The 71,789-nt window shown below is 31.5% G+C and overlaps 6 protein-coding genes and 1 long non-coding RNA gene across 19 annotated transcripts; 4 read left to right on the top strand and 3 right to left on the bottom strand.

Moving 5' to 3' along the window:
* Positions 1-3,673: 3,673 nt before the first annotated feature.
* Positions 3,674-11,737, bottom strand: LOC101245430 (E3 ubiquitin-protein ligase-like protein). Of its 8 annotated transcripts, XM_069291820.1 has the most exons (8): positions 11,587-11,731; positions 9,276-9,399; positions 8,184-8,501; positions 8,068-8,096; positions 7,131-7,847; positions 6,159-6,284; positions 5,781-6,072; positions 3,674-4,456 (listed from the first exon to the last, which is right to left on the bottom strand). In XM_069291820.1, exons 5-8 carry the CDS (start codon positions 7,775-7,777, stop codon positions 4,262-4,264), a joined length of 1,260 nt encoding a protein of 419 aa, XP_069147921.1. In that variant the 5' UTR covers positions 7,778-7,847; positions 8,068-8,096; positions 8,184-8,501; positions 9,276-9,399; positions 11,587-11,731; the 3' UTR covers positions 3,674-4,261.
* A 13,460-nt stretch (positions 11,738-25,197) lies between these two features.
* On the top strand, positions 25,198-30,398 carry LOC101245130 (palmitoyl-acyl carrier protein thioesterase, chloroplastic). Its single transcript, XM_004251543.5, has 7 exons — positions 25,198-25,527; positions 26,395-27,010; positions 27,110-27,243; positions 28,016-28,129; positions 28,394-28,565; positions 28,643-28,711; positions 29,704-30,398. The coding sequence occupies exons 2-7, from the start codon at positions 26,501-26,503 to the stop codon at positions 29,971-29,973; spliced, it is 1,269 nt and encodes a 422-aa protein (XP_004251591.1). The 5' UTR covers positions 25,198-25,527; positions 26,395-26,500; the 3' UTR covers positions 29,974-30,398.
* A 4,303-nt stretch (positions 30,399-34,701) lies between these two features.
* LOC101244838 (serine/threonine protein phosphatase 2A 57 kDa regulatory subunit B' kappa isoform-like) lies at positions 34,702-39,761 on the top strand. Of its 4 annotated transcripts, none has more exons than XM_010315410.4 (7): positions 34,702-35,406; positions 35,507-35,550; positions 35,638-35,694; positions 35,779-35,827; positions 35,917-35,973; positions 36,453-37,667; positions 38,902-39,761. In XM_010315410.4, the coding sequence occupies exons 6-7, from the start codon at positions 36,510-36,512 to the stop codon at positions 39,262-39,264; spliced, it is 1,521 nt and encodes a 506-aa protein (XP_010313712.2). In that variant the 5' UTR covers positions 34,702-35,406; positions 35,507-35,550; positions 35,638-35,694; positions 35,779-35,827; positions 35,917-35,973; positions 36,453-36,509; the 3' UTR covers positions 39,265-39,761. The 4 variants fall into 4 exon arrangements, with proteins under 4 accessions (XP_010313712.2, XP_004251590.2, XP_010313713.2 ...); XM_004251542.5 differs by having other exon boundaries at positions 36,449-37,667; XM_010315411.4 differs by having other exon boundaries at positions 34,883-35,406; positions 35,783-35,827; positions 36,449-37,667.
* A 1,289-nt stretch (positions 39,762-41,050) lies between these two features.
* Positions 41,051-41,907, top strand: LOC104644828 (uncharacterized). Its single transcript, XR_738681.4, has 2 exons — positions 41,051-41,254; positions 41,656-41,907. It is a non-coding gene; the product is annotated as an uncharacterized lncRNA (long non-coding RNA).
* A 1,607-nt stretch (positions 41,908-43,514) lies between these two features.
* Positions 43,515-48,765, bottom strand: LOC101244344 (uncharacterized). The gene is made up of 2 exons (XM_004251541.5): positions 48,502-48,765; positions 43,515-45,740 (listed from the first exon to the last, which is right to left on the bottom strand). The coding sequence occupies exon 2, from the start codon at positions 45,631-45,633 to the stop codon at positions 43,909-43,911; it is 1,725 nt and encodes a 574-aa protein (XP_004251589.1). The 5' UTR covers positions 45,634-45,740; positions 48,502-48,765; the 3' UTR covers positions 43,515-43,908.
* A 46-nt stretch (positions 48,766-48,811) lies between these two features.
* On the top strand, positions 48,812-54,984 carry LOC101244056 (deSI-like protein At4g17486). Of its 2 annotated transcripts, none has more exons than XM_004251540.5 (4): positions 48,812-49,217; positions 52,289-52,576; positions 53,591-53,671; positions 54,498-54,984. In XM_004251540.5, exons 1-4 carry the CDS (start codon positions 49,052-49,054, stop codon positions 54,635-54,637), a joined length of 675 nt encoding a protein of 224 aa, XP_004251588.1. In that variant the 5' UTR covers positions 48,812-49,051; the 3' UTR covers positions 54,638-54,984. The 2 variants fall into 2 exon arrangements, with proteins under 2 accessions (XP_004251588.1, XP_010313710.1); XM_010315408.3 differs by having other exon boundaries at positions 48,865-49,217; positions 54,501-54,984.
* A 144-nt stretch (positions 54,985-55,128) lies between these two features.
* On the bottom strand, positions 55,129-65,674 carry LOC101243765 (uncharacterized). Of its 2 annotated transcripts, none has more exons than XM_004251539.5 (10): positions 65,487-65,674; positions 63,107-63,183; positions 62,394-62,508; positions 60,432-60,468; positions 60,175-60,244; positions 59,833-59,937; positions 58,621-58,771; positions 58,457-58,539; positions 55,785-55,878; positions 55,129-55,703 (listed from the first exon to the last, which is right to left on the bottom strand). In XM_004251539.5, exons 2-10 carry the CDS (start codon positions 63,135-63,137, stop codon positions 55,619-55,621), a joined length of 771 nt encoding a protein of 256 aa, XP_004251587.2. In that variant the 5' UTR covers positions 63,138-63,183; positions 65,487-65,674; the 3' UTR covers positions 55,129-55,618. The 2 variants fall into 2 exon arrangements, with proteins under 2 accessions (XP_004251587.2, XP_069148871.1); XM_069292770.1 differs by lacking the exon at positions 65,487-65,674 and adding an exon at positions 63,282-65,441.
* Positions 65,675-71,789: the final 6,115 nt, after the last annotated feature.

Here is a 71,789-nt window from a genome sequence, read left to right as displayed (position 1 = left end):
AATAAAATTAAGAGGGTGATATTATATGTCGATGTTCTTTGATAAGCTTGACAACAAGTAAAAATTTTTCTCCACTTAATTTTTTTAAGCCCATTTGCTAAGATCAAAGTTAATATTTTTGATAGCCACTCAATTTATCGATTTTTTTTTTTTTTAAAGTAACTTAACTTTGATTTTCAACTCAAAATCAATTAACTATAGATTTTTTTTTTACAAAAAAATCACTTAACCTATTTAGTTGTTTTTTCCATTAAAATTTACTGATATGGAATTTATTTATAACCAAAATTTTAAAAACTAAATATATATATTCATTTAAAGACTCGCTTCACTTGACCCGACTCACTGAAAATATAATATTCGACCCTTTTTTTACTTCTTATTCTCTTAATTATTCTTTTTTTTTCTCCCTATAGGTTAAAAAAAAATAGAACGCAAATGTGAAGACAGAATAATTTACTTTGTTTCAAGATAATACAAAGTAAATACCAATTTAGGACAAAGAATTCAAGTCAAAAAACTTATTCAAGCTTGAATTTGAAAACATATACAAAATAGTATTGTGATAATTAGTCAATATACAAAAATATAAGTACTCAATATGTGAAAAATTTATAATTAAACCGGAACATGATTAAGGTAAAATCCCTAAAAATGAGTAAGATAATTATGGTTAAATACTTTATTTATCCGTTAAGACTATAGTAATGGAGTCAGTTGGTTTTGATGGGCAAATCGGCTCATTTTCAAGTTTAAATAAGCTCCAAAACAGGTAAATCTTCATTTTGCTGATTTTGATATGCTATAGTCCATGAATTTTCGATGATTCAGATTTTTGCCGTGTTTTTTACCTAAATTTTTCATGGACGTCCGTTAAGACCTTAGTAATAGAGCTAGTTGGTCTCGACGAGCAAATCGGCCCACTTTCAAGTTCAAATGAGCCCCAAAGCAGGTAAACCTCCATTTTATCGATTTTTGTGTGTTATAGTCAATGAATTTTTGATGATTCGAAATTTCATCATGTTTTTTGCCAAAACTTTTCATGGGCGTCCGTTAAGACCTTAGTAATAGAGTTAGTTGGTTCCGACGGGCAAATCGGACCATTTTCAAATTCAAACGAGTCTCAAAGCAGGTAAACATCCATTTTATCGATTTCCGTGTAGTTTAAGGATTTTTGGTGATTCGAAATTTCGCTATGTTTTTTGCTGAAATTTTTCATGCACGTTTGTTAAGACCTTAGTAATAGAGCTAGTTAGTCTCAATAGGCTAATCGGTCCATTTTTAAGTTCAACAAGCCCAAATCCAGGTAAGCCCCCAATTAATCTATTTTCGTGTGCTATAGTCCATGGATTTTTGGTGATCCATAATTTTGGCGTGCTTTTGGTCAAAAATTTTCATGGACATCTGTTAAGACCTTAGTAATGGATCCAGTTGGTCCCGACTGTAAGATCAGTCCATTTTCAAGTTTAAACAATCCCAAAAACAAGTAAACCCCAATTTTGTCGATTTTCGTATGTTATAGTCCATGAATTTTTGGTGATCCAAAATTTTGGCGTGTTTTTTACCAAAATTTTTCATGGACGTTCGTCAAGACCTTATTAATGGAGTCAGTAGGTTCCAACAGGCAAATCAACCCATTTTCAAGTTCAAACTAGCCCCTAAATAGGTAAACCCTCATTTTATCAATTTTTATGTGTCATAATCAGTGAATTTTTGGTGATTCGGATTCCTAAATTTTTTTGGCAGAAAATATTTCTGGACACCTGTTAATACTTTAGTAATTGAGTCAGTTGGTACTAATGGGTAAACTGACTCATATTTAAGTTCAAACGAGCCCTAAGTTTGGTAAATTCTCATTTTGGTGATTTTCCTGTGCTATAATCCATGAATTTTAAGAGATCCAAAATTTCAGTGTATTTTTTTGTCAAAATTATTTGTGGGCGTCTGTTAAGACTTTAGTAATAGAGTCAATTGGGTGCGACAGGAAAATCAATCTATTTTCACGTTCAAACAAACTCCAAAGAAAGAAAACCCCCATTTTGTATATTTTTGTGTGCATAATCCATAGATTTTTTGTAATCCAAAATTGCGACGTCTTTTTAACCAAAATTGTTCATGCACATGTTAAAGCAAGTAAACCCCCATTTTGTAAATTTTGTGTGCTATTGTCCATGGTTTTTTGTGATCTAGAAGTCTGGAGTGTTTTTGGCTGGAACTCTTCATGGATGTTCATCTCGACAGGCAAATCGATAATTTTCAAGTTCAAACAAACTCCAAAGCACGTAACCCTCATTTTACCAATTTTTGTGTGGTATAGTCCATGTATTTTTTATGATCCGAAATTATTGCGTGTTTATCATCAAAAAAATTAATGAGCATTCGTTAAAACCTTTATAATGGAGCCAATATATCCCGATGGGCAAATCAGCCCATTTTCAAGTTCAAACGAATTTGTAAGCAGTTAAACCCCCAATATGCCGATTTTCGTGTATTATAGTTCATGAATTTTTTGTAATCTGAAATTTCGACGTGTTTTTGCTGAAATTTTGCATGTCCGGACGTTAAGACTTTATTAATAGAGCAACATGTTCTCGACGGGCAAACAAGTCAAGTTCAAAAGAGTCTCAAAGTATGTAAATTTTCATTTTATGATTTTCATGTGCTATAGTCCATGAATTTTTTATTATCCCAAATTTTGACGTGTTTTTGGCCAAAATTTTTTATGGCCTCGGTTAAGACCTTAGTAATGGAGTCAGTTGGTCCTGACGGGCAAATCAAACCATTGTCAAGTTTAGACGAGTTCCAAAGCAGGTAAAAACCTGTTTTGTCAATTTTCATATATTATATAATCCATGGATTTTTCGTGATCACCGATTACGGTGTATTCTTGATTGAATTTTTTATGATCGTATGTTAAGACCTTAGTAATAGAGACAAGATGTCCCGACAAGTAAACCAACCCAGTTTCAAGTTCAAACGAACTCCAAAGCAGATAAACCCTTCATTTTTGCATTTTTTGTGTGTTATAGTTCATGAATTATTTTGTAATAAAAAATTTCAATGTGTTTTTGGTTGAAATTTCTCATTAACGTCTATTAAAAACTTAGTAATGGAGCTAGTTAATTTCGATGGGCAAACCGATCAATTTTCAAGTTCAAACGAGCCCCAAAACAGGTAAATCCTCATTTTGCCGATTTTCGTGTGCGATAGTTCATGAATTCTTGATGATACGAAATTCGAACATGTTTTTTTGCCAAAATTTTTCATGAACATTCTTTAAGACCTTAGTAATGTAATCCATTTTCAAGTTCAAACGAGTTCCAAAATAGATAAACTCCCATTAATGTTAAAATAAAATGATGCCTATCGGCTGATTCTATTGCGTGCCGGCTAGAGAATTTTTCCATTACATAAGTTCTAGAGTGACAAATTCAGTTGTTGAATAGAAGAAAATTCATCTATTCTTGACTATATAGTTGATGGGATGAATAAGATTTGAGATTTTAGTTCAGATTTTGAGATATTCAACTTTTTTTATGTACATTTCTAATTTCTCATATTACAGGTTCACAATAGTCTTTTTATATTTCAAGTGCTAAATTTATGTTTATAACAAAATATAATTCACTAATTGCTTTTTAGTTGTTATAAACAATAAATACATAGATGAATATTTGCATAAGGTTATTATTATAAAGAGATAATTTCACAAAGAAACTACTGTTAATAATGACAGTTGTTTAGTGTTATAAGAAGAAAAAAAAGCTTATAACAAAGTAGAGACTAAAGTTCGAGATAACAGCATCTCTAGTGTAATCCCAATAGCGACGCCTGAGGAGAATGGTGTACACCCAGCTTTACCCTTAAATCTATTTATACAGTGTGCTATGTTTGCATTAGATGATGGACACTTCAAAAATATCGCCCGGTTTAGATCTTCCAAAAGCTATGCATTTTTTGAAGATCCAACACGAGTGCAACTGACATTTTTTTTGGAAGTTCCGAGCAACATATAGCTGGTGAGGCAGGAGAGAGATGTAAGGGTATCAACAATGGAATTACCTCTTCTTTCAAGCTTGTTATGGATACCTGGTATGAGCTACAACTATACAAACTGAAATTCGTGTGGTAGAAACAGCAGTAGCAGTAGCAGCAACAGCAGAAGAAGTAACAGTTGGGATATACTCTCCTTGTTCCCCATGCAACAAGCTAGCCGCGATGATCTGTGTTTCAACCATAAGAAGTTGGTTTCTGCATCACCTTAGGATTGTTGGAGGGGTTCCTCTTCTACAGAAGGTAGATCTCTGTTCTTGGCGTCAATTTCAGATTTGCAGAGGGGGCAAGTCGCATTAATCTTCAGCCATTTATCTACACACTGTGTATGGAAGAAATGCGAGCAAGGCAATTCCCTCAGTTCGTCATTGTCCTCATATTTTGCTAAGCAAATACAACACACCTGTTTAGGTTTAAACGATAAGAGCCGGCTTAAGTAAGATGAGACGAAACAACTGATTAGATAGTAAAATTGTGCAAATTCAAGAACTATTCTCAAACAAAAGTGGGACAGACTCTACGAACTCCTTCCAAAAGCACAAATATGCCTAGATAACAGCTCTGTGAAATACTACATGTAATACGTAACAAGCCAATGGCAGACATCGGTAAGGTCTCATAAAATCGAGTTAATCAAAGATCCAGTATATACAATTAGATATATCCTCTTTGATTGTTTTGATATGCGTGGATAACTAACCATGATCAATACGTGGTCCAATATCTAAAACCTATTTCATGTAAATAAGTATTAGGTTTCACATGTGTAGGAACATGAATGCCAACAAGTAATAACTGAAATCTGATACTATCTCAATGATAAGTTTAAGGTCATGTGCTATTGCTAAGCTATGAAGACTAAATTCTTCAGAAAAAAAATGCATTATCTCTCCTAGTATTTCGAAGACAACGGTAAGGTCTCATTCATTCTCCTCATTTCCTTTTGCACTTTGGATAGTTTTTACTAAGCATAATATGTGTAAATATTCTTTCTCACCAGGCCAATAATGCTGTTTTCCAAGTATCCCTGTTTTTGACAGGTAAAACAAACTTCTACAAAACCAGATCAAGTAAAACAAAAAAAATCCAGTGTAATTTCAGGAGTAAGGGCTGGGGAGAGTGGTGTCTAAGCAGAACTTACCCCTACCTTGAGATGTGGGCTGTTTCTGAAACTCCCTTGCCTCAAATAAAGTAAATTAAAGCAAATAATGAAGAACAGAACAGTAGAAATAGCAAATAATACGAAAACGGAAGCAAAAGAAAACAACAGATGATAATAAAAATTGAATAAAGATGACAAGGGAGTGATAATAAAGCAAAGGAGACAAAAAGTAATAATGAAAATACATGTATTTAATGCTCAGCCTTGAGGAGAAAAAACTACAAAACATGGGGAAAGTAATAAGAAAAAAATAATCACGAAAAAAGAAACTACAAGAAATACTTTATATGTTGATTTTTCAACATCAAATGCAATTAGTACTTAAGACAGTCACTTATTGACTCCTTGATAGTGCTAATCCTAAGGGGAAATAGCAGTCATGGAAATGGGAATGCAGCCTGTTTGCATATAATGGATTCATTGATATAGCACACATACAAATATTTTAGCTAAGGTAAGATGTAAATAACATCAAATCAAGAAGCAAAAACTACTTTCTGTGAGACTGTTACCCAGAAACTCAATTTCCAACTCACAAAGGCTATGAATGGAAAGATGAACTTACCGCATCTTCACCTGATATGGCACGTTCCTTCTCTGTGCCAGCAGCTACACAACCACCTTCCTCCTCTTCTAGATTTTTACTTTCATTACTTCCAGTTCCATCTGTCTTGACCCTGTACTTGAGTGTGGGAAGAGCGTTGATGGACTCTTCTGTGGCTCCTCTCACTCCATGCATATTCTCACGCACACCGAGGATTGAAATGATACAAGGCAGGCAGCAGCATATCATCGCACACAAGATGAAAGGCATAGCATATCCAATGCAACTAATGGTAAGAAAAGCTATACATAATCTGCAAAGTATGTGGATCTTATGTTAGTTTTGGTGATACTGGTGTAGCAAAGGAAGAGCAAATAAATAAGAAGGAAACAACTGTACCTGTACAGATTGGGAGCCTCAGAAGAAGAAGAGTGCCCCCCAAAGATCCAAACATTGCCAACGACAAACCACACAGCAAAGAAGCAATCCAAGGCCATCTTGAAATGATCTACCAATGAACCAAGTCTGGGAAAAAGGAAGCATCAATGCATGGTGAATAACACTATCAATGATATAAGTCAGATTCCAAGATCGTGGTACTGAAGCGTAGGGGTGGTAAATTTAGTCCATGAAAATATGACCAGCCCATCTATTACTCGGCCCATCTCGACTTCCCCAAGTTCAGTCCATCAAAAGAATGGGCTTATATGGGCCAAGTATGCAGGCCAAACTGACCCATGAGATACCTTGTCAAAATATTTAAATTAATTTTCTTTCCTTGATATGTTATATATAGCTAAGATAAAGAAAAGGATGTATGAGTTTGTTTGGTATTAACAAAATTATGAGGAAAAAAAAAAATTAAAACTTGGATTACCAACTCATTGTTTAGCCCTTCTTTGACCCAGCCCCCATCTCAGCCCAAGTATCTCAGGGTTGGAAAATGACCCATTTATCAATTCAGCCCGTTTAGACTCGTCCAAATTCAGCCCAAACGTCTCATTTGCCACCACTTTTGAGGAGATACTAACTACATTTCCATGAGAATATCCACATGGCTGTGCAAGGATTTGGAAGACAGAAAAACTGAAGTATTCTTGGATACACTTTTTCTAACATAAAACTAAAGGAATTGGAGAAAGGCTAAAACCTTTGAATGAAAAACGCTAAAGTTTCAAGTTACCCATGAAGCAGTTGTGCCTAAAAAGTCATTTGGTCAAAAGTTGTTCAAGCTAGCTAATATTCTGAAGGCAACAACTGACTCCATCCTAAATTACTAAACATGCTTAGTTGCCTTATGGATTAATTGTGCCCAACAACAAAAAAGATGAAGAAGAAAACACATGGAAGAGAGTAGTGTGCAGATATTACCTTGCATTGCTTTGCCTGGTCCAAATGTCGGTAGGTGTATTCCTTCCATCTTCCTCATCCGAGGACCGAGTTAATGAGATAGTAATATAAGAATTTGGCTCTGCAGTGGAATTGACTTGGGGTGAATCTTGACGCAGTTGAGCTGATCTCTGACTGATGGTTTGGTAACGGAGAAGATAACGCCAGTACAGTAAAGGAAGGGTTGCTGCACATCCAGTTGCATATCCCACAATCCAAGCAAATAATGGAGTTTCTGGGTTTTCCTCTTTTGACAAGGATAAAACGACAACGGCAGCACCAATCTGTCCTAAGGTGAATATTAGCTCAATGGAAAGCCACAACAGAGTATTAAATGGGCTCCAACGACGATCAGAACCATCAGCTCTCCTAGCACTAGAAGGGCTATGAGAATCTGATTCGTTGGACGAAGAAGAGACGGAATGTCGATTTGATGGTCTATTTTCATGGTTGGGTATTTCCAATTCATGAGGAGAATCATTATCAGATGAGCCTGATGATGAGGGGCTACTTCCTTGTTCTACATCAATAACATGTTCATTCCTCTCACGACTTTCTGCTTGCTCCATGAGCAAAGGAAATCTGTCGGTTGGGTTCTCTTGATTAAGTTCTTCCGAGGTAACAGCCATTCAACCATAAATCTCAAGAAAATATTGCTACTGGTTCAGCTACCACCTTATACTCACAAGCAAAGCCTACCTGGTGATTTTATATTTAAGAAAGAAAAGAATAAAGGCTGGGTAAGAAATGAGAAGCTTACTCCATTGCTGAGGAAGGATCATTTGCAGAAAAAAGTATAGTTGAATTGTTGTAATAATATATGTTAAAAAGTTGGGAAAGTTTACACCCATGCATAAACATAACAAGTGGGAGGAGTTCGTGTTCAAGAGCATACAGTTGCACATAAATTAGCATGTACCTTTTAAGTCTTTGTAATGTATAGAGTACCTATGATGTAAAATATGTGTAAGATATGTATGAGTTTGTAACAGTGTCCACATCAGAATAATGTACCATTTGTAATGTATAGAGTACCTATGATGACTGCTGAGTGTAGGACATAATACATGCCTCCCTTCTTCCCATTCTTCTTTTTTTCTTTCAGAGATATTCCTTCAATAGGGTCGATCAAAATCGGCATCTTTACCTTCAAGGTAGGGGTAAGGTTTGTGTACACTCTACCCTCCCAAGCCCCACTTTGTAGAATTGCACTTGGTATTTTGTTGTTTCTTTGAAAAATTATGACTTCAAATTTCTTCTCCAATATTTCACATATTACAAGAATAACATGAGATGAATCACTCCATTGTATTTGAAGGTCAAGCTTCTCAACAAAGAAGGCTTCTAATGATTCTAGCAAAATTAAAAGGGTTGGTTAGCAGGTGAAACAAACTTATTGCGACTTAACTTAAATTGCCTTTTTCTTTACCCCAGGGAAAAAGATACTGCCTATACTATGAGCATCAAGAGTTAATTTTGAATTATCCACGTGACACTTACTGAAATGTAGTTGTTCGCATTCTTAGATACATAGAATCAGCTAATTAGCAAAAGCACCATTTTATGAGGGCATGTGCATGGCTTATTTCTCTATACAGGTTGGGCGAGATCACTGTGTGTAATACACATCTATCTCAAGGTATTCTGGTCTTATTTGGGAAAATCTTGTGAATGGATGACCGAGAGGTAAAATTGAGTAGCAAGATTTAGCACCGAGGTCGAATATCATCTTTTGAACTCTTATGGATCAAGCTACTTCAAGGATTGAAATTAGAAACCTAAAATCAGATAAATCTCATTTATGACAACTAAGTTGCACTTTGTAACAATAACATACCCAGTATAGTCCCATAAAGTGTAGACAAACCTTACCTCTACCTCAAAGGTGAGGTGAAGTGGCTGTTTTGACAGGCCCTCAGCTCAAGACAAAAACAGTCTAGAAAAAGCCATAATGAAAGTACAACAGATAATAGATAGTAACACAAATAACAGATAGTACCAGAACAGTACTACAATTGAACTACACGAAACCATAGATAGTAATAAAAATCAAAGAACATGAAAGCACAAGAATAGTCCTATGAGAACCAGCAAGAGCAACAAGACAAAGTACTCCTACCTACTAACCTTCTACCCTAATTCATGTTCTCCACACCTTCCTATCTTAGGTCATGTCCTCGGTAAGTTGCAACCATGTCATGTCTTGTCTAATCACTTCTCCCCAATACTTCTTCATCTACTTCTACCTCTCCTGAATCCATCCATAGCCAACTCATACTTCACAAAAAAGACACTTCCAGAAATTATTGTCACTGAATATGCAATGTCATTATCAACTCGAAAACAAATCAGTCGGTAACCTTAAACAAAGGATTTTCCCTCGATAAAAGAGAATGAACCAGCACTCGACTGAAATTACGCAACAAGTTCAGGAATACTCTGACCCATCTTTATTTTTTGTGAATAATAGCAGTAACGGAATTAATACAGAATAAGCTAAGATCAAAACACTCACAAAGAAAAGAGCAAGTATTATGATCACCCCTGTGCGCTATGTCAGAAATTTTGGGCCATTTTTTTATAAGGTAAGTCACTATGACTGAAATTTCAAGCCTTGAATTGTTAAATTATTTATTTGAAGATCTACTAAGGGAAAGATTTATTCTTGAGAAAATCTTAACAGTTACATCCAATCACAGACTACATGAAAGTTATCCCTCTTTTATGGAAATTTACTGATATGAACCTTAATAGAGCAGAATGGACATGGATAATTCATATAACCCGATTAGGGATTGAAATGATATCATGCTACACTTAATTGCTATCAGAACTAAGAACAATTAAAATCTGGCAGTCATTCAACAAATGAAATGGAATAACAGCGGCTTCAAAATTATAGCACGCTGAGTAGAAAAAATACGATTCAATCACGATAAGTGGGATTCAAACAAAAAATTCAAGAGTGGGGGGTTTACCCGTCATAAAAAAAATATTAACAAGAATTTTTCCTAATGACATCCAAATTAGAAGAACTCCACAACAACAACGTCTCGATCCCAAACTAGTTAAGCATCTCCATATAAATCCTCTATATCCATTCAACTCCATTTGGGTACATTTAACAACACTACTGTAAAATATTCTAAGCCCCAATATAGCTTCACAAATCAAATTTCAGCTCAAAATTCAACATAAACGCTCTAACAAGCAAATTCAGCCACGAAGCACCATTTCTTCTAGGTAAATCCTCAAACTTAAACATTAAACCATGCATAAAGGTAAATCTTGAAACTAATATCTAAATTAGAATAACTCCACAACCCCAAACTAGTTAAGCATCTCCATATGAATCCTCTATATCCATTCAACTCTATTTGGGTACATTTATCAACTATATGCCAATATACCCCAACCCCCAACATAGCTTCACAAATCAAATTTCTGCTCAATATTCAACATGAAGAACCAAACAAGCAAATTCAGCCTCGAAGCACCATCCTCTTCTAGATAAATCCTCAAATTTACCCATTAATCCATTCATAAAAATTAAATCTTGAAACTACTATCTAAACAAGAAAACCTCAACAATCCCAAACTAGCTAAGCGATCTCCATATGAATCCACTATATCCATTCAACTCTATTGGTGCATATTTAACTACTCGATTGCCAAATACCCGAACTCCCCAATATACTTTCACAAATCAAATTTCAGCTCAAAATTCAACGTAAACGCTCTAACAATCAAATTCAGCCTCAAAATGCCATCTTTTCTAGATAAACCCTCAAATTTACCCGTTAATCCATTCATATAAGTTGATCTTGAAACCAATATCTAAATCAAAAGAACCCCACAACAACAACAATGTCTTGATCCCAAACTAGCTACGCAATCTCTATATAAATCCTCTTATATCCATTCAACTCTATTTGTGCACATTTAACTACTCTATTTCCGAAATATCCAAACCCCCAACATACCTTCACAAACCAAATTCAGCTCAAAATGCAATCTTTTCTAGATAAATCCTCAAATTTACCCATTAATCCATTCATAAAAGTTAAATCTTCAAACCAATATCTAAATTAGACAAACCCCACAACAGCAACAACATCTTGATCCCAAACTAGTTAAACAATCTCTATAGAAATCCTCTTCTATCCATTCAACTCTATTTGTACACATTTAACATTTCTTTTCTATCCCCCCCCCCCCCCCCCCCAAATATACCTTCATGAAGCAAAATTCAGCTCAAAATTCAACAATAAACGCTCCACAATCAAATTCTCCACGAAACCCACTACAAAAATTCCTAAAATTAACCCATTAATCCATTCAAAAAAGGTTTAATTTTGAAAAAAAAAAAATCAATATAGGTATCAGATAAATCGAAATAATATTTAAAAAATGAATTGGAAAAAATCGTAAAATTTACCAGCGATTATATTTGATGATCGATAAAGTTCGTCAGTATGAAGATTTCTCTGAAATTAGGGCTTCGATTTTTTTAACTTTTTTATGCGAAAAAGGGCAAAATTTTGTCAGCTCCCATAATTGCTCCACCGACTCCTCCTATTAATTTTTTTGTATTTGTATGAAATTATTATTATTATTTTATATTATATGTAATTATCTTTTTTTTTAGGAAATGACATTTTGACATAATTATCCATCAAAATAATAACATGGAAATGTATATTCTTTTAATATTTTCCCTCGGTCGGTCCGACTAAATTTAACTTGTTCAGCATTAACTTGAAATATACAAAAATTGAAAATGATAATTTTATTAAATATTTTAATAATAAATAGAAATATTTTGGAATTTATCAAAAAAAATTACTATAATTAAAAATAGAGATAAATTAAAAGTAATGTGGTCAATTGTGTACATTATTTATAATATATATAGAGGGTTAGTGAAATATGTATAATAGTTTATTTATTTTTTTCAAAATATTTTGTCATGCTTCTATTTAGTATATTATCTTCAAATATTTCAAAATACATTATTAATATTATTATTATTTTATAGTTTTTTATATTTAACTATATGATATAATTGTCTTTTTCTTATTTAGTTTTTTTTTTTTGGGAAGTATTTGAGCTTATACTTTATTTGATGCCCACACAATGTGCTAGGAACAGACAATGCATCTGTTTTTTATTTTATTTAATAATTAAAGCAAAGAAGGTGACAGAATGGTCTCAGTTGACGATCATAAGAAAAGTTGAAACTTGAAATTTGAAAATCATATTTTATAAAATCGTTATTTGTCTGAATTGAATGTTAATTGCAAACGATTGTGAATAGTCGTAATCGTTAAATTTAATGTCAATTTCGAGATTGTTCGAAAAAAGTTAACTTTGAGCTAGCATATCTAACGTTTTTTGGAATGGCTAAACTTTAAAACCTTTATAAATTATGGCTATTTCTATAAATAGAGATTCTAAAAACACATTTGGGCCCTAATACAACTTTCAAAGCCCATTGATATTTATTATCCATCAAATAAGCCCAATAGTACATCTGGGCTGGGCTTCATTATCAAGTTTTAGGGCCTTGTCCTGTTCTATTCATAATGAATTTTATTAAAAAATTCACAAATTATTACAACTAAAAGTAAAAAAGATATTAAATGTTTCTCTTTAAAAAAATATATATATTTGATAGTTGAACCATGAGTATTAACATGTTAATAATAAGTCGGTTGAAGCGTAATGATCATGCCTCTATAATTTATCCTTTTTTCGAAAATTAACGACCATTCATAACTATTACTTTACATTCATGTACGTTTATAACAAATATGAAATACTTCGGACTTATCTTATTATTAATTAATCAAAATATGTGTATATTATTAATTAAAATTATATATATTTATTAAGACGAATATATACATTAAAAAAAAAATTGCCACCGAATATATGGGCAACAAGTCATTTTTAAAAAAATTATTTTTGATGTGGATATCATGATGTATATGATTTTTGTCATGTGGTTTTTAATGCTTTAGTTTCTCCAAAATGACCAAAACATTAGAGCCACACACATGAACAATTATTTTAATACATTATTTTTCAATGTCTAATTCAATATTATAGTTGTACTTTATTCCATTATTGGTATTAAAATTATGTGTTTCGATTTATTTGAGTCCCTCCCAATATTTATAAGTAATTGTTTTCACTTACCATATATTTTTAATTTTGTACTAGTTTTGAAGTTCTAATTACTTTGAATTTATTGCGTAGGCTCATTGAAAGGAGAAAACGTTTCTTACAAGGTTTGTTTCCATTTCAAGGTGGTTAGAATTCATCTTACCACAATCGTTCGCGATATATATCATAATTAAGTACCAATAGATGTATAAATTGCTCATATTAACTAATGCTATGCTTTAATCAATTTATATTAGCGATGCATTCATGATTTAACTTTATGAATAGACAGTTAATGTTCTTAACATTGAACTCGTTATGCATTTTAAAATTATAGGTTCAGATGTAATATTTATTATTCTTTTGAGGATATTCTCATATACATATATACTAATCTTTACAATTTAAATTTAAATATTCAAATTAATATTGAATTCAAATAAAACCTACTATCTAGAGCATCTTTCACATCAAACCATAAATTAATTGATAGCTAGGCCAAATCAAATGTGCACTTGAAGCTAGAATATCAATAGATTTGTATATGTAACCACTTTATTCAACATTTTATTGTTGATCTTTCTTGTTGAACTAGTTTTTGAGGCTATGATCAAATAATAGCTTAAGCACTTAAATTTATATCATTTTCAAGATTAACTTTAATTAGGTTTGTACTTCTTTCTATCTTCATGGTGTTTTTTTTTTTAAGTTATCTACATTGTAAGACATTGAATGAGTGACGCATATTTTATTAAAAAATCGTTATTTTCCCACTGTTAACTTTGGCTACGAAAAAATAGACGATTTTTTTGTCATAATCATAATCGAAAAAGTGTTTTAAAAAATCTTTTAGATAAAAATATTTGTTAGAAAATCATTATGTTTTGACCAAATCGAAGGTAAAAGAGAAATAATATAATAATAGAATTAAACCACTTCACTAAATAAAGACCACAAGTAACCTTCAATTATCTAAGTTTTAGTCAATTACTTGTGAAACTATTTCATGAAAATGTTAAGTGTGTTCTACAAAACTCTAAATGATACTTCTACTTCAATTCTCCACATGCTATTATATTATTCATTTTAAAATAAGCATAGATATCGTTTCTTACAAGTACGTCTCGTACTATTAATAGTATTTTTCAGTTATTAATATGAGACTTTATTGATATATTTAACAATCTCAGATCAAATTAATTTTCACATGATTCATCACTAAACTTCACATAACTCATTACCATGAATCACATACGTGTCAAACTTTGAAATTTGTTGTATGTTATAATTGAAAAAAAATATATATGTTCACAAAGACAAAGCCTTGAGTTTTTTTTTTGTTGTGCACATGCATTTCCAAGCTATTTTTGGAAGGTAGTAAATCGAGTTTCATGCCATTATTTAACCTAATTTTATATTTATTTCATCAAAATATTTGTTTTGATATTGGTTTATTAAGCTAAATCAGCTCAAAAATATCTTTGATGAGTGATATTATATATATTTTTGGACAAATCTTTTAAATATATTTTTCAAAATTATCTCACATCATAAAAGTATTATAAATCTAATATTAATTACGAGAGTTTCTTTAGACATTCAACAAAAGCTAATGTTGAGAAAAAAGAGAAATGAAAAAGTTGTGCAATAATTTTCTTTAAACAAAAACGAAGGAAAAAACGTCGCGAGTTTGAGTTATGAAACTTCTTTTTAATATGAAATAATAAATTTTTCATAGAATTTTTCTAATCATGCAAATTTAAATTAATCAGACTAATAAATAATGTTATTTCATCCACCATACGTTTGAAAGGGAAAACAAAGGTCATTCCATACGTCAAAATGCTCGAAGAAGAAAAGTTGGGAAACATTTCCCTTTCTTTTCATTTTTCATTCCGATTTTATTCCTTGGATTAAATTTTCTTTTTGATCAATGTTCCACTAACTAAAAAATATTATTTGAAAAATAAAACCAACAACTTTAAGACATCTATCGAATGTAGTATTATGATTTTTTTTTCGAAAAATGTGCAAGTATCTTTTTTATCCATGTTCGAAATCTCAGAGACACACTTATACTATACTAATGTCCTATTACTTTCCTAAACTTATTGTATAAGTAATTTTCTACCCTTTTTGACCTACGTGGCACTAGCTTGAAAAAAAATCAACAAGCATTGAGCCCCCAAGATAGTGCCACATAGACCAAAAAGAAGTAGAAAATAATTAATAAAATAGATTTAGAGAGTAATAAGACCTTAGTATAATATAAATGTGTCTCTGAGATTTCAAATATAGATTGAAGAGGTACTTATGCATTATTCTATTTTTTTCGCAATATTCTATTTTTTTTTTTGCAATAAACAAAAATCTAATAGGGCCCATAAATTGTAAACTTCGTTTTGTCAAAAAAAAAAATTAAAAAGGAAAATTCAAAACCCTAATTAGTTTGTGGACCAATATTGCACACACCACAAAACGACCAAATTAGTCAATTACTAGAGAAATCAACTTGTAGGAACAGTCCACAAAATTTTAAATATGTTGCTACCTCCAAAAAAAAATATACATAGAAAATGACACTTTTTAAATAGATATTTTATACGACGAAAGAAAATTTACTTAAATATGTGTATGGTAAATCTCACTTCAATATAATAACATATAAATCATATAGAAAAAATAAATCGTATTAAGCAAGTCTTAAACGATGAGATCGATCGAAAACTCATCTAGAAGACTTTAAACCTACGGAAATCTCTTCAATTTGTTCTTATTTAGGAAATTTCATGATCAATCAACTCAATCACCTTATCGATTATTATATAAAAATATATTTGAATATTATTTCTGTTTCCTATCCCTATCAATTTGATTTGAGTGAAGAAAAAATAAGGTCAATTTTGCAATTCTGCTGGCAAAATAATTAGTGCACCACGTTGCACCGAATAATTAAAGTCAAGTAAGAACTAGGAATTATAATATAAAGTTTTTTTAAAAAAAAATAAATTTGTATAGTAGTTCAACAAACTCCTACTTACCTTTTTGTATACCAAATTTTGAAGTTATATACATCTTACTAATTATCGGTGCTATACACTATCGTGTTAAGTTTATTTGTCATAATAAATGATTTATTTTATTTTCAAAATTATAAAAAAAAAAATTATACATATGACATTGCCTATTAGTATTCCTTTTCTTAAATTTTACGTGATATCGTCTGATTGTGTATCAAATTCAAGAAAATAATAATATTTTAAAACTTATGATTTTAAACAAGTGATTCCCTTCGTTCGAAATTATTTTTCATGTTGCGTTTTTCAAAAGTTAATTCGACTAATTTTCAAAGTTAAATTAGATTACATTAATTCGATATTTTTTTTAAAAAAAAATAGATATTCTAAAATTATATGAAAAGTACTATAAAAAATTGCAATTTTTTACATATTAATATGATGAAAAATTACATCTTAAAATATTGGTCAAATTTTTTATAGTTTGATTCTAAAAATAGAAACCATGACAAATAATTTCGTACGGAAAGAGTATAAACATTTGTTTGATTATATGAGAATTTCAATTCATAATATCTTTAAGTATAGAGTTAACTATTTATTTAAAATATATTTAGAAAAAAATGTGTCATATAAACACAAATTTTATACACTTAAATGATGATCGTTGTAAGACGTACTTTGATATCATCAATTTATTTTTAACAGAAAATACATTATTTAAATCTTGAATTCGTCATCGTATATAATTTTATTAAGTAACTTGTCGACTAAATAATTTTATCAAATTTCCTTTTTATTTTAGTTGGTTGAAATTTGAAAAATGACAAAAAGAGATAATATTAATGAGAAGCTTGCTAAGTTGGTTGTGATTATTTGTCAAATGATTTCTTATCACATAAAATTTGGGATAGAATTAAATGCTAAAAAGAAAAAATAGTTTTTAGATTTTAGTCCTTTTCTCTAGCTAAATACTTTACAACTATTTTGAATAGACTTATTATTAAGAGCTCTATAAACCTACTAATTATCTTCATTCATCATGATGATTAATAAATACCTAACCATTTAGCCTCCTTTGTTTGTTGTTAGTTTGTAGCTAATAAAATTTGAAATTTGTCGTTAAATAAAACGATACGTGAATTTTTATTATTTATGAACACACATTTATTACCTTTAAGTTCATACACAAATTTTATTTAATTTCTTCATATAAATTTCTAGTTCTGTCACTGAATTCTATCGAAAAAATAACTTAGGAAAACTCAAATAAATGAATAGATTAATGAATGATTAATTAATTATTATTTTTTTATTGGTAGCCACGATGTGGAAGAATGCACTAAATTGCCAAAATTAAAAAAGTGTATAGGGGGTCTAATTTTTTATTAGAAGTATATTATATATAATATAACATGACATGATGCCAAGTGCCAACCTAACTAATTAAATTTTTTTTTTTAAATCATTCAAATTATTGAATTTTGGATTAGATATATATATTTAGAGAGAATAATGGAAGTGTTTAGATACTTCCATTAGTTGTTTCTTCCAGATAACAAGGAAAATGGGGACCAAAAAAAATTAAAAAGAGAGATAAGAGTGTTTTCGGCGTGACATAAATATTTTTCGAAAAATATTTTTTTAGTTCGATTAGTCAGAAATTACTTTTTTTATTGAAGTAAAAAGAAAAGCATATTATATTTTTATTTTTCAAATTAAAACTCACGATCTTAAGGATGAATTATTTTTTCATTCGATATTTAATATTTACTGTTCATTTTAGAGTTGAGATGAATTTAATTATATATCATATCATGCTAGTCATATAAAAGAGAATAACTCTTTGTTTACCACAATTTTGTTTTTATTTTTAAGATTTGACTCAAAATATTTTATTAAAATATTTTTTTATTTATTTCATTGTAATTCTTGAAAAGAATTATATATATTATTATATGTGGGTGTGGACATGTGATATAAAAACATTTCTAGACATTGGTTTATTCCCAATATTATTATATTCACTTAGGAATATTACAAATCCGTCCAAAAACTCTACTCATTTCAAAAAATAAAATAAAATGTACTCCTTTATTTGTTGGATTTTATTTTACCAGAGTCAATGTGATTGATTTTTTAAAATTAAATTTATTTATTGTTTTAAATCTTAACATTTAAATATTTAAAAGTTATAAAAAATATATTAACAATTGCAATCATTTCCATATCAGTATGATTAAAAATATGATATCTATAAAAATTCATATAACCTGAATTTGGAATATTGAAATATGATAAGTAAAAGTGAACGAAATGAGTATCTGAAAAAACAATTTAAGATTTAAAGCATTCACCACTCTCATTTCTCTATGAAATATCGACAAATAAGATTTCTTTATTCAAAACGTGAATTTAAATTAATTGACGTTTTATTTAGTGATAAAGTCAGAATTTTCAATAAGGGGGTTCAAAATTCGTAGAAATAGACACAAAGATAGCCGAAGGAATTTCGACATCTTATATATGTACATAAAATATTATTTTAACTATATATAAATAGTATAATTTTTCGCTGAAAGAGATCAAGATGAACCTACTTATACTAAAGTGATTCCGTTTCAATATAAATATCTAATATCGGACAAAGAAATTATTAATTGATTGGAAAAATAAATAACATAAAGTGTTTCAAGACGTTTTGAATTTTAAAGAAGCAAAACGCCATATTGTACAATTTTTGACCCTAGGAAAGTTCCAAGAAAAATAGAAAGGAATGTACAATTTTGACCCTTCCAATTAACGGTTATTACTATTACTTATGTTTTTCGTCAAATTACCATTTTACCACTACTCAATTCACAAATAACGATGTTGCCATTGCGAATATCAATTTTATTGTTGGAAAAATAATTGTCACAAAATGAGAAAAAATAATTCTTGTATCTCCAATTTATTTGATACATTTTTTAGTCGATCCAGAAAAAACATATATATATTTTGTAGTAAATTTGATTTTATACTTCTCATTTTATTATTAATATTTTTTTTAATTTAATTTTAATTTGATATAAACTTTAAGAAAGTGAAAAATATTTTTGAATCTTGTGAGCTTAAACTATAAATATGTCGAATGCATCAAATTTTTATCTTATAGTCTTAAATATGTTATGTGAAAAATTATTTTATTTCTCTATACATGACTTTGATTTTAAAAAAAATAAATTAGTGTGTCGAATCCACTACTAAAAAATAACTAAAATATGTTAAGAAGATATTTTTACAAATATTCTGATTGGAAAAAATATATATAAACTAATATTTTCATACAAAAAAATAGAAAACTTTCAGTATTTCAGCGAGAATCTATTTTTTACAATATGTCTTTCTATTGAATTGATTCGATGAGACAATCATATTTTATAACATAATTTTTTAAATTAACTAATAAATTATTTATTTTTAGTAGCGATTAAATATCATGACATAAAATCATAAATTGAAATAAATTAGGTAACTTAGCAAAACGTGTGTTGCCAGGATAAAAATATTTTTATCTCTTAATTAAAAAAATAAAAATACATTAAAAAAAAAGATAAGTAAAAAGACTGTAATGATTTTTTTTAAAAAAAAAGTATTAAAAATAAAACAATAAAGATAATGAAAGTATAAAAACAATAATAATAGAATTTAAAAAACTCCTAATTTATTCGTCATACAAGATCATGGGTGACTTCAATCTACACCTTTTTGTGTGTGAAAAAGCTTTTAAAACATAGATTTATTTATTTTTCTAATTTTTGAATCTAATATTTGCTTTTATACTCAATTTATATGAATACAAAGTCATTTAATCTTGTTTCGAAGATAAATCGTTCTCTACTAATATTTAAATTTTAAAAAAATAATTTTAATAAAAAAATATTTATTATTTCATCGCGATATTAATAAATATACATTGATGACTTTAATCTCAACATTTTTAGTTCGATATCTATGGACTATAGATAAAAATATTGATATATCCAAAACAAAAAGAATAATAATCTATGAGTAACATATTTTAAGAGTTATACTATATCGAGATTTAATTTACTTGTTTTGTTATATCATTACTGCTTGAGTAGTTGATGGTTGGAAGTTCGAATGTAGAGATAAACTTTATTACATAAAAAATTATTATACAGTTAAATTCTTTTATAATATTATCACTGATATTTAAGTTTTTAATTATTTATGGAAACTATTTGTTATTTACGTACAATAATAATAATATTTGATGTTTAAATAATAGTTTATTGTTTTAGGTGAAAAAAGATACATGAGATCTACTTTCTCATTATTATTATTATTATTATTAATATTGTAATTGTAAGCTTAATCACATTTTGCATGAGGAAGTGAATTATTTTATAAAGAAAATGTATATTCTTATCGATAATATTCTGTCATAAATAATGTATTAAAATAGTTGGTCAATTTTCCTTTTTACTATTAGGAATCTTAAAGATTCTATTTTCTATAAAAATGTCTCATCATTATTTTATAAAAAAATTATTACATAAAAATAATTATTATAACGAATGTACTGTTATAAAGATGAATGATTGTTCTCGTTATAGATAAAAAAAATAGATATAAAAAAAATATATTATCTTCTTCAATAAAAAATTGATTGTTTCATAATAACTAATAAGGCATTATTGCATGAGTTTATTTGTTTATAAAGAGATTTAACTAATAATATATTTATTTATTTGATAAGATCAATCAAAAATAATTTAAACGATATTATTTAATAAATGACATGTTATAAATCATATCTATCCAATTAGATCAATAAAAAAGTAATATAGATGATATTATTTAATAAATGATGTGTTACAAAGTCATAATAAACAATGGTCATTTATTAAATATATAAAACTTAAATCAACTATGAAATCATAATATAAGTATGATCAAGAAATTTTAAATTTGAATTTTACGTATGAAAAAAATATTATTAAAATATATTATTTTTAAATATTTCATAATATACGAATTAAATTTTATTAAAATACTGATATGAACATCGAACGTGAAAAAAAAATATGGCCAACACGTTATGCCATGACATAAAGTTGAAAAAAAATTAAGATTACACATGGATGACTAAAAGGAAAAGATATGTAAGACCATTTTAGGTAGCAAAGTTAAGCATATGGTTCAACCATAATAATTAATATTGAAGAGGTGATATAATTCTAGAAGCAACTTTATCCTAAAAAAAGATTTAGTCAATGTTTGATCGTGAAAATAAATTATATCTTTAAAAGATTGAGAATGTAAATTTAAATTTATGTATAAGTATATTTTTTTAATAAATATTAAAGATTACAATATGATTTAAATAGGATTATTTTAGAAAAATTTACATTAATTAATACATTTTAAAAAATAATTACTGATTTTAGTGATACTTTTTGTTTATTATCATTTATAGCAATACTGTGATAAATCTGTAATATATATTAAAAGTGAATTATGTATGCAATATATATGAATTATAATTGTTTTTGAAATATATTATGTTTGTTTTGTAAAAAATTGTCAAGTTGTATCGTAAGTGTATTAAAATGTGTGATAAATATATTATCAATCATTAAAACTTGTATTACACGTGAATAATAAATTGTTCTTTATAATATGTATTAAACTTGTATTATAAGTGAATTAAAAGTGATCAAGTGAGAAAAAATGTTATTGCTATTAATGATAAATATTTTTTTATTATAATATATTTACGTAAGTTTCCTATTATTTTATAAAAATAAAATTTTAGAGGGTAATTTTTTTAAAAAAAAATTAAAGGTGAAAGAGGAGTTAGGTGTTTTTTCTCTTCAAATTTCAAATTGTATTTGAGAATTTAGAAAACTCTTCTTTTTAAATAAAGTAAAAAGTTAAAATAAAATATTCTCACGTTCGTAATTGGGTATTATTATTAATGGAGGTAAAAGATTCACTCACATTTTCTTCTTTTAAATTATTATTAAGGCATTTGAAAATTTATTTGGAATCTAAAATTTTCCAAAAGAGCCCTTCGAAATTATTAATATTTTGTTGCTTAAGGTGTTTCACAATTAATATTAAAAATGATATATGACCTAAAAGAAAATGTTTTTTTTAAAGAAAAAAAATAGAATTGCGTATAATTTGTTGTTTATTTCATTTCGTATTTTTTTTAAAATAAAAAAAAGTCAATACAAAATCTCAATACAAATATTTGGATTTTATTTATTTATTATTGATTATAGATATATTCCTAGACGCAATAGTACCCTATCAAATTAAATATTATTGTTATTAATCCAAGCAAAAGACTCAAAAACTTAATTTCTAACATTTGAAAATTTATTCGTACAAAAACCTATTGTATTTTGTCAAGGAATTTAATTATGTTTCCTATTTCCTGTTAAAGAAATTTTCAAGGCATAATTTTAAGCTTAAAATATTTGGCAACCTTTTTTTTTTTTTTAAAAAAAAGTTGTTCCAAACAAATAACTTTTTTTTTTATATATATAAAAAAAATCTACTAAAAAGGCTTTTGCTCTAGTTGTGTTGAATTCAGAGGTATGAAATAGGCGGATTAAAATAAATTGTTAGATTGAATCAGGCCAAATTATTAATTTATCTAAAATTTATTTGAGTTGAAATGAGTCTGGTTAGAGTGTGATTTATAATTCAACCAATATAATTTTTTAGTTTTAATTATTATTTTTTAAAATATTACTAATAGCTTTTAGTGTTAATAAAAATATTATTTTTCTTTATTATGACTATATATAGCATATCAAAATTTTAAAACTATATTTTTTAGATTGATAAGATTTCTCATAGGTCAAATTAGATTATATTTTAATTCAATTCTTAATGAGCTAAGTTAATAAATAAACGAATTTACCATCCGCTCAAATTTAAACAAAATAAACGTGCCATAATTTCATAAATTAATTTTGTCAACTCTAACTAAATCACAAGTTCTCAAACTCATTAAAACAACGAAAAAATTAGGCAAAAGTTTGGAAGAACAATATATGAGAAGAGGCTAATTATTCAATTACCTCCTCCCACAAACACGTTTTAAGAATAACACTTTATTTACATTATCTAGTTTTGAGAAATATACCTTTCACTTTCATTAAAACGATAAAAATATTAGGCAAAAGTTTGGAAGAACAATATATGAGAAGAGGCTAATTATTCAATTACCCCATCCCACAAACACGTTTTAAGAATAACACTTTGTTTATATTATCTAGTTTTGAGAAATATATCTTTCACTTTCGTTAACACGATAAAAAAACTAGGCAAAAGTTTGGAAGAACAATATATGAGAAGAGGCTAATTATTCAATTACCCCCTCCCACAAACACATTTAAGAATAACACTTTATTTGTATTATATAATTTTAAAAAATATAATAGAAAGATAAATCTATAACAAAAAGTAAAATACGAAGTATATCAACTATAAAAGCGTAGGGTAAAAAATAAAATAAAATAATTAGATAATAAATAGAAGATGAATTAAAAGAAAGAGAAAAGACAACAACTCAAGTATAACAAAATGCAAATCGATTATTTCATAAAATGAAACCAAAGTAATATAGTTTGAACCATAAGACATTTTCTTGGCCTAAAATTATAGTACTAATAAAATAATTGATTTAGGAAAATATTTTCACAATAAAGTGTTTATTATTATACAATTAAAATCTGAGTATAAATTAACTGATGATCGTCATAAACTCGTTAATATCCACAAATAATATTTTTTTTGATTAAAAAATATTTATAAGTCAATTATGTCTTTTTCTTAAATGATCTTTGATGTATTTATATAAAATACATTAATACCTATAATCCTTTATAAATAACAATAGTATTAGGCTATTAGCTGTAACAAAAATTTTCAACTAATTAAGTATGCTTTAAATTGAAATTAAATGATGCCACACTGAATATTTTCAAATATAGAATACATAACCACGCGTTAAGTTAATTATATTATTACAAAAATGAATTATGAAAAAGAAGATAATAATAATAATTATAATCCATAAAGATTAGAAGACAACCTAGCAAAGCGTAAGAGTAATATAGAAGTTTTTTAAAGATTAATGATATATATATTATATGCCCACTATCTTGCATTATTTTTGAAAAATTGAATATTCTCATTGTGTCAATTTCTTTGATTGTTTAAAAAATTATTATATTTTCTATATTACTTTTAGTGAATTTTTTGAATCAAAAAAAGAAAAGATGAAAAAATAAAGTATTAATTAAAAGAATTATGTAGGTATTATATTTGGACAATCAAACTATGTAACGATCTTTCATTATATCAATATGAATTTTAACAAACTGATAAGTATTTTTTATGAGATTAATTTTAGTCTTAAGTTACTTTCTCCGTTTTAACTTGACTATCGTACGTTTTTTTAAATTCATTTAAACAAAGAATATCTTTCTCTTTTTTAGTAACACTTCAATATTAACTCTCAACATTCAATACATTATTGCCGTAGTCTAACCTATTTGTTTAATTTAAGTAATCTCGCTTTTATAGAATGGACCAATCGATCTGCTTTTGATGTACATTGTTCCTTCTATCGACAACACATTCATAGCCTTAATAGGCCGCGGTTTATAGAGCGCTAAAAGTATGAAAACGCGATCTAAATCAAACCAAACAAATTAAAACAAAGGTCGTAATATGCATTAACAGAACGTTAAAAAAAGAAAGAAAAAGGAAAATGGCATTTAGGTAAATAAGAGAAAAAGTAAGGGTAAAGGTATGAAGTGAAACGCGAGGCATGAGGAAGCCAGGTGGATAGTTTATAAAAATGGGTTACTAAAACAGTGTATCCTTACCACCCAGATTCCCTTATTTCTCTCTCAAATTTTCAATTTTTTTTTTGTGTGTTTTTTTTTTTAATCAAAATTAAAATTAATTTTTATTTTTTTTTTCTCTCTTGAGCTCTAAAAACAAAATTTAACAGAGAAAAAAGGACCACTTACAAAGATCACAAACCCTAGAAATTGTTTTGAAAATCTTATATATTTTGATCGGGTTTGCTGATCAAATTTGTAGTCTTTTTTTTATTAATTATTTTACAACTGTTATACAGTTTTAACAAGCTCAAAAAGGTTAGTATTTTTTTTTTGAATTTTTTTGAATTTTTTTTTGAATATTTATGTTTGATCTGGTTGAATTTTGCTTGATATAATGTAGTGGGGAAAATGTTTGTAATTTGAGCGGAATGTAGAGGATTAGAGTTTTTTTTTTGAGAAATGTTTTGAGGCTCAGATCTGTTGTTGTTATTGTAATTTATGATTGAATTTTGTTTTGTTTGGGTGTTGTAGAGGGTTTTATGTTTGTTTTTGAGGGATTTTGTTATTGACAAATTGTTTAAAATGGTTTAATTTGGAAATTAGTTTGTTAATTTCAGCTCTATATGCTTAGAAATTTATGATAATAATTGTAATATGAAGATTTGTGTGGAAAGATGCAAGCTTTTTGGTGTTATTATGTATTGGATTAAGATATTTTTTTTGAAATTTATTGTGGTGCTGGTTTGGTTGGCTGGGGATGGTGAAAAGATGAGTGGTTTTAATATGTTGAGGTGGTGATGATGTTTAATTAGTTTTATGATGATATTGGGTGAGATTTTTAGTTGTTATCTGAAACTGTGTTAGTGATTTGGGGGTTATGGTGCATGATTATGAAAGCCTGTTGTTTTTGTTTGGCTGCAAAAAAAGTTCATTTCTTTAGAACTATTGTAAATATTCAAGCTTTTTTTATCAGTAGTTACATGAAGAAATTTTTAGGTTCTTGAATTTCATAGCTATATAATAGTGATATGTTATCTGGAAACAGCCTCGAGGTAGGGGTAAGGTCTGCGTACAACACCGTACGCTCCCCAAACCCTGCTTATGAGATTACAGTGGGTTTGATGTTGTTGTTAACTTGTTGTTGTTGTTGTTAAGTGATGTTTTACTTGCGTGATGTTGCAGGAAGAAAGGTGTCAGTCTTTGATCGGGTTTGGTGTTTGTTCGTAATCCATTTACAATATAATTTGAACGAAGGGAGATTGACTTGCTAATATAAGATAGTTTGTTCATGATGGCCACTGCTGCTACATGTGCATTCTTCCCTGCTGCTAATCAACCTCCTGAGTCTGGAGCAAAATCGTCTGGAAATTTAGGAGGAAGTCTTCCTGGAAGTATAGATACACGGGGGCTTAATGTTAAGAAGCCTTCTTTTGGGAGCCTACAAGCTAAGGCCAATGCACAAGCACCACCTAAGGTGAATGGAACAAAGGTAGGCGTTATGGATGGCTTCAAGAACGATGATGAGGTGATTTCTTCACATCACCCAAGGACTTTTATCAACCAGTTACCTGATTGGAGCATGCTCCTCGCTGCCATCACGACAATTTTTTTAGCTGCTGAGAAGCAATGGATGATGCTTGATTGGAAGCCTAAGCGTCCTGATATGCTCGCTGATCCATTCGGCTTAGGAAAAATTGTGCAGGATGGCTTTGTTTTCCGTCAAAATTTCAGCATCAGGTCCTATGAAATAGGGGCTGATAGGACTGCGTCTATAGAAACAATGATGAATCATTTACAGGTATTCTAGGTTTTCATTTCCATTTGTAAAGAATTATTGACTTTAAGTTGTGGACGCATCTTGTTTTGATAATTTCACGAGCTTGAGTTTGTTCTGCAGGAAACTGCTCTTAACCATGTCAAGAGTGCTGGACTCATGCATGGTGGGTTTGGATCAACTCCAGAGATGTCCAAGAGAAATTTGATTTGGGTCGTTACGAAAATGCAGGTTGTGGTGGACCGTTATCCTACTTGGTAAGTTTCTACATGTACATGGATGAGATTACGTCTCTCATATGTTGTATCAGATAAAATTCACCAGTTTTTTGAACAATCTTTGTTGATCAACGTTTTCGGCAATTCAAGATTGAGTGTCAATACTCCAGAATTTGTTAATTATGTTTAATAAAAATTTCTTTGAAAACACATTAGTGTAATGTGCTTAACCTCAAGTCAGTTTTCTTTTCTCCTATAGCCTGTTTGACCAAACTTCTAAAATCAGCTTATTTTGAAGAGTGCTTCTGGAAAAAAGAAGTAACACTTTTGGCCTTCCAAAACTTGGGCAAACAGGCTATTAAAGTGTTTTCACAGCATTTTGCTCTTGTGTGATATGGAAATCACTTGGGTTATATCGAATTTAATTTGATTCCCTTATGTTAATATCTGTGAAGTGTTTAGGAACATGATCAATTTAAATGGGAAAAGTGTGTTTTACATAATCAGAAATCTCTCAAGCTCTTTAGGTGCCAAGTAACACTCTGTTGTTGATTGTTTTGCACTTTTGCTCATTTGCCATCTGGCTGCTAAGTATTTAAATTCCCTGCTGTGAATTACAGTTGTGGACTATCCATAGTAGCAATATGAGGTTTTCTTACATTTGTTGTAGTTGAAGATTTGAAGCCATTTCGGATCTTTTGGGGATTATTCTTTATTTTTCCTACTGATCTCCCTATTAATCTTTGTAATTGCACAGTTTCTTTGACGTGGGAGATGAAGATCCTTTGACAGATTTCTTTTTTTAATACAGGGGTGATGTTGTTCAAGTAGACACTTGGGTAGCTGCATCGGGGAAAAATGGTATGCGCAGAGATTGGCTCCTCCGCGATAGTAATACTGGGGATATATTGATGAGAGCTTCCAGGTAGGAGCATTATTGTTTAATCTACTTCAGTTTGGTTAATTTTGGCACAATGATCAGTTATCTTCAATTTAAAATGATCTTATCGTTCCTACTTAGGCTTTGTATCTATAAGTTTGCAACCTTCTCGTTGGATTTGGTTGTTTTAGGTATATGTCGTAGCTCCTGTTCTTTTCTGTTGTATCTTTGGTAGCCAAACATGAAGCGCTTGATGATATATTCATTGGTTCATAACTGTGATGTCTTTATATTTCCATTTGCTTGCAGCCAATGGGTGATGATGAATAAGGAGACGAGGAGATTATCTAAAATACCAGATGAGGCTCGGGCTGAAATTGAAGGTTATTTTGTTGACTCACCTCCTGTTATTGATGATGACAGCAGGAAGCTGCCAAAACTTGACGAGACAACAGCAGACTACACTCGAACTGGTTTAACTGTAAGTTTCATCAATGGCGACTTTGTCGCACCTAAGGACATCATTTTTATTATATTCTGATTTGTTGAAATTTACAGCCAAGATGGAGTGATTTAGATGTCAACCAGCATGTTAATAATGTCAAGTACATTGGCTGGATTCTTGAGGTAAAACCTCAGCTGTTTCCTCCTCCTTTCTAAAATAAAATTTTCTTTACTGTTATTGCTTGTAATGTATTATGGTTTATAATTAGTGTATGCTGCATAATAGATGAGTTAAGGTTTCATCGTGTTCTGAAATTATGCGGACAGGACAATGCAGAAAGAAAAGGAAAATTAAAAGGTCGTGTGTATGCACACACACTAACCCAACCAACTTCTGTATTTGTTGGATTTGTAGTGGTATTGGATATCCTAAGGTTTCAGATAGAGCTGAAATACATCCAGTGATGTGTATATCTGTTAGGAGCCATCTGCATAGTCCATTAAGTTCGTATTTGTTGATGTCACTGCTCCTTGCTTGTATGCTCTGTACTGCTTTTCTATTAGTTGCCATGTTTTCTTCTCTGCTGTTTTCCCTCTTTATTAATACTTTGATTAGCTTCACTTGAACCGAGGAGCTTTCGGAAACCGCCTCTCTGCCTACACGAGGTAGGGGTAAGGTCTGCGTACACTCTACCCTCCCCAAACCTCACTCTCTCTGTATGTTGTTGTATAGTGCAACCAGTTAGTGTGAAAAGTGTTCCATGTAATTGAGCACAGTAATAAACTTATTCCTGTCTTCTAGCGGCTGATAAGTACAATCTCTCGCTATTTCTTTTATTTTTTATCTAACAATAATTAGTTTCACCCCAGGGGATCTTGTTGTCCCTATAAAGGGGTAGTAGTTATTGTTGTTGTGGTGTATGAGCATGAAATCTTTATATCAACCTTAAATAGGAAAGCTTAAAGAACTCAAGTGAGCATTGTGACATGCATTGTACTGAAAAATCGATGGTCATTGATCTTCGACTTTACTGGCCTTTAGTGCTCGTTCTCCTTGCCGTTTGCATAAAGCATAAATTATTTGTCACAATAGTAGTAATAAAGAAACAATTCTCTTGAAGTGCTTCAAAATCTTGATAACATCATGTAATTTCGGAACATGTCTTTGGCTGCAGAGTGCACCCATGCAAATACTAGAGGGTTGTGAGCTTGCTGCCATGACTCTGGAGTACCGCAGGGAGTGCAGAAAGGACAGTGTGCTTCAGTCTCTTACCTCTGTACTCGACAAGGAAGTCGGTGACTTCACCGACTTTGGCAATGTCGAGTGTCAACACGTCCTTCGACTTGAAAATGGCGGAGAGGTTGTTAAGGGACGGACTGAGTGGAGGCCGAAACTTGTCAATGGAATAGGGACCCTAGGCGGATTCCCAGCCGACTTCGCCTGAGCTATCTATACGTCACAATCCTTTGTGAATCCTCCAACTTGTGCTCTTTGATCTTTATATATATATATATCCCCTCTCTCTATATCTATATATCTATCTATATATATATAAAATATATATGTTTCCTCCTTACCTCTTTCCCCATTTTTTTCTTCTTTTTACCCTCTTGCCTCTTTTCTTTCCCCTTAGATATTATTAGTGAAATTATCAGTGATTGTAAGTATAGTCCTTGTGTCTAATGTCTTTATTTCTTTTAAGCATTATTGCCCTATACTCCAAGAACTTTCTTATCTTTTGTCCCCTTCACCTTGCTGGCAATTAAACTTGCCCCTAGAAATGACATTGCTGAACTTGACAGCAAATGGAACATTTTTTTATTTGTGGCAATTCTTTTCTTCATCTGTAATGCATTATATTTGTTCTTATTGTCATGTGGTCCAATCTCATTTTTGTCATTAATTTAGTGTGTGGAAGTTTCCTCTTTGTACTTCCTCCTTCCCCACACGGTGTTTGATTGGTCACAAAATTTAACACGTATCGTTTAAGATACGATGAAGTGAGTAGAGAACGATGATGTATTTTGTATTATGTGTTGTGGAACACATACATTGGTAAAGAATTTTAAATATCAAAAGCTATTATTTGGAATGGTATTAAACAAATATAACTAATAATGGTTAATTGATGATGTTTAAACATGCCTAGTTATATATTGAAGAATGATTATTTTACTTTTATAAATTGAATCTTTTTGCATTTTTGTTGTGTCTTTTAATGACAAAGGCCTCTCTTTTTTGTTGGTGGGTGAGTATCTTTTTATCAATCAAAGTTCAAATTTTTAATAGTAGATATGAATATATCATAAAAGTAGAACTAGACAATCAACTTTACAAATAATTTTGGGTTTAAAATAAGTTGTGGGACATATTGGGCTTACTTTTTTTTTTTTAACCTTTTAACTTCACTTGCTAGACTATATTTGTTACGATTTAAACTCATGACATGTATCGATCAAACCTCACATATTCATCCTTTAGGTTATACCATAATTGAGTTCAAATAGTGCACATACCTTCCTAATAAGAAGTTAAGGGTAACAATTTTTATCGGAACTGATAAACACATGTTTTTCTTATTGGGAAGGTACCTATAGCACTCCGACTTGCTTACTCGTGTTTTGAATATGCAGAGAGATATGTCTTATGATGTTCTTCATTTTTTTCTTTCATGTAATGAGTGAAGATGTCTTATGCGCCTCTTTTTCAAAAGCTTGTTAGAATTGAAGTCATTCTGTTTTTTCTTTTCAAATCGCCTTCATCACTTGTTTTTTTCTAACTTGTACTACATATACGATTATTGAATATGTTTAGGAATCTTTCTTTCCTTTTCATAATTTAACTTCGTCGAACTCAATTATCAATTTTAAGTCCTATAAAGATTGTCAAGAATCACTCGAAAATAGCCTCTCGATCCCATAAAGACAAGGATAAGAGATGTACATTTTATTCTTCTTAGACTTCATTACACTAAATATATCGTTCTAGTATCTTTTCCCACTTCATATATAATTTGTTATTAATTAAGGCTACTAAAGAATACTTCATCAAAAAAATAAAATTAAGGCTACTAAAGAATCTTAAAGAAACAAAAAAAAAACTTCAAACTTTCTCAATCTTGAAATAAAAACCATTTAAAAGAAAGAGGCTTCAATTGTCAACTAACAAAATACTTTTACTAAAATTAATTTTGTCTTCAAAACAAATAAATAAATAAATAAATGGAAAATGAATGAGTGGTGGAGAAAAATAAAAAGATAAAAAGCCAATCACCATGTTCTATGATAATATCACCTTGGTACTTTTCTTTATTTTCCTCCGATATCATATATTCATATTAAAGCTTAATTATTTCGAATTTACACAACGTAAACTTCATTCGAGAGAAAGTATTCCTTACCAAGAATCTTTTTATATTCAAAATTTAAACTAAATTTCTCTAATTAAAAGAATAACAATCTCATTCAGTACAACTACGATTTATATATATATATATATATATATATATATATATATATATATATATAGTAAACAAAATAAAGAATCTTGAAAAACAAAATAATGTGTCAACCATGAGACCTCACATGAGTAGGGAACAATTCATTAACTTTGTCTTAATTGTGAAAAAATAATAATAATAATATAATATCCAAATATCTCTCTTATCACATGCTATTTGCTCTTTTTGGTACATTTGTCACATGCAAAAGTGAGCCAGAGTGGATAGGAATATTAAGAATAAAAAGAATATTGATTAAAAATTAAGATTAGGTCAATCATAGAATTTACTATAATTAATTAGACACAATTTTTTAGATGTTACAAGTGACAGTTTTTTTTTTTATCTAGTTTAGTTTATCTGCCAATAATAAATTTATTGTTTTATATGGTCTTCTTGGATTTCTTATTTGGTGCCAATCATATGTTCTTTTTTAAAAAAAATAAGAAATAAAAATCTAGTAAACATCAATATATATATATATATATATATATATATATATATATATATATTTATCCATAGTGATGATTAAATTAATATATATGTGCAAAATAAAAGTTTTATTCATATTCAATATTTATATTAAATTAATTGATTTTTCTTTATAGAAGTTTAAACCACATTCTTAATTGCATATTATCTTATTTTCTCATTGCATATTTTTTTTGTGTTAAGTTGAAATTAATTTTATGTAACTCAAATTTGAGTACTATATAACACTCAAAATAAACATAATTAAGATGAGGACATTGTAACTAATTGACAACTAAGCAATAAGTGGAGTTGTTAATTAATTACCTTTAGAATTTCTATTCAACAAATTGTTTTGGTAAAACCTAATTAACAAATTGATATACTTAAACTCTTGCACTAATCCACCTGATGACGTAAATCATATATTTTTCGTGATTTTTTTTCTTTTTTTATCCCAAACACACTCTAAATAAAGTTATTTCTCGATAATTAAAGAAATTAAATAATTATTATCACCGCAAACAAAAAGTAAATTAAAAGCATATAGACCAACTAATTAGATACATGTTTTTTTTTTTAAAAAAAAGAAAAGTGCAAGAAAATAAAACAAAAAAAGACACATAAAATTAGGCTAAAATAATGGTATGTAATTTGTCCAACAATATAATTCACTAGCTATTATTACACATGATTTAATTTAAGTTGCAATGTATTTGGACTAATTAATTTTGACCCTTTTTAACAAAGTAATAAAATAAAATAAAGTGTATACCGACATAAACATTTGTTTGAAAAAACATTGATGTGACATAATCTTCATTTCATTTATCCACGCTTATATGATTATTCAAGGCATACACCATGTACTCAACTTTCGAAAAATTATTCCTAAGATGAAAGTTGCGGAAATATAAAAATTAAATATGTGATTATATCATAATAGAAATAATTATATTTATAAAGATTTAAATAATATATGTTGAGGATATAATGTGAAAAAATTGTTTAAGATAACGTGATATATTTTGTATCATATTCATAAGATGAGAGTTGCGGAAATATGAAAATTAAATATGTGATTATATAATAATGAAATAATTATATTTATAAAGATTTAAGTAACATACGTTGAGGATATAATGTGAAAAAATCGTTTAAGATAACGTGATATATTTTGTATCATATTCATAAGATGAGAGTTGCGAAAATATGAAAATTAAATATGTGATTATATCATAATAGAAATGATTATATTTATAAAGATTTAAGCAACACACGTTGAGGATATAATATGAAAAAATCATTTAAAATGATGTGATATATTTTATATCGATCTATAAATGTGAAATATAACAAGTGAAAGTGTAAAAATAGACAAAATAGATCTAAAATCGCATATACAGTCTCAAAAATTTACAGCAAAATTGCTTAATGTTAATACAGACTTAGCTAAAAATAAAACTAATTAATGAAAAAGATTTATATAGATAATAATCACTAATCAAGTATAGATATTAGACTTGGATGAATAGAATTTTATGATGCTTTTTACTCTTATTCTATTTATTATGATAATGATATGATATGAGTTCAAATATTGAAATGAAAATCGATATAATCAATTTTCACTTATTTAGAACTAAGACGTTATTATTATATTATTGTATATCGAACACGCGAATAGGAAAAAAATAAAAAGAATAATAACGTAATTTTCTTTTTTTGAAAAAAGTTTAATCCAAATTTTTCCTTTTTTAACTACTACATTGTAAAATATATTTGAGCAAATTCACTTGATCGTCTCTATGACTAATCAAATTTATATTGACGTTGACGTTTAAAAATATGACCTAATAATCGATAAAATTAAAATAAAATCATTAATAATTTATTATTTAAATTTCTAAAATCTAAATATCAATAATAATGTGAAATATTACTGAAGAGAATGAAGAATAAAAAACAATTTATAAAACCTAAATATATATATATACTAATAATAATTTATGGATTGAGTAAACATAAATATTCATATTTTTTCTGATTAAACAAAAAGAATAAATAAAAAAATAAAGAAAAATAAAAAGGGTAGAAGTAGAACTAACAAGAATCTTGTGAAATTATATCACAAGCTGAATGTGTTAACAACAAAGTATGTATACATCTATATATACATTATTTTTAATCTTCAACTAAATCGTTCGATATTCATATTAAAAATTCAAATAACTATAAAAATACACGTCAAAGTTAAGCTAATTAAATATTTATTTCAATCGATAATAACAAACACCACGTATAAGCTAAACGGACATTAATTTAATATAAAATAATGATAATTAAGATATGACTCAGATAAGAAACTCGCGAAAAAAAATTGAAATAGGTTGATTTTACGGTTGGTGAAATGAAATTATTTGACAAAAGTAAATAATGTTAGGAAGAAGAAAGAAAAAATAATTAATATGAGTACATAAGAGTCACCATCTTATGCCGGCAATTTCTGTGAAGATGCCACTGAGTCATTCAAGCTGTGGCACTTGGATCGAGGACAGAAAAAAATGGAAGAGAGAGAGGCCATTGTAGCAGTAGTAGTACTACTACTAGTGCTGTTGCTTTAGTTTAACATATGGATGAACAATCAAGAATTTGAAAGAAATTAGTGTGTGTGTGTTTTTCTTGATAAAGTTAATCAAGAAAGAAAGAAAAAAAAAATGGGCTCCTCAAAAACTCATCATTGTGTCTTCAATCCCAAGTTAAAAAAGAAGGACATGATGTGATTGCTCCCATTACCTGTTTTTTTTTCTTCTTATTACCTTCTCTCTTTACTAGTATTGTAATAAAGTTTCAATCTTTCTGAAATTTCATCTGAGGAATCTTTTGAGGAAGTTGACAAAACCCCAGGTTCTTTTTTTCACTATATATCTCAGATCTTTTGTAGAAATGCTGTGATGTTGCTAAAGTTTGATTCTTTTTTTGGTTTCTTGAATTGTTGTTGGTGTAGTTTTGGGCATATCATAAGTTCAGAGCTGGTTTGCAGAACCCCAGGTTCTATTTTCACTCTTATCTGTCAGATCTTTTTGGGAAATGCTGTGATGTTGCTAAAGTTTGATTCTTTTTTGGTTTCTTGAATAGTTGTTGGTGTAGTTTTGGGCAATTTCATAAGTTCAGGGCTGATTAGCTGAACCCCAGGTTCTATTTTCACTATCTGTTAGATCTTTTTGGGAAATGCTGTGATGTTGCTAAAGTTTGATTCTTTTTTGGTTTCTTGAATAGGTAGTTTTGGGCAGTTCCATAAGTTCAGAGCTGATTAGCAGAACCCCAGGTTCTATTTTCTTACTTTTGTCTGATAGATCTTTTGAGAAATGCTGTGATGTTGCTAAAGTTTGATCCTTTTTTTGGTTTCTTGAATAGTTATTGGAGTACTTTTGGGCAATTCCTTAGCTACAGAGCTGATTTGCAAAACCTCAGGTTCTATTTTCTTACTTTGTCTCTTAGATCTTTTGAGAAATGCTGTGATATTGCTCAAGTTTGATCCCTTTTTTTTTGTGGAAGTTGTTAAGAGTAGTTAAAGATTTCAACTTTAGTTATTCAAAATTTGCTGAAACTGATATAGCTCAAGTGTGATTCTTTGCTTCACAGTGCTTACTTTTTGGCCTCTGAATGTCAATGATCTGCTATTTAATTTTGCTCAGTGTTCCATTTTGTGTTGTGGTGGCCTCTGTGTAAATTCTGTCCCAGATCTGAGATTTATGCAACAGTGGATTTAGTAATGAGATTTTGGTTTCGATGAGCTTTTTAGATGAAAAAATTGATATGAATTTGTGTAATTCTGATAATATAGCTGTCTTCTAAACATTCTGGTTATGTTTGCCACAAGATGTGTTATTTTCTTCAAAGTTTTGTGGTTTGTTTTCTTATGCTTTTTTCTTTGAAATTTGCATAGGTAGATTTTTTTGGAGTGTTGGCTTAGGTTTAGTCTTGCTGCAAGTTGGAGCAACGCTACTATGCTCAAGCAAATTCTTGCAAAACTTCCTAGGAAATCATCAAAATGTGATACGTTTGATTCATCGGGAAGCAATTCCTCAAACAACACCTCAAACTTGGGGAATGGAATTCAGTTTACCAATAGTTGCACAGTCATAGCTAACAGGCTGAATGTAGTGAAACGGATGTCGACAGCAATTTTTCCTGCGAGTATTGTGGCCGGTGGTGAGTCTGTGGCACCACATGTGCCCTTTAAAGATGTTTCAAATGCGGAGAAGCAAAGCTTATTTGTAAGCAAGTTGAATCTCTGCTGTACCATTTATGATTTCAATGATCCAGATAAAGATTCCGCAGAGAAGGACTTGAAACGACAAGTTTTGCTGGAGCTGAATGAGTTTGTTGCTTCAGGATCTGCAAGATTCACGGAATCAGCAATTGCTGCAGTATGTAAAATGTGTGGAGTTAACATGTTCAGAAATTTTCCTCCCAAGTATTTCTCAGCTCGCGGTGAAAGTGAAGATGAAGAACCAATGTTTGATCCAGCTTGGTGTCATTTACAACTTGTTTATGACTTGTTCCTTAGCATAATCGGTCAAGGTTCTCTTGATGCAAAGGTTGCTAAGAAATACATTGACCATTCTTTCATATTGAAACTGCTTGACCTATTTGATTCTGAGGACCCAAGAGAAAGAGAATGCTTGAAATCAGTATTGCATCGCCTTTATGGGAAGTTCATGATGCACAGGCCTGCTATCCGAAAGGCTGTAAGCAATATCTTTTATCGTTTCGCTTTTGAGACTGAAAGACATAACGGGATTGCGGAGCTTCTGGAGGTTTTCGGAAGTGTAATTAGTGGTTTTGCTTTACCATTAAAGGAAGAGCATAGATTATTCTTCTCAAGGGCCTTGCTACCTCTGCACAAGCCAAAGTCCTTGGGTATCTATCATCAACAATTAGCATATTGTGTTGTACAGTTCATAGAAAAGGAACAAAATCTGGCTAGCATAGTGATAACGAGATTGTTGAGATATTGGCCAGTGACAAGTAGCCAGAAACAATTGATGTTCATCAGTGAGTTGGAAGAGATTTTAGAAATGATCAGTATTCCAGAGTTTGAGAAGATCATGGTGCCACTGTTTCGTCGCATAGGCTATTGCCTTAACAGCTCCCATTTCCAGGTAATATTTCTTAATCAACACGCTCTTGGATTACATAACTCTCAAACTATTATGGTCACAATAAAGAGGGAGTCTCTCCTTGGGTCGAGGTTCTGTCAGAAACCTCTTTACCATATTGGTACATAGTTGAATTGGTCTAGGTGATGTCTTAGTTGACAGAATTGGAGACAATATTTTCATATGCATGTTAGATAAATAGCAAATCCAATGCTCGGGCTTAAGGTTATGGTAATTTCAATTTCAAATTTTTGTGTCCACAACTTTAGAATGGTTTGTGAAGCTTAGGATGTCACCAAGCATGAAATTTGTTGTCATTTCATGCAATTAGAATACTATTTTTTGTGTCTTTGTATACCATACTGATAGTTTTAACTTCAAGTTGAACGTTAGAAGCCGGCTTCGCGAAAAGAGAAGGAAAAAAGAAGACCTCGGAAGTCGGATTTCGAGATCTTACCCATCATTTTATTGCACCCTTCCTTTGAAAACTTCTGTCAATATTATGTGAAATTGTTGAAGATATAGATTTCTTATACGTAGAATTGTTGAAGATTTATTCTTGACAACATAGCCAGCTATTTATAATCTCTTGATTAAAATGCTACATCTCCAATTATTTTGCGGGATGTCTTCAAGCCCTTGAAAGAGCCTTCTCAGCCTCTTGTTTATCTTAATAATAACTATTCGTGACATTGTTTGGTGGACAGAGTTACCGGTTTTGTGTTGGTGGGAGGTCCCATAGAATTAGTTGAGATACACACAAGTTGACACGGGCACCCCATGGTTATCAAAAAAGTATATCTATACTTTGCCATAGCTCTAAACTCCAAGTACCCCCGATAGGCTGATGCATAATCCTTTTTTCCCCCTAAAGAATACTGGAATGAAATGGGTCCGAATGGAGCAGAGTAGATAATACTTATATAGAATATTCATATAGCTGACCAAAATTTATGATTTGAGTTGTAGTTGCTTTTCTTGTTTCTTTTCTTTTTCTCTTCTCTTGTGGGAGAAGGTGTGGAGGGGGTTTGTTCCACTTGTACAAAAAGGGGAAGCCCGGTGCATGAAACATCCCGTATTCACACAAGGTTCGGAGAAGGGCAGCACCTCAAAGGAGTCTGCAAAATTGGATATTTGTTTCATATCTGGTTAATCCGTGTTTCTGTTTTCTTTTTCTTCCGAATGTAGACTATCTTGAACTCATTCAAACTTTCTCCCTCTTTTAACGAACTTGCAGGTGGCTGAAAGAGCACATTTCTTGTGGAACAACGATAACGTCCTTAACCTCGTGATGCATAACAGGCATGTAATCATGCCAATTATTATCTCAGCTTTAGAATGGAACAGCCAGAACCACTGGAATAAAGCAGTTCTTAATCTCAGTCAAAACGTGAGGAAAGTCTTCTCCGAGATGGATGAAGAGCTTGTACTCGAGTGCCAACACAAGCTTGAAGAAGAAAATGCAAAGTCAAATGTAGCAGCGGAGAGACGAAGGTTGACATGGGAGCGTCTGGAAATTGCTGCCAAGTATGAACCTGTTACTGTTCCTTCTAATATTCCAGGCCTCGTTAAACCCCCCACCTGTCTCGTTTCTTGCTAATTTGATCTTGATCGATAGAAAGAACCATTTTAGTTCTCATTCACGCGGTTTTTATTTCGTGAAGAAGTAAAAAAAGGAAACATGCATGTCCTGTTTCTTTAGTGTAAGGATTTTGTGTCTTGGAATATGGATGTATATAGGGAGATGCCACAAGGCATCATGTTCACATTTTCAACTATTTCCCAAAGCTGTGCTAAGTGACTTGCTACTACCATTTACTTATTCTTTTGGCTTTTTAAAAAGATAAGTCATTTGGTTGCACTCACTTGCACTAGGTAAACGCAAGTATCGGAAACAGTTTCTCTATCTCTACCTCCACGAGGTTGGGATAAGGTCTACGTACACTCTACCTTCTCTAGACTCCACTTGTCGGATTACGTTTGATATGTAACTGTTATTTGGTTGCACTCACTTACATCACAGTTTTATTGTTTTTTGATACAATTGATGTATGCATATGGCTGGATTTACTGTTGAAGTTACAAGTTTTGACACAAGTCAATGACTCAATAGTTTTGGTCCAAATTCTGTATTTGTTTGTATCTATTCAAAACTTAATAAATAAAAAAGAGGTTATGGTTCAAAATATTTAAACATTAAATCCTGAATCCGTCTAGGCAAATACTACAAAGGTTGGTCTGGTATAACTATAGTATTAAAACACGCTTCGATGTTGAATCAGTGTACGCATGTTTGTAGTCAATTGGAAACAAATATTTGGCTAATTCAGCATCAAAGTGATGGAGGGTAAAAAAAGAGAACAATGAATAGTTAAGGTATGAAACTTTTGAAAATAATGATAAAATGTTTTTTTAACTCTTTAAACTATATAGTATAATGTCAAAAAGACATGAAAATGTGAGTAGGTCACAAGCCAGCTAGGGTCATAATATGTTAGGCTACATAGACATGTGAACCATTGTTGTCTAGTTGTATTCTACACTTGCATAGTTGTCTTCCCATCAATAAATGCCAAAAATAAATTTGAATTTTTTTTTGAGAAAGCACTACATCAACCAGAGGTATTGGCGTTGCGATTAATGAAGTGAGTGAAAATCGTAAAAACTTAAAGATTTCAGTTTCTTAAAAATAATAAGTTATTTTTTTTATTACTATTTGATTTAGTCTGGTTGACAATTGCGAGCCCAAAATTTTTGCTATCTTTCAATTGTTATAGTTTTAATTAACATTAGAGTTTTTTGATGGAGAGTGTTCGATTAATCACTCTTGGATCGTTATAACACTATCTCTGCTTGTTGGACAAAGTTACTTACAAGGAGTGTCAATAAAAAATAACAAAAATCCGATAAAATAATGAAGTTTCACAAAAAAATTACTATAATAAATATCTGATGAAATAATTAACCGTGCAGAAGATAACCCTATTAATTATTAGACAACTAATCATCATCTTCTTCCTTTAGGTCTAGGTCCCCATCATTAATTATTCACCTCTAGTTCTTCAATGAAAGGCGTTTAATTAGTCATTCTCTATTGCTATATAATTTTTCGATGAAGGGTATTCTGTTCTTCAATTATAATAAAATTAAAAATATAATTTTTCAATAGAGGGTTTTTTACTATATTACTCATCTTTCGATAATTATAGCTCCACCGCTACTTTATTAGACAAAGTTTCTTACCACGAGTGTCAATGAAAAATAATAAATACCCGATAAAATAATTAAAATCTACTAAGATTTTGCTATAACAGATATTCGATGAAATAATCGAGGTGACCAAAGTAACCCTATTAATTAGACAACTTACCATCTGTTTTTTTTTTCAGCCTCCAACATTAATTATTCACCTCTACTCTTTTAATATTCTTTATCAACTTTCAAATTCTTTTTATTAGGCAATTTTCCAAATATTTTCTTATTACAAACATAGAAAGAAAAAAAATGGATGCTCCCCCAAAATATCAAAATATGTCATATTATGATAATGTCCAAAGGCAACATGAAGAAAAAGGCTGCCTCTATGCTTGGTTTGTTATTATTTATTTTTGTTAATTTTACTTTATTAGTTTTTTTTAAAAAAAATTAGTAGAGTTACATGAAAATTGAGATTTTTATTTTATTTTTTCAACGACATTTTCTCCGAAAAAAATAATAATATTTTGAAGTTGAAGTCGAAATTATTGTTTGGACTTGAATTTTACTTATTTCTTGATGTCTTGTGAGTGAAAATCGATAGTTATTTCACTTTGAGATTGTTCGATAGTTTTAGCTCCGCCCCAAATTAGTTAATCCTTAACTAATTTGAGATTGATGTTTAGTTAATTAATTAATAGATATATAAGTAAATTTATTTATATAAATATTATCATGTTTATTCTAATTTTTATTTTTATTTTTTTTAATTTGATTTTATAAATCTTGAATGCAGTATGTTTGCGATGTGTTGCTGCTTCTGCTGCAATGAAAGGACTTGTTGTTGCTGTTAGCACAAATTATTCATCGTCGTTGATTATGTTATTCAGACTCTTTAAAAATATTATCTGATGTGTACGTTTTTTCAAAGATTATGTATTTTTATATGATTCGATATGAATACAATAACAATATTTAAGAATTCGAACAAAATAGATGCAGAGTAGCTTGTAACGTTGATGTTTCAATAAAATTGGATGTTAATTGATTATGCTATGTTTTATATTCTTGTAATGTAATTAATTCCTCCTATTTCTTCATTTGTTATACAATATTAGGTTTTATCAGTGCAATTTAATTCGTCATAAAAGAATATTTGCATTATATTTCACGATACCATTTCTTGCGTAACTATAATCTTTAATTGCACAAAATAATTATTAATTTCACAATTCAACTCCTTATCAAGCCGTATCATGACAAAAAAGACTTGTACAAAATTTTGGGTACACCACTGATCTGAAGTCGAAGACTCGGAGTGTAGAATAAGTATAACCTTGTTATATTGAAATATGTGTACATAATTCAAACTGAAAGTAACGACTATTTCTAAATCCACGCCTTTGAGCTATTTCACGAATAGAATCGATCTTTTAAAACGTTAAATATTTTTTCATTAATTTCTTCTTGAGGAGGTAAAGGTTGTGGATTTCTAAGACAATCAACAAATCTTTGAACACAATTGTAGATAGGTCGACACCAAAGAAGAAGAATACCTATTTGTCCAATCATCCCTCCTGTGAAAGCAACAATCGCTAGGGGCTCCATGTTATCGCGATTTCTACTGGTTGTTATAACAAGTTAAATTATACTGATATATTAAAAAGGTTATATTATTCATATATATATATATATATATATATATATATATATATATATATATATATATATAACTTGAAGTGGGAGGTTTTTTTTTTTTTTTCACGTACGTTAAATTGTTATTATTTTGAGTGAATTAACTTGCATTTATGGTTTTCATTAATTGTGGTTTACATTTAGTTGTGATAAATTTTATTCACTGTTACTCCAGTTCATCCTTTCTAGTCATTATATTGTGCTTTACGGTAATTGATTTAATTAATTTTTAAAATTTTAAATTAGATATTAAAAAATTATATGAAAAGTACTTTAAATGTAATTTTTTTTTCCATATTAATATGCTGAAAAAGAATATATTAAAATGTTAATCAAAATTCATATCAAAGAAAATTAGGATAACTAAAAATGAATGAAATAGCAATTACTATTATTTTTGTTTATATCAGTTTAGACTTTCAAAACTGGAGAAAATTTGAGTCTTTTCGAGGATAAGTGATTTTGTTACTTATTTTCTTATATTCAAAATATTTATATATAATCCAGACAATAATAAGAGAGGTATAGGTAGGATTGAGGGTGAAGAACTTAAATATATACTCTCTCGTTTCAAAAAGGATGATCTAATTTGACTTGGAACGGAGTTTAAAAAAAGACTTTTTAATCTTCTAATTCTAAATTAAAATATGTCAAATGTACCTAATTACCCTTTAATCTTGTAGTCTTAAGCATGCCACTTGAAAAATTAAAGGTAAATTATTAACAAAAAAGGAAAGAGATTTTTCTTTTTTAAACAAACTAAAAAGGAAATAGGGACAGTCTTTTTGAACGGAGAGAGTATATTTATTGTGATTATTATATAATATTTGATTGATAAAATATTTTGATAGTAACTGTTTTTATTTCGTTTCTGGAGAACTAAATTAGGTGTAGGATTATAAGTTAATTTATAATAAATAAATATTTATCAAAATTGCAGGGTTAAAACGATAAATCAACTTCTGGGCAAAACTCTTCCCACTTATAATAATATATCAATAATATATGATATGTGTGAAAAAGAGAGAGACAATCTTGAACTATGAGAATTTGCTTTTGATAACACAAACCAAATGAAGTATAAAACACATTTCCTCACAATCACTAAGATAAGCAAACTCTATTTTACAATATATGAAGCTATGTTGAGATATCTAATCTCACATCTTTCTACAATATTTTCTAATTCTATCTCCAAGAAAAGGTACCTAAAAGATAAATGAAAAACTTCGAGAAAGAGCGCTAACCTTAGTGGCGGAGGGTAGAGGGACGAGTCCATTATCCATCGTTTTGAACCTTTCTCGAGAACTTCTCAACTCGAAAGAAAATACAGGGGACTGGGATGGCTATACATCTAGAACTGTTGTGTACTTTGAACAACCTCTGTTTTACAGGTTGTCTTGTAATGTCCAGTTTGATTGCACTTGCTGCAATGGACAGTATGCTTTTCGCGATTAAGATCTTCCACGCATAATCGCTTCTTTTCAGGTCGTCCAGGTGGGCGGCGGAACTTGGGTGGTCGGACTATTCGGGTTCTAGACCATTCAAGTTTATCAGGGATAGGGTGTACCTCTTTACTATAACTCTCGCGATAACTAGCTGCAGTGAAATATTTATCTGTGAAGGCATACACATCCTTTTTATATGATGTGAGAGCAGCAACGGCGTGAGAACATGGTATCCTATACAACTGCCAATCACGGCAAGAACAAGATCGAGTACCTGTATTCACGATGTCTGAACGCTCTGCTGAGATAACTTCAAATTCAACTTCATCCGACCTTAGCACTTGATATGTGGAAGCAAGAGTTCTTCCATCCATAATGCGTTTCTCAGCAGATGGAGAAAGGGTAGAACTCCATGTACTACTCCTTGATCGCCGAAGCTCAAACTCTTCTGTTAACTTACTGTGAATCCGTTTGATCACCTGAATAATAGGAAGCTCACGCGCCTCAAGAATCCATTTATTGAACTCATAAATGTTTGAAGAGAAATGACCATATCTTGTTCCGTCAAAATGTATTAATGCCCAGCGTGAAGGAGGATACTGCTGAAGCCATGTTGCTGCATCTGAAGAAACCTCCTCAATTTCAGCCATTTTCTCTTTAAACCCCCTGGTGGACGTGGAATACGCAGCTTTCCACAGGAGTTGCACAAGCCTTGAGTTCTTGAAATCTCTACTGATGCTTTCACTCAGATACTGCATACATATAGCATGACAACAAGAGAGAAACTGCCTTTTCACAGCATCTGCAATACTTTTCTGTCCATCAGACAGAAATGTAAGAGGTGGTATCTTCTCAGTGCTCATCTCTAGAGCTTTTCGCAACTCCAACAAGAACCACAGCCAGCTATCATCATTTTCTTCATCGACAACACCAAAAGCAAGCGGAAACACTCCACCATCACCATCAAAAGAAGTTGCTGATAGTAAAGTACCTAAGTATTTGCTCTTAAGCTGGATACCACCAAGACAAATAACAGGCAGGCAACCATTCAGGAACCCATGAAGAGAAGCATAAAAGGAAATGAAGAACCTCTGAAACCGGCTATCTGAACCAGCTGTAAAAACCTCGGCATGACTTCCAGGATTTGTCGTCTTGATTTGCTCACAATATGCAGGTAATAGACAGTACCCTTCTTCGGAAGATCCATATATAGCTTGCAGCCCTCTTTCCTTGGCTCTCCAAGCTTGTTTATATGGTATAGTTATACCATACTGTTTATAGATATCATGCAAAATGTCTTTTGGCTTGTAATTTATGTTATCACGCAACCGCTCCTCTATGAAGTTCACTATCCAATCAACAGAAGCCTGATGGTGTCCATTTTGTGCATTTTTCCCGCAAGTATGTGTTCCCTCGAGGCTTCTTATAGTAAAAGTAGGAGCATTGGGAAGCTTAATAGCACGAATACGCCATGGACAACCTTCTGAGGCACATTTTGCAATGTAGCGAATGAGGTCACTTTTTATGATGCGAAGCTCAAAATGTTGTGCAATAGCAGCCTCTTTAATTGCATTGCGGAAGGCCTTGACATCAGGAAACTCTTGGCCAACAAAAATGTTTTGATCCTCCATGAAATAGCAATTTATGAGATCGCCACTTTTAAATGGCTAAAGTCCCCAATTAACTTATTGAGAATTGACATGTGAAGGAACTGAAAAAGCAGCCAATGTATCCAAACCTGAATATTCAACAGGAAACTTCATTAGCATGGGCAAGCAGTTCGAAAATGCACAAATCTTTCACGAATCCTCTCAAACCTTGATCAGAAAAGACCAAAGGGTTAGATGTAGGGTGAAAAAGATCCGATACAAAATATTGCAACCATGCACACATAACAATGTGACTTCTGCTCGACCTAGTTACCAGGACACGTTAATGTCATCACCAACTGTTTCATAAGCACCACACATGCAGGTATAACAGCTGTTCAGGAAAATAATTCTTTTCCAAACAGCTTTCAGTAATCCGTGAATAAGCTCGTTTTAATACCCAAGTATCCATATGAACTATTCAGAAAAAGAACAATGCTTTTGTGTATAGGTTAACAGAAAACCAAATATCTGAACTTCTAAAACCCTGATAAACTTTTGTCGGGGTTGGGGGAGGGTGGGGTAGGTAGGTAAATGGTGTTCATCAGAAAGCAAGCCTAACAGAGAAATTAACCCATGTACAATACATATACATGACACCACAGAGATTTTTTTTTTCTAGAAATAAAAGTAATAGAACTCTACCATCAAGTTATAGTGGAATAGACCATTAACCTTATAAAACCAAAATTTCTTTTGAAAAAACAGACAGAGTCATCTCTTCGATCCTACCTTCATCCCCAAGTAATTCGTGGAAAATATAGTATTTGTGAACTACAAGAGTTCAGTGAGATTTGTTTCTTGATTATATCACCGAAATAGACAACCAAAAGAATCTTGAACAAGTTTACAAATATTAGAAACATTTAGGCAGATGAAGCAAACACTTGTAGTTGACGCTCCACAATCCCAGGGACCAGGGTTCTTAAGGAAATAGACAAAGGAAGGACTTACACCTATCAAGTCCTAGGTCATTAAAATTTACATCTCTGAAACCATCTTTCTGGGAAATATACAAGGTCATCAAAATTCATATCTCTGAAAAACCATCTTTCTGGGAAATATAGGCACTTACAGCCTTAGCCATGACTATGTAACAGCACTAAACATCACAATACCACTGTCTGAGATAAGGGAGATTTCAGTCAATAAATATATCAGTTTGACCTCTCTACTTTTCATGACCAGACAGAACTAAGCTATATGGCTTGCTGGCTAGGTCTTCATCCAATCTTAATATCTCATTAATTTTTATGAGCATTTATTATCAAATTATGTAGTAACAAAATGAAAAGTATAATTTTCAATAAGATAAAAATAAAAAAGAGCAGTTCCTTGGACATAATGCAAGAATTCCATTTGAAATCATAATATCATGTCTATTATTATCCACAAGTTGTCTATAAAGAGATCCCTGCGGAGTTTTGGAATAAATCAACTTTCTAGGCAGACTGGATTCTAAAAAGCAAACAAATGAAATACTTTATATGTCCAACTAAAAGTGAAAAATTGAAACTAAATACATTTTACTAGAAGCAAGCAAGAGAGTCATAAACCTGAACATAGAGTAAATAAAACAGGCTTGAGGTTATGACCTTTTGCGTAATCGCAATCATACAATACTCCCACTAAAGATCTTCCGGACATAAAATCTAGTTGAATAGAGAAATTATAATAGATTTTTTGCTTTATATATTTGCAACAATGTGGAATTTAATCTATAATGATAAACTGATGAATATTTCTACAATCAAAGAAAACAATCAAACTGCTAGTCCAACACACGCAGTAATATGTCCTACCTAATCCATTTGACACTCAGCTAGAGGTCTTCTAGTACAAACTCTTTTTTTTTTGGTGATAACCAAGAAATTTGATGTCTCAAGCTTTGGAACTAGGTGGGTAATAGGTCCATCCCTCTACCTTTCTCAGGTTAACTACCACTCTTAATTCCCTATGAACTAGGTGGATAATAGGTCCATCCCTCTACCTTTCTCAGGTTAACTACCATCCTTAATCCCCTAACCATGCTCCGGGCTCGCGTCTACCACACATCTTGCACGAGCATTCACGGCATGAACAAACAAGGTATCTAACATTCCTTCATCGAAATTACTCACCTCTGTCAAACTCTAAGTGAATTGGTTTCCAGAGCCTTCCGCCAGTTATTTGGCGCTGGAACGCATCGAACCAAAACCTAGCGGCTCTTTGACTATGAACTTTAATCCTAAAGCTAACTCAAGTTTGTTTCAACGAAAAAAATCAGCTGCACAATGTATCCATAATGATTCAAATCACCTCCCCAACCACTGCCAATTCTAATTCTGTGTGAGCAACCACTCATCAAAAGTCAACCTAGATAAACTCCACACGACAGAAAAACATCATGGACTGATACTAATTACTGATAAAAACATTTCTAGAATACTACTGCTAACCATTGAACAATACAGAAAAGAAGAACCTTTCTAATATAATACCACTACTAAACGTGCGGCCCAGTGGTCAATGCAGCAACATGACGTCTTACGTTCAAATTCCAGCAAAGACAAAAACACTCGGTGATTTCTTCCCATTTGTTGTTTTAGCCTCCTGTTCCCGTGGGTCAAGGAGCTGGCTCGGAAAAAAATTAAGCATATATATACACAAAACTGCTAAATTCTCTGTAACTTAACAATTATACCACTATATACTCTAAAGAAACATCCAATTCCTCAATACAGAAATAAAAAAAATAGAGAATTGTACCCATGAAAAGAACATTTCCAATCGGAGATAATTCTAATTAATTTTAAAACTAATTTTATCGAGGAAAATAGTAAAGAATCCGGCAAAGTTGCAAGCTTTTACCTGAATCGGAGTAGTATCCGGCGGCTATGAGCTGAAAAACAGTAAATTGGCATGCGTCGGAGATTGATTTGGGGATTTCCGGTCACCGTTGCCGATTTTTTGAAACCCTAATTCGATGCTTCAACAGAGAAGGGGAAATATTTTATTAATTCTGTATAGAGACAAATTTGCCCTTAATATTTTAGTTTTGTCAATTTATGATCAAATATATCTATAAACCTTTTAAATTTATCAATAAATTTTAATATTTTGATAGTTTGACGTGAGCATATATAAATATTATTACAACAATTTAAGCAGACAACAGACCGTAAGTTCATTTACCAATTTACCCTTGTCTTTTTTTCATTTTTTTGTGTGATTTCCATTTTTACAAAGTTCAAACCTTTTTCTCTTTGCCAGAGAGACAAATCAAGAATCAAAAGCTATTTGCTTTTATACCAAAAATAAAAAAAAATGGACTCAAAAATACAATCTTTTTCCTAATCCCAGATTTCCATTATTACAGAAATTTCAAAATAAAAAAAGAAAAGAAAAAGAGAGGAGTCAAATGGGAGAAGAAAGCACCTCAAATTCCAAGGCTGATGATAATAATAATGCAGCTAAAACTGATGGAAGCTATGAGACACCAGTTATATTGAATGTGTATGATCTCACACCTGCAAATCAGTACTCAGTTTGGCTTGGCTTTGGAATCTTTCATTCTGGTATTGAAGGTAAAAACAAAAGATTTGATCTTTTTGGAGAATTTCATTTTTTAAAATCTTGTTTTTTTTCTCCCTATGTTCTAGATTCTAACATAGATTTTGTTGTTTCTTTGATTTTGCTTGCTGTTGTTAGAATATAGATTTGTTATTGGATTGTTTGTTGTGGGGTTGTTACTTTTGAGCTTCTGAGAAGGGGGATTTTGGAGGGTGGGGGGTTGGGGTAAGGCTTTACCATATTCTTGAAAAAAAAGAAGAATTTGTTGTGGGGTTGGTTAGGGAGTTTTTGGATTATTAGCAAGATCTTTCTATTTGTTTGACCTTGAGTTTTGAGTTATTAGATGAAAATGTTAAGTAGGTGGTGTTTGTAAGTTTTCTTGATCTTGTTTGTTTCCTTGTGGTAATGGGGGTCTCGAGTTCGAAACTCTATGCATGCTTTCTTGGTGTGGTTTACCTCTTCTGTGGGGTTTGTGAGCTATTACACTTGAGTGGGGTTTACCTTGTGCGAACATGAAAGGTAACGGAAAAAATATGGAAGCTTTTGTTATCCACTGTTAAGGTCATGGTTGGATTTTAAGTCTGAATCAATTGTCACTGAAGTAGTAGGTGCGATGGGAACTTTGCGCCCACCGGCTTAAAACTTGCCCGATCTATCTCTGTTTAAGGAAGAGTTTATCTTATTGGTACAATAAAAATCTCAATGGTTCTTGGGTGCAAAACCCTTAAGCCCCAAAGGTGAGAAAAAGAGAACGGAAGAAAAAGATGTGAGGCTGACTTTCGTTATCAAAAATATTTATTTGAAAATGATTCTAAATAAGAGCACTCTTTATCTTTCTAATATCAAGTTGATGATGGCGCGTTTAGCTCATATCAGAGATGTGAGATCTTCGATACTCCCTCCGTTTTACGTCCCTTTTTAGTCCGTTTAAAAAGGAATGCCTCTTTCCTGTTTTGGTAACTCCTTAATTTCAGCTTCCACATGAATGATATGATATGTTTAATACCGCAAAGATTACAGTAAATTTGGGTACATTCAACATATCTTTACTCTTTCATTTAAATCCACAAATTTCAAAAGTCTTCTTTACTTTCTCAAATTTCGAAACAAATTGAAAAGGAGTACTACTTTCTTTGTCGTTGGGCCAAAAGAGAGAGGCTTGTAGATTTGCACAGATATAAGAGATTAGTGGGAGTCGTGTAATACGCGTGGTATTTAATGATTATCAACTTAGTGGGGAAGCATGAGGCCATAAATTTTGCAATGGTCATACGTAAGTGGATGCTGGGATTTTGTATGTCATTGTGAACGAATACGTGAGAGTAAAATGAATAGCTTATATATATTAGTTACTTGCTAACTGAGGAGCTCATGGAACGTTCAAAAGTAAACAACAGTTTACCAGTCAATGTAATGGATCTCGTCTGTTTTTCTTGTTAAACACCTCTCATTTCATTTTCCCCTACAATGTTCTGAAACGTTAAACTTCTGAGGGTCATGCTTGTACAATCATTACTGTCACAGGACAAAACGTTCTGTTAATATCATGTGTAGATATCTTATACCATTGCTTCACCTTCCCAGATTTTTGAGACATTGAAAATGTCGAGAACTACCAAAGATAGAACTATGGCACTTCTCTACCCCAACTAACATTTCCTAGATTCACCTGTCATATTAATGTTGTTACACATTAACTTCCAAATAATTATTACCCAGGAGATCCTGATTAAAAAAAAATTATGACCAGAGTTGCAAGACAGTAGATGCAACTTATTTTGCTCATACAGTCTGGGGTATTCAAGATAAGCCGTTTCTTTATGGAAGTTTTATTTTCAGCTTAATACTTGGAATAGTATAGTATGTCAACCGCTAAAATTTGTAGTCGTTGTGTTCAGGGATTACTGATCTGGTGTCCTAAATTATTTGTTAGATATCTATGAGCTTCCTATATCTTAAAAGTGGCATTTTCATACTAGTTTTGATAGAACTACTTAGTGAGACCTGAAGTTTCAGTTGTGTTAGGAAGATAAGAATTCTACAACCTTCTTCCTCTCTCTCTCCCCTTGTTGCTCCTTACCCAGACACTTTTCGCTCCACAACACACAAACTGTTAGTTTAGTTAGAGAGAGGAACCATATACTTCTTCCTGCATTGAGCCCTTTCTCCACCAGCACCTCATTTCTCTCTCTCCACACCGATTCCCATGGACTTTTGTCCCCCTTAAGTGTTACTATAGGATTCATCCACGAAATGCCTGGGAGTCGTGCTCTTTCTCCACGGTAGTGGCATCCACATTCACTGCACCATGAGAAGGGGAGCCTTGGAAGTAAAGTTGTCTCTATGTGATCTATGAGTCGCGAGTTCGAATCGTGAAAGCAGCCATAATGCTTGCATTAGGATAGACTGTCTACATCACACCCCTAAATGCATGTCCCTTCCCTAGACCCTGTTAACGTGGATACTTTGTGCACAGGATGCCAGTGACATCATTGAGCTTTTACATTATCTTAGGATGGGTTGTTTGATGATAGGAGGTTAAATCATCACCTTCAATATTTGGAGCCATAAAAGTTCAAATAAGAAACATAAGAATTTTACATTGTAATTTTGCATCAAGAAAGTACATAAAACCCCATGGTGGTGTCTAGTATGATGAGATGAATCTCAAACTGGGCAAATTACTTGAGGAAGATTTGTTCACTTATTTGTCATCAAAAGAACTTAATTCTTCACTGGCTATGTTCTTTTCAAGAAAACGGAAGAAAATTTTCAACTTGGATAAACTCTTTAGGTTCTTTTGTATGTGGAGTATGCAATTTATAGAACTAAACACTTATTTGTCATCAAAAGAACTTAATTCTTCACTGGCTATGTTCTTTTCAAGAAAACGGAAGAAAATTTTCAACTTGGATAAACTCTTTAGGTTCTTTTGTATGTGGAGTATGCAATTTATAGAACTAACATATGCTGAATACATTCATATTAAGCTCTTCAATATAGTATATTGAATTACCTCTTGTTGATTGGAGTTTGAATTTGTTTTTGCTTTCTGCATATGCCAATTGAAAAAAAAAAAAAACAGTTCATGGTATGGAATATGGATATGGAGCGCATGACTTTCCCATAAGTGGCGTGTTTGAAGTGGAACCTAAGAGCTGCCCTGGTTTCATCTACAGATGTTCAGTCCCATTGGGTCGTATTAAGATGCCTCCTTCTGAATTTCATGCATTTCTTGAGGATGTGGCTTCTGAGTATCACGGGGATACGTATCACCTCATTTCAAAGAACTGTAACCATTTTACAGATGACATAGCACAGAGATTAACAGGGAAAGGGATACCTGGATGGGTGAATCGGCTTGCCAGGGTTGGTATGTATCCACAAAATTCATTTCCCTGCAATTTCTGAATGCCGTGTAATGATTTCTTTATTACTCTATTTGTTATGTCTGCTCTGCGTCTGTATGTTGTTATGAGTTACTTGAGTCCTGAGCCGAGGGTCTTTCAGAAACAACCTCTCTACCTCCACAAGTAGGGGTTAGGTTTGTACACACCCTACCCTACCCAGACCACACCTAGTGGGATTACACTGGGTATGTTGTTGTTATAAATTCAGTTTCGTTTAGTTTTCACCTTTTTTTGTCCACATTTATTGCTTCTTTGTGATATACTAGCATAAAGCTGCAGCGAGCAATTAGGTATATGATCTACCTAGGCATCTGAGGGTGTGTGGCAATTTACTAATTCTGAGATTTGCAGAAGGCACAATACTAAGACTCTTTATTTTGGTGCATCTGAAAATCTTGTCTTAATGTTGTTCTCTTCTCTAATTGACTTTTGTGAGATTCCCATGCTTGACATACATGCTAATGAACTCATCTATTTATTTCTGCAATTTGATGGAGTTAAACTCGTCCAATTTTTGTGAGCATGATATCTACAAACCATGTAAATAAAGGGGGATAAAATGCAATTTCATTATCCTTTTGTTTGGTTTGTCATAAAGATATATAGTGTCTCTACTTAATGGATGTGAGGTTTCTTACTGATCTTCGCTAGTGGCGTTAAGTCTTTTTGCTAAATAAAGATGTTTCATTGGCAACAAAATTTACACATTACCTTAAGTCTTCACAGCGGCGGAGCTAGGAATTCAAATAAGTGGATTCAAAAGAAATGTCCTACACCAACGGGATTCAACAACAATCATTTTTATCTATTTACAGAGTATAATTTTTCAACAAGAGGGTTCAATCCCCCCCCCCTCCCCAACCCGCCCTTGGTCTTGGATGTCCCTTTCATATTTTTGATAACCTCTCAATGCAATTACCATATATGGCGAGTCAATGACACGTATCTTAAAAGGTGTTGGTTTTTTTTAATTTCAGGTGCTTTCTGCAGTTGTCTTCTTCCTGAGAGCCTCCAAGCGACAACTGTTAAACAGCTTCCTGAGTATCACCATTGTACAGGTAACATGATACATATCCTTGTAATGATAAATAGAAAATGTAATAGCTATTCTGTGAATCAGTATTATTAAAAGCCATAGCTTTGTTACTTAAAACAATGAAGCGAGCGAATCAAGGGGATATCACTTTATGGATGAAGCCACGGGCTTCGTAAAAGTGTGTGCTTCAAACAATGACATGCAAACTGATCCCTACAAGAGGTGGCCAGTTCATTCAATCTCATTTTTCAGGGGTTTCATTAGTATCAGTATTACTACATATTGGACATTGCAAGTAGTTATTCTAATTGCAATTTGATCATTCCAGTACGAAATTCATATATGTTCAGTCTGTTTTATGTCATGTAGGATTAGGGTAGAAGTTTAGTAAGTAGTCGAGTGTTGTCGCACTTTAGAAGGGAGAGGTAGGATGCTAGCCAAATCGCTTCCTTATTAGTAGTATTTAGTAATCATGTAGTTTCTTATTCTTCAATGTGTTTTACTATCTGTTATTTCACGTGCGTCTTATCTGGATATTTTTCTGTCATATTCTCTTCTTCCAACTCTACTATGATTTAACTTCTCTTATGAGCCGAGAGTCTAATAGAAATAGCCTCTCTACCCCCACAAAGGTAGGAGTAAGGTCTGCATACTAGACCCCACTTGTGGGGATTACGCTGGGTATGTTGTTGTTTTAGGTCGTGAAATGTGAATTGTGACCTTCACTTCAAGTCCCATGGATTTTGTTGTTTTCTTCCGCTTTTCACATTTCGAAACACTGCTTTGAATACATCAGCTGTAGATCTCTTATACATGTTCTCTCAATAACAACTCTTTCTTTTATCCAGAAGAAGATGGAAGTGGATCAATGACATCTACAACGCCCCATGAACCAACTGAAAGCGAAGACGGAGATCAAGATAAGCACTTGTTGTCATCTCCAATCAGTAGTCGTGAAGTGGCTTTCATAAGAGAGACTCAAAGGTGAAAACATGCTGCCTGAAGGGGATTCAATATGTATTATCGGTTTATTAAAGGCTATCGACTCGCCCCACAGAACCACTGCTCAAATTCTCCATTTGCTTGCTATATGTATTACTAGTCCATTGATTTTCAAACCTTTTTTGCTTTTGGTTATTAAGGTTTCCTTTTAGTGTGCAATATGTATTAGTTCAAAGTGACAGGATTGTCATCTATTGAGTTATGCCTTTGTTACAGATCACAAATACCCATGTAAACATTCTGAGTTTGGAAGATGAAAACAGGCCAGTATTTGTGAAAAAATGAGATAACCATACATTTATTTAATACTACACCAGATACTCATTGAGGAAATGATCTCTTAAATTAGTTACAGTTTGAATAGAAATTTCGTAACTGTGGAGTGTTATCTTGCTTTTCGACGATTTAGATTTGGTGGCGCCTATTGCATATTAGTCTTATTCTTGTAATTTCGTGTGCTTTGATTATCACACTATATTTTTGTTGTGACTATTCCATTTCTGAATGAAACGAGGATCCATCCATTGGAAACAATCTTTCTACTAAAGATAAAATTTGTGTACATTTTATCCTCACTTGTAGGATGTCATAGGGAATGTTGTTGTTGGTTTCTTGTGGCTGTATGAAAAAACAACTGCAATGCTATTTAATCAAAGCAACAGGGAGTTTTTTTGGCTTACATATACTACTAAATTGCCAAAGTAAATCATGTCAATGGACATAATTTTGTCTCTCATCAAATGGTATTTAAGAATAAACACCCAAAACATCGTTATCGTTGTGATTAGATAATACAGAAGTAGGCACAAAATGGCCGCTGAACAATGTAAAGACGCGACATATTAGAAGGTGAATCAGTCAATCTTCGCGTTTCTGCAAATTTTTTCAGTGCTGCTTCAACACATTAACAATGATAATGCTGATTCTCCATATTTGTGCAATGAAAGTTGCCCAACAGAAGTACAACTTATGATTTTCCCTCAAGTCCCAACTTTGAAGTTAGCCAACTACAAACTTCATCCATCTCCTCTGGGATTGTATAGTGGCCAAGTCTGTCAAACACAAGTCAAAGAGTCAGTGATGTTTCTAGTATCAAGGACGGAATAGTATCAGAACAGGTAGAAATAACATACGCGGTGTAGGATTTGAATGCCACATCTTGAAATCCGCATGAACGTAACTTCTGAGAAGACTTCTCACCATAGTTATATGGAACAACATCATCTCCTGAGTCGATCAAACGTAAATATATCAGGTAAGACTATTAGATAAGATCTAGCGCCAATACCACTCTTTGCAGAAACTGTCTTGCTATAAAAGGCACAGCAGCCAGATTATCATGTGATAGAACTCCCACCCCCCACCTCTCCCTGGTCCATAATAAAAACGAATAAAGAAAATAGAATAATTTTGCACGTTAACATTTGAAATAAGAAATGCAAAATCTGATAAATACACCTCTATTCATAAAAATTATTGGAAAGGAAAAGATTAGAGCTGGAAAGAAAATACTAGATCCTTGGGAAATGGTTATAGCAAGAAGGAAAAACTTTATTTTATCAGTTGAAAGAGTGCTTTTTTTTTTTGCGAGTCCAAAAGGAAGAAAGAGTGCTTGTGTTTGTGTCTATTAAGGGAAGAACAAAGAGAAACCTGTAGATATTATATATTTGTTTCCAAATTTTGATAGCACATTGTAGAGGACTAGAGTAAAAGCAATTTTTATATTTTTCTATATTTCCCTTCTATCAATTTCTTAAGGTCGTTGTTTTCCTTTCTAAATTGTTGGTCTCTCCTTATAAATAACAATCAGAAGTATCAATCAAAACAACAACATACCCACTAAAGTCCCACAGGTGGGGTCTGGTGAGGGTAGTGTGTACCCCTACCTTGTGAGGGCAGGGAGGTTGTTTGCGAAAGACCCTCAGCTCAAGCAGATATGAAAAGGAACCAGTAATAACAAGCCTTAACAGCAGGAAGATAACAAGATAAACAAAGTGAAACAAGCCTTAACAGCAGGAAGATAACAAGATAAACAAAGTGAAACAAGCCTTAACAGCAGGAGGTTGTTTAGCATGTACTCCTGCTCCCTCCCAGCTCTTTAGCGTCTCTGAGACTTTCCAGGGCATGGTCCAGGAGATGCCTTTGAGACTTGAAACATTCTCTATAGCTTAAGGGTGTAAGTGCAGTGTAGAAACAAATGGTTCACTGTCTCATATGTTTCCTTAGAAAGAAAACATCTTGAGCATAAGGTTATCCCTTTCTTCATCACATTGTCCTGAGTCAAAGTTGCTTCGTTGACCAATAACCAGATGAAACAGGATATTTTGTAAGGTATCCTACTTTTCCAAATTTTCTTCCATGGCCAGTTTAGATTATGATTACTAGGTTGGTCCATCATCCTGTAAGCTTTGTTAACTTCGAATACCCCTTTGTTGTTACCACTCTACCATAATTTATCCTCCCCAATCTGAAGCCCATTAAAGGTAATTTCCCAGTCATTTAGCTACCTCCTAAAGTCAAAGTTCCACCCCTGCAGCGTCCATAGCTCTGCTATGGATCTTTGTTGGAACAAAGCTAGATTGAAAATATCTGGAAATAAAGCTTCCAAGTTGTCTTTTCATGCCATTCATCCTTCCAAAACTTGGTCTTTCTTCCATTCATCACTTTTTTTCTTTGAGTTGTTCTTCACCTCATCCCACATGTCTCTTATAGATCTCTATAAACTGGCCCCATATGGATCAGTCACCACCTTTGTCATCCTACTGTCTTCCTCTTCATATTTGGCACCAACCATCAGCTATATAAATCCTCTATATCCACCATTCAACTCTATTCACAGCTCTTCCGTTTATCAAGCAACATATTGTCAGGACAAAATTAAGGGTATCTGTCTCATATTTCATTTTGAACACGGTTTCATATATCTCAAACCTATCCTAACCTTGAATGGCTAAACCAAATGTAAGTGTTATAACTAAGCTTAATAAATGCTAAGCAGTTGTATCACTTGTATGGCTTCCTTGATTTCATCGTTGCATTCTTACAGATTGTAGGACTTCTAGAAATTTCTTTCCATGTGATTTTATACCTTAATAATCATATTGTGGCATACACATTAGTGAATTTGTGGAGATCTAGTAAAATATGGCCAATCCATTTCAAGCAATCTTCTCTTATTTCATCCTCTAATATGCTACTTGAACACTTTGCGCTGTTTGAATATGTTTAATTTTGTACAAATGCACACTCCATCTTAGTACTGTATTTTTAAGCACTCATCTCGTGAATATGGTGGACTCTAGAGGCCCAACATTTGTTATCAATTCCCCAATCATCTCATGAAGCTTTGGATTAATGAGCAATTACAGCCTTCTTCCGATGAAAATAACTGGGATAATTGATCAACAGAGGTGCCTCGAAACAAAATAATTTGACAGCTTGTGTTTTGTTGGACAATATCGAGATGTTTTTAGATCATTAAAATGAAATGACAAGAAAATTCTTCAAATTTATGTATAGACAGGCAATAAACAGTACTTATCATCAATGTAAGTATGTGACAGATGACCAGGCAAGGAACTTCACTAAAAAATATAAAGCAAACCCCCCCCCCCCCCCCAAAGGTAGGGTGAGTGACAACTTAAAGAGTAGGGAAACTTAGGGACATGTTCAAACTGACTAGGCAGAAAAAAGTACTTTACTCTTCTTCTTCTTTTTTTGAGAAAGGGCAAGTAGAAGAGAAAATGAAGCATCCCTGATCAAAAAAATAAAAAATAAAAGAGGAGAAAATGAAGCATTTTAGTACCTTTGCCATGACAAAGAAGAATGGGCAATGATGTAGCACGGTTTACAGCCCCCTCTACCCCTTCTAATTTGCTAGTAAGAGTCCTGCCAAAATAGTAGCAGTCAACTCAAAAACATCATAAATATCTCTGAAGAGATTACAGACAAGATTGCTAGAAGTCAAACTTTGCACAGGGAAGCCAGCCACTTAATCCAACAGCTGCACTCAGATTGACAGGGTACGAGTTGCCATTCTCATACTTCCCACGGACGAAGCAAGTGGCAGAGTAAAGGGAGGTTGCTGCGCCCATGCTGAAGCCTCCGACCCCAAGTTTGACTGTAATACACAAAATAACACAGTAAAGAATTTGATTCTTTTTTATAATGAAGAATAAAAAAGAGAAATTATTAAGATCCCTTGATCATAATGGAGAAAAGGTTTGAATGTTTTTCAGATGTTACTGCTAAAACTTTATGGATGTCTAAATAACAACTAGGTAATGGGATAACTAAGGTAGAAATAAGGAAATTAATTCTTGCATAACAATCATACAACACAACAACTTCCGAGATGTTGGACATGGAATAAGAAATACAGCTAGTTGTGCAATTGATAGCCCTTAGCATGTAAATGTGTTTGACACGGCCATTGTGGTTAATACATCTAAATGGTACAGCCAAACATTTTTTAGCCCCCCCCCTCCCCCAAAACCAAACTCACGCACACCAAGAAGGAAAGAAAAACAAAGGGAGTTTTCATATTCACAAACACCAAAATCAGAATGAGGTGCGTTAAAGTTCACCTAGTAGACATAGTCACACACTAAAAAACTCAGCAGCGTAAGGAGAATAACATTTTGAAGGGAAAAAAAAAGAAGAGAAAGATGGCAAGCTAAAAATCCTTTATAGCCTGTTTGACCAAGTAGTAGACATAGTCACACCAAAATCTACTTCTTTTGAGAAGTGTTTTTTGAAAAAATATTTTTGGAGAGTAGCAATTTCTGTTTGGCTTATCAACTTGAAAGTTACTTTTGCCAAAATTAGAGAAACAATTTGTGCTTGGTCAAGGTACCAGAAGTCCTTCCCAAAAACAACTACTTTTTTCAGCTGCCATCCACTACTCAAAAGCTCTTATTGTTTTCCTAAAAGCCAGGCCACACATCTCAACTCTTTCAAATGAGATATAAAAAACACTTTTGGCTTCCCAAGAGCTTGGTCAAATGGGCTATTAGTCCGGCATCATCATATATAGCGTTTAAGTCATTGCTTTGTCGCTTAAAGTGTCGAAGTTATCCGATGCGAGGAGTAATTGCTTCATGGGTGAAGCCATGCACTTTACAGAAGTTGGTGATTCAAATATTGGTACAGAAGTTAGTATAACAGGTGAGAGAAACTTACTATGAGAGGGCTCTGTAGCCAACAAACTCGCCACATATGCTGCTGAAGCATCCAAACCTTCGTTATCGTCAATAGCATTTTCAGAAAGGTCATTGACATCAAACCCTGTTACAAAAGATGAGAAAAAATACGGTTTCTTTATTCCTAGGTTTCAAAGCATGACTTCCGACTTAAACTAATTCCAATGATGGATTGGACAATGCTTTCAGATGAGTCGCAAATTAATAGAATTATCCAATTTACACATCCTGCAATGTACATCCACGCCGGGATTAAAAGTTCGTTTCTAAATTATATCTACATCGGAAAATGATGGGCATAATCTACAAGCACAAAGCTTACAGGCAGTAGAAGGGAAGCCTCCGAATAAAGTTATTGGTCGTTGGGGGGCAGTTGGGCAGATCCATTTGATCTGTAGCATACAAAGAAGAGCAAAATCAAGCTAAGCTACCACAACAACGAAAGATTAAGGCATGGAGATGAAAGAGCATTATACAAGAGCCTACTAAGAGATTCTAATAGCAGAAAGTTATGACATTTACATGTTTAAGAGTAAACAAGAGATATTTTCAGTACAAAAGCAATATTTGGATCCTTACATTGGGAAGAGGAAGGGTCTCCAAGAGGTTGGACCAGCTGCCAGGAAAACCAAAAGTAAATTATAAAAGGTTTAGTTAATATGTTTGCGATGATTATTTCACAGGGACTAAAGTTATACATAGCATACATATTGCACCGTGTATAGCAAGCAAGAACATCTCGAGAAGATTGACATCAAAAATAAGGAACTCGTATAGTCATAATAGCAAAAATTGACTCAATATTTCAACAATTATAGCTCACTAAAATTGCAACAAAAGAAATGGACTCAATCAACCTTAAACGTATCAGGAAAAAACCAATGTCATTGCTAGATATAAATCAATAAAACTGAGATACTTAATATAAAAGAATGCAATAATACTTATCCTAACGCTAACATATAAGTAATAAAATGACTAAATTTCAAATTTAAAGATGAATTGTATCCTTAAAATTAGGACACTTCCTATAACCTACCTGGACTTACCGCTAAGAGCATCACAATATGGAACTCAGTAATAAAAAAGATTGAGAAAGAATTAGCAGGATGCCAGAAAGGTATTTGCCAAAAAGGGGCAGAGATGTACAGGTCAATATCACACCAGATGCATCATATTACATCTCTACTAGATGCACCTCCTGCTACCATTACCAAAAAAGTTGGAGAAACTGTAACAAAATTTCCTCGGGACACAGGATGGGATAAAAAAGTTCACCTCATGAATTAGAAAACGAGCATGTCCTGAATAAACGATGGTTGGCTTGGATTCGAAGATCTCAAGGTGTTCAATACAATGCTCGTAAGGAACGCACTTTGGAGGTTCAGCAACAATAGCATAGGCTTTTTGGAGGACAGCACTACTCAAAGCTATGCACCTCATCCAGGAAGGGGTGAAGGAATGAGACTATTATGTTGCCTTGTGGATGTGGATTGTGGAGGACTATCAAGAAGGTGTAGAAAGTTCCATGAAACTTTTAAGCGAAGTAGGAAGTGGAACTGGTGCTGAGATATATGCTGAGTGAGACAACCTGAACTACTTTAGCATATGAGTCAAAAAATACGATAATCTACCGGATTCGTAGATACAAGAAGTGGAACTTTTTGAGCCTTGTCATATAGAGGAAACTTATATGATTGGAAGATTGATGAATCTCAAAACCTCATCCTCAGTTTTGCATGGGATATAACCCAATAAATGACAGTTTCCACGTCACTTATAAACATGTAGCTGTTTGTGGCAGCAAATGAAAATGAACAAAGGAAAACAGCATAGATGAGAACCTTAAGCATAGCAAACTGTATCTTGAGTTCTATAAACAAATACTTTGATCGATAAATAAAGCAACAATAAGATGTTCAAAAATCTCGTCTTCTTCTAGCTCACTTCAAGACATCGAGATCACCATTTACAACATTTGCATTGACTGCTTCTTTCAATTCAAGGTCTTTCCCACCCCCCAAAGACAAAACTGCCCATGCTATATCCAGCACATTTTAACCAACTACTTAGATCTCTGGAGTGAAATTTCCAATACCACCTTGAAGCCCAACAGCACCTATCTCACTCAAATTTTAACTAGTCTAATGAAAGAGATTTAGGAAACAGTATAAGCACAAACAGCGTCATAACCTATGCTCGAATCAGATCGGATCCTTCATGATCTGAATTTTACGATTCATGGGTGCAGATACAAGTGCAAACTAACTCAAATGAATGCTAACCATAATTTTAAACATCTCTCTGATGATAGGTAATTTAAGAATTCTTTCTCGGTCGCTGTGGTAGAACAATGCAACTAACACAATACATAGGAGGTACTGAGGTAGTCAATATTTAGACGTATTTTGTTGTTGAATAACGCTAAAACTTTCCTGATCCAACATCATCCAAGCAAATCACTGAGAGACAGATATATACTGAAACATACATATCTTGAACAAAGAAGCAAGAGGTAAAAGGGAAGTGTTACGAGCTTACCTCGAACCATTGTCCCCAAGGCCATGCAGCCAGACAATGGTTGCCTGGTGTTTACCTTTGGGCTTCACCACATAAGTCTGTCCAAACTCAAATGCCCTTCGAGCAGTTCCGGCAACTGTAATAGATGCACATGAAGGGTACTAGTATTAGAACTACCAAAGAGACAAAAATAACACGTTACTGGTACATCTTCAGATGATCAATAACACCCTTTTTCCTTTGATGAGTAATAAATGCGCTAAATTGTAAAAGGAAAAGAAAAGAAACTTTCAACGAACTAGTGAGTCAAGAGGACAGACAGAAATACTTTTCCCTGTTATTCAGTCTCACTTCTATACATTTTATGATCTCCATGATGAAGACACAATAGTTCACAAACTTTTCTTTGCTTATGATTATATATGCAAATTAGTAAAATGCACTGTAAGAATATTTAAGAGTTTGGTCATTCCATTAGAACCAAAACCTTTCCTTTCTTTTTAAGAAAAATGTAATGAGAGGCCATATTTTTTTCATTCAGTGTCTTTCATTATTGACAACCTGAGAAAAATAATAGGAGACGAAGTATTCCAACAAGACTGCCTCAGAAGCAGAAAGCTAGATTCTGTTATTTCGTAGCATTTTGCAAAGGTGACCTTGGCATACCATTTTAGAAAACAAAATAGTACAATCTGCACTGGCCATAAGACACGAAAATAAACCATAAAACTAACCAGAACCCACGGAAGCCCCAGTGAAACTCATACTGCTTCCACTTTATTGTCCGCTAATTTTTATCGCACAATGGCACCTGCAAACACCAAAAATCAGCTTTGCATATAAAGGCATCTGAAAGTTGGAACTTGAACTATAATTACACAGCAAATATCAGTATAAACTGTCACTGACTTAGCATTGCAACTGCTCCTGATGCAAGACTGGACATATTTACGGGGCAGCAAGGGTAGAGTATCACATTCAGGAGGGCTCTTAAATGATCGGGAATTACGAGCAGTAGAATTCTTTAAGACATTGGAAGAATTCAATGGTCTTCCAGATGGAGAGGATAAACTACAGTGGAGGCCACATAGAGATGGGGTCTTTTCATTCAAATCTGCTTATCTTTCAGCCAATAATTCACACCAGCAGATTGCAAGCTGGCCTTGGAGATATATCTGGAAAGTCAAAGCCCCTACCAAAGGTCTTATGTTTCTCTTGGATGGTGACAAGAGAGGCTTGTTTGACTCAAGAGAATTTAAAAAGAAAAGGCTTCCAGTTTTGCTCTAGGTGCTCTCTTTGTGACTCAAATACAGAAACCAAACCATTTGGTTCTTCATTGTTCTTTCACTGACCAACTGTGGGAACCTTCCTATATATTGTTAGACTCAAATGGTGTATGCCAGCCAACACCTGTAACCTACTTAAGAGTTGGAAGAGTATCGGAGGCATAGTTAGACAGAAGAAATGTGAAGATTGGTTCATGCTTGTACTATATATGGTGGACAATACAGAAGGAGAGGAATTCTAGAGTTTTTGAAGACAGCAACAGTTGTAAACATAATATCAAGATAAAGTGCTCTCTTTCTGTTTTATTTTTTGCGCAAAGAATGTCTATCAGAGGAGGAAGATTCTTTAAAAAATTTGATAGGTACCTCATAGTGGTTTTGATGTGTAATAGTTGGTTATGATCTCCTTCCTCTATGTAAATATGGTTTTGGCACTGCCCTAGGGCTTATTATTGTTATACACTTGTTACATTCTCCCAAAAAAAATCACTGATGTGCACCTTTGCTACCATTAGGCACATTTTACAAAAGATTATCTTAAAATAGTTGAGAAAATTAAATTTAAACAAACTTGTAGAAGTTGCTATACTGTTAAAAGTAAATTAAGCTAAAATCTACACTCGAAAGGAGTTTTTCTGTTAAATATCTTTAATCAAAATTCACTAGCTACGCTTCCGCTTCTATCAATTGACCTTGGAAAACAATTGCCCTCTCCAACCACTCCCGCTTTTCTTCTCCCATTTGGCTAAAAAAGTCTTTGACCTTAAGAATCAATAGTTTCCAAACAGTTGAAACTAAATGACCAAATAAAAATTCCAGAATTCCAAACATCATTTCAACCAAAAAAAGGAAAAGAAATAGAACAAAAATCTCAACTTACATAACTACTCTCTTCACAAAACACACTTGCATAAACTATAAAGCATTGTTGAGCCAACAACATAACCAGTGTAATAATTCCACAAATGAGGTCTAAGGAGTATGGTGCGTACACAGCCTTACCCCCTGCCTCAAGATGATAGAGAAACTATTTCAAATACACTCTTAAGTTAAAACAAAAGGATATTCCAAAAATGAGGTCTAAGGACTATGGTACGTACACAGCCTTATCCCTGCCTCAAGAAGATAGAGAAACTGTTTCTAATACACTATTGGGTTAAAACAAAAGGGTACCTAACCATCCATCCAAATACAACATAACTAAATATTGGTGGGGAAGTAATTGCTAGGCTAAAAAAGAGATTTTTATCATATGGGTAATCTTAGTAGCTCAGTTGATTGGCTACCCGCACTCCCCCTTGCCGGATGAGTATTCGAGTCCCCTTGTCCTGCCCCTCTCTTCACCAACTGCCCATCTACTCTAGAGCTCAATTGATCAATTGAGCTCTAACTCAATTCCCACCTCGTCGGATGAGTGTTCGATTCCCCTTTTCCTCCCCCTCTTTTCACTAAGTACCCATCTACTCAATTGAGCTCTAGCTCAACTCCTAACATGTCGGATGAGTTTTCGATTCCCCTTTCCCTATTCCCTCTCTTCACTAAATACCCATCTACTCTAGACCTCAATTGCTCAATTCTTGGTGAACAGCTTTACCCAATATAGCAATTACAGTGAACTAATAGCTAACAAAATCTAACCATATTAGCAAACAAACAAACAAAATGAAAATCAATCTCAAACCACAAACAATAATTTGAACAAATTTAACAAAGAAAAAACAAAAATCTTTCTATACATAAAAACAAATTCAATTGAATAATTTCAAAAAAGAAAATCAAATCTACGAAAAAATGAAGAAAAATTAGGGCTTTATGATGATGTTCTTACCTGAATCTCTGGAAGAAAAATGGAGAGCCGGAGATTACAAAGACGAAGCTATTTATTTTTTTTTATCGTAACGTTTATAGTAAATTATTTTAGTTAATATAATTTAATTGTCCCTAATTTTTTTAATTTTTATTTTATTTTATACTTCAAATAAATTAGCCTGTAAATTTGGATCTCAACTTAATTTCACCTTCACATTTAACTATTTTTTTTTTATTTATTTTCCACTCATATTCTATATTTATATTGGAATATTCAATTAGTTTTGACTTTAAAAATTCGACCTTCATTTACATTATTTAAAACAAAATTTAGTTAAGGAAAGCATATTATTATAACTTAACATTTTAGACAAATGCTTGATCTTTTTGGAATTGAAAATTTTTGTACTTTTTTTAAAAATATATTTGTTATTTTTTAAATTTTGAAACATTGATTTTATTAATTGAGCTAAAATAATTAAGTATCAAAAAGCTCCATAGATTGTAATATTTTTTATATATTGATAATTTTAGAAATCATTTTGAATTTTGATGTAAAAAATTGCGTTCAAATTAAATGATGTTATTGAAAAAGTTTAAACGTGATGGACAAAAATGAAGACTAATAGTTTAAAATTCAAAATAAAAAAATTACTTTCGATTCTAATGTATGCGTTTGATGTTTGATATTGTCAACGCTAGCTTTAGACAAAAACGTCAAGTACATAAATCTTTTATCACAAAATTTCGCTATCAAAATCTTACAACTTCAATCGCGCACACGTTTAAAGAAGGTTCCTAATATATAAAGTGGTAAATTTTTACACAAATGGTTATAAGTTAAATGGTGGTCCAAATTGGCTATATGTGACAATGAACCAAACCTAAATATAGATTTTCTTCTTGGGCCTATTTTGATCAGAGCCATATAGCCCAATCCAGATGAAGCAAAGCCCAACTAATATTTCTTAGGCACAGCCCAATTTATATTTATTTCTACTTTTAATTAATGAAAAATATGTATTAAATCCTTTTTGTGAAAGTGGCAAAATTTGATCATAACAAATGAAGTTTTTTTATAAAATCAGTTTATATTGCAGATTATAAATAAATAAAAGTTTCATTTCTCTAACAATATAATGTCTTGTTGAGATATCAATTATATAAATAAAACACGAATTCTTTCATTTATTTCCTACTGAATTAATTCGACAACGATTGTGTTTCTGTAACAGGATACAATTTGATGCAAACTCACCTTTGTTTGTGACAATATTGGTACTAGAGTTACTGAAACGTGTATACATCGGGTGTATATAAGTTTAGTAATATTGAAATTTATACGAGTAACATGGATTGGGCTACGCAACATATTTACTTTTGTGGGCTTAAAAGAGTCCAAAATGTAGCTATTGGGCTTTCATTAGATTCATCAAGTGTAATTAAAAGCCCAATAGTAGAATTTGGCCCATTTGTACCTTGTTGTATAATGAAGAGACCATGTAATTGCTTCTATAATTCAAAATTCAAGTATTCATAGCTAAAAAAAAAAAAAAAAAGAACTTTCATTTTCTTATTACCTTATTGTATTCATCCCATTCAATGTGGTTAATAATTTCAATATATAGTTGAAATTGGTAAAAAAAAATTACCAATTATAGATTTACCTCGTAAATGTAAATATAATCACATTCGCAGCTAAGTTTTGTAGTAACACACTTAGATCGTTGTACATTGAGCTATGATGTTTGTTCTTCTTGCTTATCGAAGAGATAATCGCTTACTCGAAAAAAATCAAAGTTTAATAAAAAACATCTTATTCACCAAGTCAATTTAAAATTACTTTTATGAAAATTCATGTTAATAAAATGTCACACTTGATTATTCATGAGTGGGGGACTAATAGTACTCATGCTAAATAGCCTTTTCATTGGTTTATATCTCCCTTGAATAAATAAAAAAATACTATATATAGCGTAAACACAATCTGAATTACATCTTGATTATATAAAAAAATTGTATTCGATAAATTGTCAAATTAAATAAAATACATACAAAAATAATCTAACAAAATTCCAAAATATCAATCCAAGGTCAGAGGGCATTAAATATGTTGATATGGTGAGAACAAAAAAATAATAATTATTGATTTAGATTTATGATAATAAAGATTGATAAAGATACTTAAGAAATAAACCTACAAATGAGTTGCATATTTATATATATATAAAAAAAAAGTGGTTCCACCAAATCCTCTGCCATTGTCTTTTTAGCATCTTTGATGATTGCTACTCCCATGTGATTATGCTTCCTATCTCACAGGAAGAAAGTAGGAGAGTAGTAAATGAGTCTAGGTTGGGATTTTAGACCTCCATCACCTAAATTATTGTCTTATATGAATAAATAAATAAATAATTACAAAATAATTTAATTTATTTTTAAAAAAAAGAGCAAAAGAATATGTTAAGATTGATAGGGAGAGTCGATATCTCTAACAGTCATTTCATTCTAGATAAACGGTTATAAAGCGTCAACAAATTAGGTGAGAAGTGATATATGAGGATTATGCATGAATCATACGTTAAGAAAATGGTAAATGAAATAAGTAATCTTAGCTGGCGAGTCAGGGATATAATAATGAGAACTTGAACTTGATTGATAAGTTGATAATTTGAGCTATATCGAAAATAGGTGAAAATACTGCGCTAATTGTTTTGTAAGAAAAGTTAAGTAGAGTAAAGAATGTTTACTTGGATCGTCTGATCTAGATTGTTGGAGCTTTTTAATAGTTTGTCTAGAGCCTAAAGACTTTCTTAAACAGTAAATAAGGTAAGTGATCGAGTTGACAGGTTAATAATATAGTCAGGGGCGGATCCACGTTGGGTCCAGGGTGTTCACCCTAACACCTTCGGCAAAAAAATACATTATATATGTAAGGTAAATTTTTTATATTTCTGTAGATACATATATTTTGAACCCTCTCAATAACAAATAAAAATAGATGGTTTAATGGTAAGACCCTTGGATATTAAGCTGCATGCCCCAGGTTTGAATCCTTGCAATAACTTTTATTTATTTTCCTTTATAGTTTCAGTTTATTTTTGTTTTAAAAAATCAGTTCTGTTTTTCAAGCATTTTTTATTTTAAAAACGTGCCAAAAGTGTGGTTTTAAACCCAAGAAAATTCAAAGGGCTCATTTTTCGAAAGACTTATTTACACGTTTATATTTTTATTTTTTGAACCTCCTGAACAAAAATCTTGAATCCGCCACTAAATATAATAACAAGAGTTTTAATTTATGAAATTTGAACTTGCCCAATAAGTTGAAAGTTCAAAGTTGTATTAAAAAGTGAGTACAAATACTACTAATTTTTATTTTTATATTTTCAAGTCAAGGGGGGTAAAACAAAATAAAGATAAGAAAATAGTTATTTTGATCATTTGACCTAGATTGTTTGGTGATTCTAAGGGTCCATTTGGCCATAAATTTTTCAAATAATATTTGGGAAAAATTTGGCAAATAATGTTTGTCCATACAATTTGTCATTATTTGGCAAATATTTTTGGCAAATATCCCAAATTTCCAAATACTAGTTTTTTCTAGTATTTGGACTAAATATCATTATTTGGGATATTTTAAAAATTAAAATCTTACCCCAATTTTTTATCTTTTACAAAAACACCCTCTCTAGTAGTTGCTTGCGTTGTATTACATCATTTTTTACGTGATCACCAAAATAGTGATGAAATATTTAGTGAATATTAAATAATGATATGATTGTTGATGAAAATTATTAAAAATTGGCTTTAGGTAACAAAGTCATGTACTTTATCTACTTCACGATGTATGGAATAATTCTTGTTGCACTCACTCCAAATTATCACATTGCTTCATTGTCATGGACATTATTTGTTATTGTTGTAACTAACATTCAGTTGACTTGTAATACAAACTTTTAGTTAGTTTTGATAGTTTTTAAAACTTGTGTGTATAAATCATATTTTTCTAAAAAGGTGAAATATATTTCCCAAATTTTATGGCCAAACACATGGTGAAATTTCACCCAAATTTTCACTCAGATAATATTTGCCAAGAATATTTAGAAATTTATGGCCAAACGCTAGCTAAATCATTTGTCTAGAGGTTAACGACTCTATCAAATGTAATCATATGCTAAAAATTGATAATTAATACAATAAGCAATCAAGCTACCAAGTCACGAACATTATATTATGAATTTAAACACTCTGAAATTCAAACTCGATTAATAAATTGAAAATTTGAGTTAAATCGAAAGTAAGCTAAAAAATATTTTGTTTTATTTTTTTTAAAAAAATTAAGTGATTAATTACATTCTCTCTTGTCATCTTGTGACATTTTATGACAATACTCAATTTGGTCCCCAATTTCACACACAACACCACTTAGGACATGTGACATTTACAATTGCCATATGACAACATGAGATAGCTTTCATCTTCTTTATAGTTTTTTTTATAAAATTATTTTTCATAATTTGGCAAGTCATTTTCCATTTAATTATTGTCAATGTCAATGCAATAAATTAAATTACATAAATAGCATAGATACATTGCATTTTTAGCCCACCTCAATGTCACATGATACCTATGCCTTTAATTTGAGCAAACATTAAATTACAAGAACAAAATAATATAAATGCAGAAGAGAGGCCAATACTTTATCTATATACAATTGAAATTCTTGAAATATAATATATATATATATATATATATATATATATATATATATATATATATATATATATATATATATATTTGTATAGCCATCATTATTTAGGACAAATAATAATGCACCATCATGGCAGTAATATGTCAACATTAATGTCTAGTAAAATATAACATCATTTATAAAAAAAAAATGATTTTATATTTAGCTCGAATTTGATACGTTTAATTAGTCTGTATCAAACACTATTCCTAAAAAAGGAGTACAAATATTTATTATTCCATCTGTCTCTCTTTACTTGTCCATATTTCCTTTTTTAGATGTTTCTATTTACTTGTCCATTTTGACAAATCAAAAAAGGATAAAAAAAAGTTTTCCTATCATACACTTCTTGAAAATTTCTAAACTTAAATTCATCATTTTTGAAATAATATTTAATAATGATAAAATTATAACTTCACTATGCTAATTAATATTATATTAATATGTGTGCCTTTTTGTAAATTGAACAACTAAATAGGGACAGGGGGAATATTTAATTTCCATCTGGCAAAATTTCTTATTCATTACTAATGATAGGGCCAGGTAAGATATAACTAAAGATCAAACTCTGTGAAATTCTTATTTTTTCTGATTATGAATGTTATTAATTAGAATGCCAGATTTCTCTGTAATAATATTTCACTATAATAATTATATTTTCTATTAAATTGATTTTTTGTATCATGTTATACAAAAAGATTTTATGTAATAGCAATTAAAAAAATACGGAGACAAATAATACATTATTATAAATAAAATTTGTACCATAAGGAGTAATTAAGAATAATTATTCCTCAATAATTAATAAAATTAAAGAATTATGGCCCTTTGCCCCTTTGTCACAGACAAGAACATTAACATTTGGCAGACACAAGCCAACTTATTTTCTCTGGCATGAATACATAAATAGAAGACATTTATTATTTATGAATTATGAAAATAATAAATAATACAAATAATAATTTTTATGATTATTAATAATAATAATAATAATCCCAGATCTTAAGTAAGCATTTACTTGGGATCTCTGCTATCTACAAAATCCTAAAAAAATATATCCATTTAATGAGCTGGTTTAGTTAAAAATTTGCAGAGTATGTTTTAGAAAAAGTATAATATATACTATATAATAATTATATATATAATCCTAGTTGTTTTGTTCTTGTTGTCATACATTGTCAACTCTATGATATTTTGGATTCTTTGTCAATATATATATATATATATATAAATACTTTTTTTCTCTTTTATCAGAAATCTCAAATTCAAAATAATACAACATAGTATGTACGTAAGAAAATTTTGTTTACCATTGTATAATTTACTTAATGTACATAGGATAAAGATAGTCTACAACTTAAATAACATTTCATTTTCTAATAGATTTTGTACGATGATGATCTAAATTATCAAAATTATACGTATCGAACATCAGATAAAAATAAAAAATATATATATATATATATTAAGAGTCTACATCCTTAACTTTTTAGCTCACATGATGTTGTGTCTATTTATCTTATTCTTGTTGGCAGTTAGTTGTCAGAAGTTCAAACCTTTTAATTCTTATTT

The sequence above is a fragment of the Solanum lycopersicum genome, chromosome 12 (genome assembly GCF_036512215.1).
Source record: "Solanum lycopersicum chromosome 12, SLM_r2.1".
Classification (NCBI taxonomy): Eukaryota; Viridiplantae; Streptophyta; class Magnoliopsida; order Solanales; family Solanaceae; genus Solanum; species Solanum lycopersicum.
The sequence above is the reverse complement of the archived record's forward strand: the minus strand, read 5'-3'. Positions and strand labels throughout refer to the sequence as shown.

Bases quoted from the DNA above. Each gene is read 5' to 3' on its own strand.
- LOC101245430 (XM_010315421.4), bottom strand. From the start codon at position 7,777: ATGGCTGTTACCTCGGAAGAACTTAATCAAGAGAACCCAACCGACAGA. The intron at 6,285-7,130 runs GTAATATCTGCA...CCTTTTTCCCAG, and splicing joins ACCAGGCAAAGCAATGCAAG to ACTTGGTTCATTGGTAGATC. The intron at 4,457-5,780 runs GTAAGTTCATCT...AAACCTAAACAG, and splicing joins CCATATCAGGTGAAGATGCG to GTGTGTTGTATTTGCTTAGC.
- LOC101245130 (XM_004251543.5), top strand. From the start codon at position 26,501: ATGATGGCCACTGCTGCTACATGTGCATTCTTCCCTGCTGCTAATCAA. The intron at 27,011-27,109 runs GTATTCTAGGTT...TTTGTTCTGCAG, and splicing joins CAATGATGAATCATTTACAG to GAAACTGCTCTTAACCATGT. The intron at 28,712-29,703 runs GTAAAACCTCAG...CTTTGGCTGCAG, and splicing joins ACATTGGCTGGATTCTTGAG to AGTGCACCCATGCAAATACT.
- LOC101244838 (XM_010315410.4), top strand. From the start codon at position 36,510: ATGCTCAAGCAAATTCTTGCAAAACTTCCTAGGAAATCATCAAAATGT. The intron at 37,668-38,901 runs GTAATATTTCTT...ACGAACTTGCAG, and splicing joins TTAACAGCTCCCATTTCCAG to GTGGCTGAAAGAGCACATTT.
- LOC101244344 (XM_004251541.5), bottom strand. From the start codon at position 45,633: ATGGAGGATCAAAACATTTTTGTTGGCCAAGAGTTTCCTGATGTCAAG.
- LOC101244056 (XM_004251540.5), top strand. From the start codon at position 49,052: ATGGGAGAAGAAAGCACCTCAAATTCCAAGGCTGATGATAATAATAAT. The intron at 49,218-52,288 runs GTAAAAACAAAA...AAAAAAAAACAG, and splicing joins CTTTCATTCTGGTATTGAAG to TTCATGGTATGGAATATGGA. The intron at 52,577-53,590 runs GTATGTATCCAC...TTTTAATTTCAG, and splicing joins GAATCGGCTTGCCAGGGTTG to GTGCTTTCTGCAGTTGTCTT.
- LOC101243765 (XM_004251539.5), bottom strand. From the start codon at position 63,137: ATGAGTTTCACTGGGGCTTCCGTGGGTTCTG. The intron at 55,879-58,456 runs GTACTAAAATGC...TGATCGACTCAG, and splicing joins TCTTCTTTGTCATGGCAAAG to GAGATGATGTTGTTCCATAT. The intron at 55,704-55,784 runs GTATGTTATTTC...TGTGTTTGACAG, and splicing joins GCATTCAAATCCTACACCGC to ACTTGGCCACTATACAATCC.